This window comes from Pipistrellus kuhlii, unplaced genomic scaffold (genome assembly GCF_014108245.1).
Source record: "Pipistrellus kuhlii isolate mPipKuh1 unplaced genomic scaffold, mPipKuh1.p scaffold_m20_p_7, whole genome shotgun sequence".
In the NCBI taxonomy this organism is placed as follows: Eukaryota; Metazoa; Chordata; class Mammalia; order Chiroptera; family Vespertilionidae; genus Pipistrellus; species Pipistrellus kuhlii.
Window position 1 is genome coordinate 13,852,390 of NW_023425573.1, and position 71,492 is coordinate 13,923,881.

General features: G+C 45.9%; 2 protein-coding genes across 7 annotated transcripts in view; one reads left to right on the plus strand and one right to left on the minus strand.

Moving 5' to 3' along the window:
- Nucleotides 1-4,017: 4,017 nt before the first annotated feature.
- CCDC150 (coiled-coil domain containing 150) lies at nt 4,018-43,800 on the minus strand. 2 transcript variants are annotated; one of them, XM_036420810.2, is made up of 26 exons: nt 43,652-43,800; nt 41,810-41,973; nt 40,357-40,577; nt 40,075-40,253; nt 39,485-39,553; nt 38,109-38,225; nt 36,614-36,743; nt 34,664-34,707; nt 32,446-32,538; nt 31,373-31,497; nt 30,973-31,150; nt 30,379-30,447; nt 26,076-26,189; nt 22,289-22,372; nt 20,278-20,385; nt 16,925-17,053; nt 15,844-16,013; nt 14,350-14,443; nt 13,182-13,351; nt 12,233-12,359; nt 8,180-8,374; nt 7,767-7,835; nt 7,526-7,687; nt 6,461-6,547; nt 4,551-4,670; nt 4,018-4,346 (listed from the first exon to the last, which is right to left on the minus strand). In XM_036420810.2, the coding sequence occupies exons 1-26, from the start codon at nt 43,661-43,663 to the stop codon at nt 4,230-4,232; spliced, it is 3,147 nt and encodes a 1,048-aa protein (XP_036276703.1). In that variant the 5' UTR covers nt 43,664-43,800; the 3' UTR covers nt 4,018-4,229. The 2 variants fall into 2 exon arrangements, with proteins under 2 accessions (XP_036276703.1, XP_036276704.1); XM_036420811.2 differs by lacking the exons at nt 8,180-8,374; nt 20,278-20,385; nt 22,289-22,372; ... (11 more) ...; nt 41,810-41,973; nt 43,652-43,800 and adding an exon at nt 18,560-19,911.
- A 14,044-nt stretch (nt 43,801-57,844) lies between these two features.
- The window catches only part of HECW2 (HECT, C2 and WW domain containing E3 ubiquitin protein ligase 2), a 222,401-nt gene continuing 208,753 nt past the window's right edge, over nt 57,845-71,492 (plus strand). For 3 of the 5 annotated variants that reach the window (XR_004984927.2, XR_006740563.1, XM_036421424.2), the window contains exon 1: nt 57,845-58,361. Coding sequence is in view for 2 of the 5 variants with exons in the window: in XM_036421424.2 (XP_036277317.2) it covers nt 58,166-58,361 (196 nt within the window). In the remaining 3 variants the exon portion in view is untranslated. Of the gene's footprint in view, nt 58,362-58,704; nt 59,239-71,492 lie in introns of those variants that run through there. The other 2 variants (XM_036421425.2, XM_045575779.1) reach the window with 2 other exon arrangements.

The window sequence follows — 71,492 nt, forward strand, 5'->3', positions numbered from 1 at the left end:
ATTGTTTTCTTAATTATTCTTTCTGATAGTTTGTTATTGGTGTATAATATTTTATTTTTGCATCCTGCTACTTTGCCGAATTCATTTATCAGTTCTAATAGCTTTTGGTGGATTTTTTAGGGTTATTTTTACATAGTATCATGTCATCTGCAAATAATGATAGTTTTTCTTTCCAATTCAGATGTCTTTTGTTTATTTACTTTTGACTAATTACTGTGGCTAGGACTTCCAATACTTATGTTGAATGAAAGTGGTGAAAGTGGTCCTAGCTGGTTTGGCTCAGTGGATAGAGCATCAACCCAGGGACTGAAGGGTTCCAGGTTTGATTCGATGTTTCTCCAGCTCTGTCTTTCCCTCCCTTCCACTCTCTTTAAAAATCAATGGGAAAATACCCTCAGGTGAGGATTAAAAAAAAAAAAAGTGGTGGTGAAAGTGGAAATCCTTGTCTTGTTCCTGATCTTAAAAAGGTTTCAGGTCTTTACTGTTGAGTATAATGTTAGCTGTGGGTTAATCATACGTGGCTTTTTTTGCTTGTTTAAAGTATTACATATGTCTCCTTTCCTCCGATTGAACCATGTATGTCTTTATTATTATTATGTCTTTATTATGTTCCCTCTCTCCCCACTTTGCTGAGAGTTTTTACCATAAGAGAATGTTGAATTTTGTCAAATGCTTTTTCTGCTTCTATTGATATTATCGTGTGGTTTTCATCCTTCATTTTGTTATTGTGATGTTATCACATAAATTAATTTGCGGATATTGTACCCACCTTGCATCCCCGGAATAAATCCCACTTGATTATGGTGTATGATCTTTTTAATGTATTATTGGACTTGGGCTGCTAGTATTTTGTTGAGGATATTTGCAGCTGTACTCATCGGGAATATTGGCCTATAATTTTCCTTTTTTGCAGTGTTTCTGTCTGGTCTTGGTGTTAGGTAATACTGGCCTTTGAACTCAGGATCTGGGAGGTTGCTTGCCTCCATTTCATTTAGTCCTCTTTCTGGAGGTTTCTCCTGCCCTTTCGTTTGGGGCCTGTTTCTCTGTCTCTCTCTGCTTCTGTGTATCATGGAGGCCTGATCTGTCTCCCAGTCTTGATGGGCGGCTTTATGTAGTTGATGCCTTGTGGGGCTCAGTGGTGGGCGCAGTGTCCCTGACCCTGAGCGGGGTGCTTGGGGAATGTCCCTGGTGTGGGTCCTGCTGCAGTGAGCCTCAGGCTCTGAGCTTCCTGGACACCTGTGTCTTTGCCTCACCTTGTCCCTGGGTGGTGTAGATCCTCAGGCTGGCTGGCTATGAGGACTGACCCTGACCACAGCGTACGAGCTGCTGTGGGGTGCTGAGCACATGAAGTGAAATAGGCCCCTGAGCCACACGATCCAGTCTCTTCCCATGATTCTAAGCTGCTCAGAGCCCTACATCTGCACAAAAAAGCCTGTGCTTTTTGACCCTGTAAGAGAGCAGCTCGTCAGGGCCTGGTGCCTGCTAAGGTCACCCTTTGGGGTACCATTGGTGGAGCTAGTTGGTCATGGGATAGTGTGGTCTGAAGCCAGCTCCTGGGTGTTGTTTCTGGGGCCTCGTGGAAGGACTCTGGTTCAGGCCAAAGTGAGCCACTGCCTGCAACTGGCCCTGAACTGCCTGTTTGAGCTACAAAGTGGAACACGGACCTCTCAGCAAAAACCTCGGTGCACCAAGGCGCAGGGCCTGCAGTCTGTGGTGGGGCAGGGTCTCCGGGAGCCATCAGGGTGAGGCGGTGAAGTTTACCAGCTCAGACAGCCTGAGACATGGCCAGGTGGAGGGGGCACTCTGCATCGGGGCAGCGGCCCGGTCTCTCTAGAGCCACAGTCCCTGAGCCACAGGATCCAGTCTCTTCCCATGATTCTAAGCTGCTCAGAGCCCTACGTCTGCACAAAAGAGCCTGTGCCTTGACCCTGTAAGAGAGCCCCTTGGTCCCAGCAGGCTCCCGTCTCCCTCAGAGAAACTCCCCACCAGTCGCACAGCCACCAGCTGTTAGGCGGGCTCCTCCTGCCTCTGGGCTCTGGGCTGGGGGGCAGGGCAGGGGGTTGGGATCCTCGTTCCTCAGGGGGAACCTGTGCAGCTGAGACATCCCGCCAGACTCTCACAGCGGCATGTGGGCCCGGGCCAACCTTGTGTGTCAATGCGGCGCCTTTGTAAGCCCGTGGCCGTAGTCTCCCGTCCAGCTAGCCTCGGGTGCAGGTTCCAACGTTCAGGTGGAATTCCGCTTTGGTATTGGGCAGGAGGTGAGTGTAGCTTCCGCCTACTCCACTGCCATCTTTTAATACGTTTGTACATTGTAACATGATCGCCATTACAGCCACACTTAACTACCTTACCATCTTGCACAATGATCCTCTTTAGTGGTTGGAATCATTGTTAGGTTCTACCCAAGTTTGATGACTGCAGTACAACACGTCTCTGTCATTGTACTGGGCATTACATTTCTATGGCTTATTTCCTAGTTGCAAGTTTGTAGCCTTAAATAACATCAATCTTACCCCCCCATCTCTGGGTGTTTTAAGATTATGACTCCCCCAAACCTTCAATTAACTAAACCTCCTTACAGAATGTCTGAAGGGACGAATGCCATAGGCGTTAGACCATTTAGGTCACCCACAGATGTGTTCCCTCACTTTGGAAGACCCACTAAATCAGTGGTCGCCAACCCTTCGGACCTCATGGACTCCCAATGGGGGGCCGCTGCTCTAAATAACTGGCCCGGTGTTGGAGACTCAACAAGGAAGTTTAAATTCTCTAGCCAAATTCACAGGAGAGGTATCTACACCAACGTCAACACTCTGTATGGTTCCTGGGTTAACACAATAGCTACTGTCCGTTCATCCTTACGTGCTCCTTCAGAGCCACATCCTAACCACTGGGGCCACGAAGCGTCAACTGTTCCCGCCTTCCCCGCAGATGGACAGCAGACTGTCCTGACGCTCTGGGAACTCGGCCATCAGAGCCCGTCCTGAACCTGTGCTCGTGCCCCTGGTGTGTGAGCGTGCACCGTCCCGCCCGCCAGGGTCCCTCCCCTCGGGAAGTTGCCGGTGCTCCATCAACTTGCTCTGAAAGCCAGTTAACCAGCGAGTCTCACCAAGTAACTACACTTCTCCGGAGGATGCCGAACACTTCAGCCTGCCTCCGAAAAGTCTTCCGTCCTTACATCTATGTTTCCCCAAACCCTACGTAACGGGTGGCAGCGTCTGGCCCACAGGCCGTGTAAGGCCCACGAAATCCTTGGGCCCTGCCATGGCATCGGGTGAGTGAATGAAATGTTTGACCAAACAGAGCAGCTGCTTTTCAAGTTGGTGTTTTGTCTGGCCTGGGAATGACCTTATAAAGACCCCCCATGAGCCTTGGCAGAAAAAGGCGCACCCCCTCCCTTCCACCCCGTTGCTCCGTAGGCTCAGCGGTCGGCTCTGACCCAGGCCCGCTCTGGCTGACCAGCATGTTCTGCCACCACAGCAGGCAGCTCAGCTCGTTCTTCTGAACCAGACACACAACCTGCCTGCTGGGCTCGGCAACTTCTGGAAGGTACGGGACATCCTCTCCGGTTGCCTAGCTGCCCACTTGGTTTGGACCTGATGGTGTCAGCAGTGGCTGCCCTTACCTGAGCAGCAGTTGAGCCGGTTCTGTGCCACCGTGTGCGTAGCTAGTTAGCTCCTCCCCCTTCACGGCTGGGCACAGCGAGCGGGCTTGCTGCTCCTGCCGCGGAGCTTGATGCTGCGGACCCTCCCACAGCCGCAGACGGCTGTACCGACCACCTCGGTGCCCACAGCCTCCCGGGCACCCACATGCTGAGCCCTTACGTAACAGAGACAGTGGTCTCACGGATGGCGCCTGGGAGTCACCTACAGCACAGATTACCATTTTCCAGGCGATTCTATTTCCTAGACGTGAGGCTGGATGTCAGCCGGGGACAGTCCCGAAACCAAGTGTCCTGTCATCGAGGTGCCAGGTGCTTCCTGATAGAATGTACTTAGAAAACAGCAACAGCCTCGATTATCGTACACAAATTAATATAACTTTATTGGGTGGAAAACGGGGAAAGAAAAAGATGGGTGGCTCTGTATCGATTGTCGAGAGTTCATAAAGGGATAAGCTCGGGTCCAATCTTCAGCCCCTGGACGGCGTGCCGGGGCCGTGGCAGCAGGCCAGCCCGGCGCGGCCTCGGTCCCGCGCGGCTATGGTGCGGCTCCTCCGCGGTCAGGGCGTCACTTCCTCTCCAGCTCAGGGTGGTACTTCTTGGGCATAAGCCGAAGGTTCTGTTTGTTCTCCCACCGGTGCAGGATAGACTGGGTGGCGATGGCGTCGTGCCTCTGGTCTTGGTCCTGGTGGGAAGAGATCACACCCAGCACTGCTCAGACTCTGTCTCATTTATTCTCCAACGTGGTGCTAACCTGGGCAGTGGGGGAGGTGGGACTTCTGGGAAAAGTTTAGTCCCCCTGCTTTTCTTGTAGGAGTTAGAGAAAGCCACAGATTAGAAAGAGGAGCTGATGGAGGAGCTGCTGAGACAGCCACGCCGAGATGCCCACCTCTTCCCAGCACCTGCTCTCCTGGGGGAGCCTCTGCAGCCGGTTTTTTGTCAGCTCCAGCTGCAGGCCGTCGAACCTGCACTTAAACCAGCGGTGAGCCTCTTCCAGGTTGGCTGTTATCTGAGCACAGAATGTTATGGTTAAAGTGACAGTAACAGGCGTCTCTGTGTGTTAGTTCAGGAGACTTTCCTCGGAACTACAAGACCCTAACCTGACTGTACGGTCCTGGACCTAAGTGCATCGCACACCTGCGCTAGGTGGGATGGTCATTCCTAATGAGTAGCGAGTGCAGGCGGGCCTGCTGCTTCTCACGCCCTGCTCAGTGCTTCCTGCATGTGGATGAAGGCAAGACAGAAGCCGGGAGAAAATAAGAATGACGTCTAAGATGACGCTCAAGGTTAAAATTTCAAGCCATTCTTTGAAATTTTGACTTATTTTTTAAGACTAAATAGTTCTCCCAAAGTCCCTAAACTGTAAAGCCTGGATTTCCCTGTTGTGCTTTATGAAAGTAGTAGAATCAATTACTGGGAAATGGGACCAGCTTACTGTATGTATTTTTTTATTTCCTTTCTCAGAAATACCTAGACTTTAGCTCAGAAGCACACACGTCCACATTGTCTTCATCAGAGCAAACAGTCCCTCGGACAGTCTGGCTTTGAAGATGAACTGGAAGCCGTAGTCACTTATTTGACAGATACTGGCCGAGTGCTTACACGTGCCTGGCACTTGTCTGAGGATTTGGGACACTTTGGTATTTTGAAGGCAGAGCCAACAGATGTGAATTTACAAGAAGGAGCTTCACTCAAGGGCAGAACTTCTCCTCTAGGATGAAAAGCGAAACGACTGCTCCCCCTTGGACTGCTCCGTGGGCAGCATTTCGTCTCTGATGCTGAGCTCCGAGCGGCCGTTTCTCTCTTGCACGTGCGTTGAGAGCAGGCTCTGGCTCGTTCCCCCCTCTCCCGCCTGGCGCCTGCGTGGAGCAGGTCCTCAGCAGTGGGCCTTGTCCTGCGGTAGCCAGTGGGCAGGTGCAGGACAGAGAGCTCCCCGCGGTGTGAGCGCTGAGAAAGCCACAAAGCTAAGGCATTGTCCAGGTCTGTGTGTGTCCTGGTGACAGTGACAGTCCCGCCCCCCGAAGCAAACCGAACCCCACCTTTCTCCAGCACTTCTACCAGGAGTGGAAGAAAGATGCTTGGAATGGCATTGTGCATCCTGTCTCCTCCTGCATGGCGAACAAGAAGGCAGCTAGCATGGATTGACACTTACGCTGAGCCATCTATCACTAACAGCAGAAGGCGTAACCCTGGCCCACACGGAGGCGCTCGCAGCAGAGGCACCCTCCTAGGCACCTGGGGGCCCCGTTGGCATCCTCTCAGCTGTGTCGCAGGCCACAGTCTCTAATTCCATCTAATTTAACGCTAAAGAAGGGAAAATCGTGGCCAGCTGAAAGCACATCACGTGACATCTTAAGCTTAAGAATCTCTGGAAGGTGAGGGTGGAGATGGGAGACTCATGATTTCTAAGATCCTTTCCAGCTCTAAAACGTTTGACTTTAAATCCCTTCCATAAGCCAACGGGAGATATTAGGGGAAGCAGCTCACGAGTTCGGAGGCTGCTTCTCACCTCCAGGTGGAGACGGAACAGAGCTCCCCTCGCTGGTGCGCGTCACACAGCGAAGCGTTCAGCCCGCCGACGGGCCGGCCTCCCTTCTCGCTGGGGGAGGGGCTTGGGCCTCGGCGTTCTAGTCTTTTCCCTGGGGACCCACCATCTGAATCTAAAAGCAATTCCCGCTGCACGACGGAGCCAGCCTGCGCAGCGGCTCCTGCCTGCTGATGCCTCACGTGGGTGGGGACTGAAGGAAGGGCTACGCTGACCTCGGTGTGCGGCAGGTGGCTGCGTCGGCCCTGCCTTACCTGTTCCGATTCCACACTGGCTTCTTTCAGTTTACTCTCCGTCACCTCCTTACATTTCTTCAGGTGTCTGACTGTTTCCTCCAACTCCTGAAAAGGTGACACAGATTTTTTTACAAAGTTCCAATGGACCGCATCAACCAAAAAGTGTCCACCTTGGACTAAGTGAGCCACCGAACCACGGAAGTGCACCTTCTGCCTTCAGGCCCTGCTCAGCTCACCCTCCCGTGCACACATGCGCACATGATCACAGCTGGTCCTGAGCACGGTTCTCCTGAACGAAGGGGCTAGCTCTCTCCAGGGCTGGAGGGCTACTTCTCATGGAGGGTCTGCTGGAGGACAGGAGCTCGATACCTCCCCAGGTCCCCCTCGAGATGTGATGCTCAGCTCTGCCTTAGGGTGGGAGCAGCTCAGGTCCTGGGACAGCAAAGGAGTACCTGGGCCACAGGGAGGAGCCACGGGCACCAAGTCCCCGCCAACCAGGGCACTCAGCTCAGAAATCTGACTGCTTGACTTGCACCTTGACAGGTGAGCTTTAGTCACTGAAAAAGCGAAAATGGGGCACATGTGCCATAGCTGAAGCCAGGCTTCTCCCTAGACCAGTGGTTCTCAACTTTTCTAATGCCGAGACCCTTTAATGCAGTCCCTCATGTGGTGACCCCCAACCATAAAATTACTTTCGTTGCTACTTCATAACTGTAATTTTGCTAGTTACGAATTGTAATGTAAATATGTTTTCCGATGGTCTTAGGCCCTACAGCAACAGTTCTGAACCTGTGGGTCGCCTATGACCATCGGAAAACACAGGTATTTACATTACGATTCGTAACCGTAGCAAAATTACAGTTATAAAGTAGCAACGACAATAATGTTATGGTTGGGGGTCACCACCACATGAAGAACTGTATTAAAGGGTCGCGGCATTAGGAAGGTTGAGAACCACTGCTCTAGACACTGTGACCCTAGACTCGGTGCAGACGACCACCTGTCAGCCTCTCTCCTGCAGGGTCCAGGAAACCCGGTGCTCTGATGCTGGGTGCTCAGACCCCCGAGCTGAGTCTGACCTACCTGGCATCGGCGCTCCAGCTCCTGCCTCAGTTTCCGCTCCGCCTCTAGGCGCAGCTCCTGCTGCTTGTTCCGCGCCGAGGTGTCGTACTGGCTCTTGGCCAGCAGCTGCATCTCCCTCTGCAGGTTCGTCATTTCAGACACAAATCTCTGGATGCTCAACGACTGGGGCACAGACAGGGAGACAGTTGGGTCCAAGTTTGGGGATTGTGTGAAGGGTAAGCAGAGCCTAGAAATCACCTACCTGCTCATAGTTCTTCTTCTGGTACTGATCCTTGATTAGCTCCATTTGCCTCAATTCCATTTCTATTTGCTGAAAGGAAGCGGGAGACAGCACAGAGAGGTCAGCGGGAGAGCTGGCTCTTTGCCGATAGGGTGACAGAAAGAATCCCACGAGAGATCAGTCACCAGTCCTCCTGGGCGCTCCTCCCGCCCGGTCCCCGTGAAGGGACGGTGGGGAGCTGGGACGCGACCCTGGCAGCTACAGAAACCACACTTGCACACGGCAGAATCATGGCTGGAAGAGATGGTCCCCCAGGGCAACCTGCCTGTCGCGGGCCCAGCTGTCACTCGGGGAGCACGGGGCTGGGAGTGCTCTGAGGCCGTCCTCCCCAGGTCTCAGAGAGACCAAGGAAGTGAGGGGACAGAGTGTTGTACCTTCATCCTCTCCACGTTCTGAGCAGCATTCGCCTTGGCCGACAAGTGGAGCTTGATTTGGGCCTTCTGGGTCTTGATCTTCTCCTTGCTGCCGGCCAGCAGCTTCTCCAGGTCCGTGAGCTTCTGCCGCAGATCCCGGTTGGTGCGCGACACCTCCACGGACCTGCAGTTGGCGTCCTCCAGGGCTCTCCTCAGCTGTGAATGCAGGAAGGTGACATCTTACCCCACTTAGGAGGAAGGCGATGCTCGCCTCTCTCCCTACATTGTGCTCTCTGAACCTGTCTTTCAAAAGGGAAAGTCAGCGAGGCAATAGTAATAGTGCCTGATTAAGTAGGTGAGTGGAGGAACATGCTAAGGGATTTTCAGAATTTTTAACTTTAAAGAACAGTCTTTGTTAGAACAGATAAACCATTTAAATGCAAGTTCAACACTTGCCCTCTTAAGAGCACGGCTTTGGAGTCAGACCTACGTTCAGGTACCAGCTCACCACTGACTTGCCAAGTAACTCTGGGCGATTAACCTTCCGGAGGCCTCAGGTTCATCACAGGAAGGTGTGTGACAGCCGACCGCCCAGGACAGTGCAGCAGCTCAACAAGACGAAGCACAGAAGGCACGCAGGCCTGGCCACCGTCACTGCTCAGGGGCATGACCAGGCCACATGATGCCCAGGACCCAGTGCATGTTTTGTAGCTGAAGGGCTCCACCTGACCCTGGTCCTGTGTCGACAAACACTGGGGACCTCAAAACCAAACTGACCAGGAGGAGCTGACATGGAGGTACCCTGCTTCCTCCCCAGAGCAAGAACTTCTCCCGTTCCTCCTCCTCTGACCAGCCCTTTCCAATCCCATGACATGAGGTCTCTAGGACTGTCCACTTTCTGCCTCACCTGGCCTGCAGACAGGCCCCTGCCCAGTGGGTGTCCCAACCTCCCGATGCCACGGACGTGCCCCTGCAGCTCTGCATCACATCCTTTCTCTGGAACACACTCAGCCCCTCTCATGTCAGACTCCCTTCCAAACCCCACGTCAAAAATATAAACCTGGGGACCTCGCCTTGGGTTCTGTACCAAAGGACACAGGCAAGGCTATCCAGAATACACCACCCACGCGGTCTACAGACTATTAATCATACTAGTCTCCATGGAGGCCAGCCTTTGAGTCCGAGCCCCGACTCCAAGGGCACATCCCTGGAGCCATTCTTGTTCAAAGCGAGCACCCCTGGCAGATCCCTCGCTGACAGGAGCGAGGCAGAGGCTGTGACCTAAGGCACGCAGAGCCTGCCGCTAACACCGCACTCCAGCTGCACCCAGGCTCTCAGTGAAGGCTGCTCCTGACTGAGGGACAGCCCTCGACTACCTACCGTTCACACAGACGCCCTGGAAGCTGCCGCATTTGACGGACACTTCTGGGGGAGTCGCAGCTCAGTTTAGATCACAGCACAAACCAGCGGGTTGCAGGATGACTCCTTCCAGTCTTTCTCTGATGCCTCGACACTCCTGGTGTGGGTCCCGAGGATCCCGGCCCAGAAACGCACCCAGACACCGGGGACCTCCTGCCTGTGAACCCCAGCAGGGCCCCTGGCACTGGAGTCCCTCTGAGCTCACACACAAGGCCACAGCTGCTCACCACCGAGCACGCGTCCCCGAGACAAGGACATCAGAAAAGGAAGAAGAGGGACTGACTTAGATAACGGGAACCCAAGTCAACTGTGAGAGCCGCCAAGAGCTTCGGAGAAGGACGCCAGGGCCTGTGACCATCACTGCAGTCTTCTCCACGGCCGGCAGTGGGGAGCAGCACTAGAGCGAGATGTCTCTCCGGCAGGCCTGTGTCTGACCAAAGGAGGGACTGTTCAACAGGCAACAGGCCCAAAATGGAGTCATGTCCGCTGAGCTCGGTCACCAAACCAAGATGCAATGACAGTTCTGGCTCTGCCAGAAGTAGACCTAACAAAGAACTACCAGCCTACGCTAGTCAGGCCTGTAATACACCTGCACACCTGCCGTGCCCAATGAAGTGACCTCGTAGTAGCCAACCCGCTTTTATGCCTCTGACCCCCGGTCACCGCTCCCTCCTGCCCGCAAAATCCTGCCCGCCGCTCCTTGGAGCTCCTCCCGTCTGCAGATTGGATGCCCCGATTCGAATCAGTTTTCATTCACAAACTCTTACATTTTTACGGTGCCTGTTTATCTTCTAAAATTACTTCAGTTATCTTACAGAGTTTCCCTCCACCTCAGTGCCCTCAGGTCAGTGCCCCGGGATGTGCAGGAGGAAGAGGCACTGCGGGGGGAGAAGCTGGGAGGCGGCCCCTGTGCTGGCAGGCAGTCGGTGCTTCTGCCTTCAGAGCCTCACCTTACGCCAGTGTTTCCCAAACCTTTGACATGTGTGTACCCCTTCTATAATTTTCATAACGCTGAGTTACAAAATGAGAATGTAGAATTAGGCACAGCTAAGCATGGTGCAGTGCATATCCCCACCAAACTCCGGTGCAACGCGTACCCCCACCAAACTCTTCCCGTACTCCTGGGGGTACGCGTACCACACTTGGGAAACACTGCCCTAAACCAATGTCAACCCTTTACTGCACCCCCAGCGACCATCTGTTAGCCTGCCCTCAGCACCTCCGTCACAGCCTGTCCGAAGCTGGGTAATAACGTCTACGTGAGCACTTCCTGTGTCTACGCACTGGGATGAACACTTCACATGCATTTCCAGTTTAACCCTCACAACAAACCTGGAAAGTCAGCACAATGACTTCCATTTTGTCATTAGAGAAACTGACTGAGTTAGCCATGTGCACACAGTAGGTGAGTCACAGCTACTGAGAGGCAGAGCGAGGACTGAGCAGTGCACCCAGCCCCCCCCCCCCCCCCCGCCCCTGACAGCTCACCGGGGTCGCTCCGTGTCCTCCTGGTCTCCCACGTTCGCCATCCTGTTAGAAGGACTTACTGAACAACAATCTCTGACTAAAGGTGCCTTAATGTCAGTGCACCTTATTTTCCACAGAATTTTCTTTTTATAAACTTATTATTTATACAGTGCTTTGCAATTTACAGAGCCCTATAAAGAGTTGAAACCGATTTCGTGAATGGTTTCAGTAAAATGCAATTGCTCAGTGCACCGACTGTGGCAAAATACAGACCAGCTACCCCAACCAAACCTCACAATTGTTTTAATTCCTCCCTCCCCCGTGCTCAGGATACAACACGCAGTGTCCGATGTCTCTGTGACAGTGGCTTTGTTACCTAACTGCTCTCTGTCTCCCACAGAATCCCTGCTGGGCCCTAACACCCAGAGCCCGGAGGAACTGCTCTAGTCTCACACCTGTCTCCAGCTTCTCTTCCTTTCTGCCGACTTCCCGGTGCGCTCAGACCGCCTTCCTGGAACTGTGCTCACACTCACCGCCTCCCGTGCTCACTGCTGGCCACAGCCAGCGGTCCGGTGGCCCGGCCACCGCGGGCGGGTGCACGCCACTTTCGCAGACATTTCCCAGTCTGCTCCGACTGAGAGAGACGTGTCCTCCTCCTGTGCCCACACGTCCTGCTCACGTGTCACCAAGCGTTGCTCGCCCTCTTACATGCGGCACCTGTCAGCTCTGCCGGTCTCAATCCCGTGTCCTTTGCTCACATCAGCCTGCAGCCCAGACCTTCCTAACTTCAGATCCCTCAGCTCACACAGCCCCTGGCCTCCAGGGAGGGAGAGTCCCCTGGTGCTTCCCACCGGTCTCCTGTGGAGAGTGGCGACCACACTGACCAGGGTCAGTTAGCAATGACCATGGCTTCCCTGCGTCTCCGTGTGCCCCGAGGAAGGGAGAGGACGGAGACGGTGACTGTGGCCGCTGGGGGCAGTGCCCTGACTCCCTCCCTCAGCTGGCACTCGCTGGTGGAAAAATGCCCACCCAGCTCCCTTCGCTGGCAGAGACACTATGAAAAGCAGGTTTTGTGTCGGTTTGTGCACAAGACAGGGACGGCCTGACGTCAGTCAGGGGGATTAAAAAAGCCGAAGAACTGTGCCAGGAGCCGGCGCCCCCTCAAGGCCTGCTCTGCCTGGCCCGTACCTCGGCCACCTCCCGCTGGCTCGCCTTCTTGGCGGTCTCTCTCTCAGTCTGAAACTGCTTTCTCAGAGATTCCATGTGCTCAGCGTGCAGCTCTGCTTCCATCTTAGATTCCTCGGTCATGCGCGCTCTGTTTGAAAAGGAGAGGGGAGAAATCACCTTTAAAATTCAGCTTAGGAGGGAGGGGGTCTCAGTGACAGACCAGCCACCGGTGAGTCTCACGGACCTGGAGCTCATTAAAAGGGAAGAAGGCCTTACCTGCAGCGCACAGTCCTTCAGGGGAAAGAGGCCCAGCCAAAAGCATGAGACACGCTGGTTTTAACCAATAATCAGCATTACCCAGAATGTAACATGCACAGTAGGAAAGGCACCTTCCCTGCTGTGTGCAGACCTGGGTACGATGCCGCATGCTCGCCAGCCTAGGAATGCAGACCTACGTGCACATGCTTCCCCTTGGTGTACCTCTCCATGGCACCACCACCTCAGTCACATTCACCTACACCGCTAGGACAAACCTGAGTGGGCTGGCCTCAAGTTGCTGGGTCTGACCTCATCATCTCAGGCCGAAACGGAGGCCATGACTGACATCTGCCTGGACAGACCCCTCTCCTGGTTGGGAAAAGTCCTCCCGGCTCCTGTCACTCCCTTTCCCAGCCATGCTCTGCAGGACACAAGCTTTTGTTAGAAAAGGGCTAGCAGGGACATGCAAGTGGCCCCTCTAACCAGTATCCGTGCCATTTTGGCTTGGTCTTTGCATGGAGAAGCAGCTTGATACCCATCGAGAGCAGAGCTGGACGTAAGAGACCCAGGCAGCCAGTCCCTGCTGCCCAGCTGTGGGGCTCCGGGCAGGGCCCAGCTGGAGCACCAGCTTTGCAGGGGCAGAGGTGTGAGCATGTGAGTGAGCAGCACTGCTCCCCGGGGCCCCCGGTCCCCGTGACGGCACTGCCCTTACTTGCAGGATTCCAAGTCCTGCCGCTCAAGTTCTTTGCAGTCCAGTCTCTCTTGGATGTGGTCAAGCTTTGCTTGCAAGTGGCCGTTTGTCTGGAGCGCTTGCTCCAGGCTCATCGCCAGTTTCCTGTTGTCTTCTCTCGAGACATCCAGAGCCTTCTGCAGGGGCTCCACCTGGAAGAGAAGCGGGTCTTCAAACCCTGTGACATGCACACCGTCCACAGCACCGTGCAGCCACTCCCTGCCCTACATCAAGTGCCACCGAAACCACCCTTCGTTGGAATCAGCAGAGATTCCAGATGCCGGGAATACATGCGAGGGCTAGCGATGGACAATGCTTTGCAGCCAACCTGCTTCATCCTCCTTTTAAAGTTGTTAAATCACCCTTCCTGATCCCATGACCTTCTGGTCTCACTGCCTATAGAGGAGAGACCTGGCAACTGTTCCTGCATACCTTCCAGAAAAAGCTTATTTGTATGAAACATCCATGTGCAGTTTATACACATGCATATGTGTAGATACATTTGAAGGTGCGCACACCTGTGAGCACACATGTGAGGATGTGACCTCTTAGCAGTGGACTCACTCACTCCAGCTCCTTTTTTCTGTTGGTTAACCCTCACCAAAGGATATATTTCCATTGAGTTTTAGAGAGTGGAAGGGACGGGGAGACAGAGAGTGAAGAGACAGAAAAACATCAACATGAGAGACAGACATCTACTAATGCCTCCGACATGCATCCTGACCGGGCCAGGGACAGAGCTTACAACTGGGTATGTGCCCTTGACCGGAATCGAACCCATGACCATTCATTCTGTGGGCTGATGCTCTACCCACTGAGCCACGCCAGCTAGGGCTCTAGCTACTCCTGCTGGAGGGTAAAGTTTTTCTCCAAGCTCTTTAACTTTTGCATACACTTACGCTGATAAATAAAAAGAATGCGAACCATGTAAGGCAAAAAAGAACCAGGCATCATTTTGGTCCTGGATTCCTAATAAATGACTCCCTGTAAGACGGCAGGCCCATTTCCTATTTGTGGAATGTCACTGTTCAAAACTCAGACCTGAAAGAAAGGACATGTACCTGACTGTCCTACTCCATTTCTCCAGAAATGGAAGATGCCAGTAAAACCACACGTCAGCGTTCCCAGTCACAACCCCGCCTCCGCCTACCTCACTGTTGTGCTGGGCATCCACCACCAGCATGCGGGCCTGCCACTGGTCCACTTCCGCCTCCAGCTTCTGCACCCTCTGCTGGTTGAGAGCCCTGGCAATGGAAGTACAGACAGTGACGAGAGAGAAGAGCCCCCAGGAGCGACACCCTGGCTCACAGGGACTTTTCCCAGGAAGCTCGGAGCACAGGTAGCAGGCTGTGGACCAGGATATCAGGGAGCTGGCTGGGCAACCAGGAGCCGCAGCCTCTGGTGAAGAATGAAGGCTCCTACAAATGAGAAACTTCCCCACTTTGGGGCAGGTCTGGCTGGATACATTAAACCAGCAATTTTCAACCAATGGGACACAAGAATTTTTTGTTCTTTTTAAATTTTTATTTAAAAATTTTTTTTTGTACCACAAGAATCTTTAAGACATGCCTATTTGGCCAGGGCACCGACCTCTTTTCCCTTAGAATGCCAATAAAACACTGTCAACAAGCAATACAAAATAGCTTTCTTATGTGAATGAATCAAAATTATACCTACTTTTTTTGTGAGATTGGCAAAAATATATATTTTGGTGTACTGTAGAATTTTAGTATTAGGTTACATTTGCCATGAGGTGAAAAAGGTTGAAAATTGCTGCATTAAGCTCTCAATACATGTCAATAATTAAATTACAGGCTGGTAACTTTATAACATATATAACCTATAAATTACATATAGTTTTGTACCAGTGAATGAATATATTCACATTATCATTTGTACAGGAATTGGTTTGATGTTAAGATTTCTGCTTCTAAAAACACCAGGCACCTAGAATTTTACTGTGACTGGTAAACTATTTTTAATACCATCCCCTTGAATTCCTTTTTACCAGTAAGTGCTAAAGATACATTTATAATATGTACAAGACAAAGATGAGCGCAATAAAGTCTATAAAACTCACTCGTCCACTCATAACACAGAGGCGTCTGCACCGCCAACATGCACATTATCATATATTGTAGAAGCCTTACTAACTCAGACCTTCCGTTCATTAACCTAAAAGGGAAACTTTTATGTAATATTTGAAACATTCAAAGGAGTTTACTAATGAAACATGGCCAGAAGTTCTCAGAATGTTTCATCTAAAATAATAATCTTTAAATGGGACACTAATAAATGGATAATTAATCCAAACTAAAGTAGGCCCTTAGCTTCAATTATCTTGACAGTTACAATTCTGTAGATCCAAAGACAAGTTTAAAGGCATAGAAAACAGCAAGGGTAAAACAACAGATCAGATGAATTTCTAAAACTTTACATCACTATAAAAATATAAGAATTTCAAAATTCTGGAAATCAGGCTGGTTTCGAATCCCAGATCTCCCCTAACTTTAAATTAGCTTCTTCACCATCACCAGGGGTGTGCAGAAGAAGTGCTGTAACTGACTGGTGTCTTGATCTCGGCTCCTCACTGCAGAGCAGCGGGAAATGACAAGGACAAAGACAGAAAAGTCATCTCTGGCACCTTTCTTTCTTGAGGCCTGCGATCTCCGAGTCCCTCCGCCCAAGCTCCATCTGCACCTTCTCCAGAGCGCCTTGCATCTTGCTGTGAGAAGCCAGCACGTTCTCCAGCATGACCGTCACTTTGCAGTTGTCTTCTTTCGCTTCCGCCAGCTGCCGCTGGAAGGTCCCCATCTAACAGGAAAGAAAACCAGGGGAAGATGTCTGATTCTTTCTGCCAAGTCCCATGACTTCCAGGAAAAGGAGTAGGGAACCAACACGGTAGTATGCTAAGAGGAATAATTAAAGTGCATTTTACTCTTATTTTGTTTCTTAAGTGATTGTGACTTTGAGAAAAATAAAACTAGACCTCAGATCCCATGGATCCTACAGAGAACTCTCAAGTGCTTCCTGACTACTGGCATGTCACACACAGCACAGATATTAGCTACAGACACCGGGACCAACGACCTGGCTGGCCTGCTCAGGGCCTGGTCAGCATTCTCTCGGGATGGAAGACCAGGAAGGGAAGGCGGAGGGACTGGACGATGCTGCACCTCCCAGCCCTCAGCGGCGAGGCCAGGTCCAGCACTGCTGTCACGGAGACGTTTGGGATGGGACCTGTCTTCACTGAGCACACCCCCCGCTGAAGTAGAGAGCAACTAATGACAAGAAATACCGTGTTTCCCCGAAAATAAGACATCCTCCGAAAATAAGACCTAGCGCATGGAAAGATAAGACATCCCCTGAAAATAAGACCTAGCGCAACTTTGGGAGAAAAAATTAATATAAGACACCGTCTTATTTTCGGGAAAACGGGTAGTAGCTGTGAACATCATGTTCATAAAGCAAGAGGCGGCAGGCTATTAAAAAGATCAAATGTGCTGCAACAAAAAAAATTAGGACTTTTTTGATTAAAACAGGAAGATGAAAAATATTGGGAGTGGAATTATGCGTTTTTAAGGAAAACATTTTAAAAGCGTTTCTAAAGTTTTCTTAAAAAAAAAAAAATCCTCCTCTGATCAGTCCTCACAAAGCAACAAGGCACGGAGGCAGGGGCTGTGAGCCGCCAGCCTCCTCAGTGACCCTCTCGGCAGGACGCCCACCTTCTTGCTCTCCCTGTCCTCCAGGGCCTCCAGGTCCCCTTTCAGCTTCTGGCTCTCCTTCAGCGCCGCATCGCGACACTTCACCACCTGTGAGAGCTCCTCTTCGTTCTTTTCCAGGATGGACTTTACCTTAGGAGAACGAGGACCAGCATCACTCTCCCAGAGCACAACAATCAGCATCAGAGCGAGACACAGCCACAGAGAAGCCAGGCCTACACTGTCCAGTTAGATGTGCTATTTACTACTATAAATGAAGCCAGTTTTATTAGCTGTTTTTCCCCCTAAAAAAAACTCCAAAACGAAAAGACATTTGTGTGAATAAACGAGCAAACCCAGTATCTGACCATCGCCACGAAAGGGCAGAATACGGGATGAGGGAGCTGAGGCTATGAGGTGATGTGAAATGGGGCCGGGGCTTCTGCCTGTATCCACAGCTCATGCCTTTCTGTGGCTGCCCAGTCCTCTGCCGTGTGGCTGCACCACAGCTACTAACCCATTCACCTGCTGGACCTGAGTGGTCTCCAGCTTTCGGCGATTAGAGAGACAGGTGCTGTGAACAACTGTGTACAAGTCTTTGTGCAGACAATGTTTCCATTTATCTTTGGTAGGTACTTAGGAGTGGAATGGCTGGGTCATATGATAGGAGTATGTTTCATTTTTAAAGAAGCTATCAAATTATTTTCCAAAGTGGCTGCACCATTTTACATTCCCTTAGGCGGCTGTGAGAAGCCCAGCTGCTCCACATCCTCACTGACACTTGGTCTGATCAATCAGTTTTCCCCTTTTAGACATTCAAGTAAGTGTGCAGTAGTAACTCATAGTTTAAGTATCAAGCAAGAATGGATGCTATAAAAAGTTTTCTTTGGAAAATATTTTCTGACGTTCAAGTTCTTAGGGCTTCTATTCATGTATTTCTATTTTAAAATTAGGCTTTAACCAAACAACTTAATTTGAACACTAAGATTAGGTAGATATTTTAAATTAAAAAATAAATCAAAATTAGATTTTAGAAATGTCAATTTAAGCAAAATCTGATATTTTCTATGTCCAAAAACAATTATGCGAGAGCCAGAATGGTTTCTATTTGTATCATCAGTATCCCCTATTTGTGAGAACCTAATTTCCTGTTTCTCAGACCTTCAGACATTATCTTTCAGGATTGTTACTACTATTCTTCATCTATATATATAAAAGCCTAAGCGACTGTTACAACCAAATGACCAGAATGACCAGTTGACTAGTCACTATGACACGCACTGACCACTGGGGGGCAGATGCTCAATGCAGGACCTGCCCCCTGGTGGTCAGAGGACTCCCACAGGGGGAGCGCCACTCAGCCAGAAGCCGGGCTCACAGCTGGCTAGCACAGCTGTGGTGGCAGGAGCCCCTCCTGACTCTGTGGCAGTGCTGCCAGGATGAGTGTGAGCAGCATGGTGCTTGGCCCCGGCTTGGGCTCTTCCCTGGCCACCTGCAGCTTGGCATACTGCTACATCCCCTGAGGGGTCTCAGCTTGCGAGAGGGTGCAGGCCAGGCTGAGGGACCCCCTTTGTCTCCCCACCCTGCACAAATCCGTGCACTGAGTTACTTGTTGAATATAAACTTCAAATTTCCTAATAATTTATGGTCTTTACTTACCGAATCTCGTTTAAGAAAATATGATGCCTCGTAAGTTTTAAATGGTCTTGAGGCAAGAATGTCTATTTTACCTTCCAGTCTTCCCTCCATGGTTTTAATAGCATTCAAAAGAGTCTTTAGAGAGATTCGAGAGTCCCCAGTGTCATGAGATCTCGCAGAAGTCAGGGCAGGTGCAAAGGTCACATGGCGTGTGGAGCTGGGAACAACACTGGGCAGACCCACGGTTCTTTCCTTTACGCTGGGTCTACAGCTCTCAAGAAATTTCGAAGACGCAGGCCTCTCCGGAGATTTCCTTCTTCTTGGAGGCATCACCAATTAAAAACAATAAGCTAAACTAAACTAAACCAAACCTAGTTATTTTTCAGAGTGTCTCCTTTAATAGGCGGCACAACAACGTTCTAAGCAAAGCCGTGATGGAAAGTATAACGTGAAAAGTGTTCGTGCTTTCGGAATGAAGAAATCCCACTGAGAGTCTGTCCCAGCCAAGAAGCAGCCCTTCATCAAATCCCTGAAGGAGAGCACGTCTGGACCAACAGTCAGATAGCCGGTTAGAACCCCAGCAGGATTCCATTTGGAGACACATTCTACTTCCTTGGTTACCGAAGGGGCACACACACGCATTACAGCTACAGAAATTATACTGGCTGCCAGAGAGTGGCAGAGATGTTCTTAAAAATCACATCTTCGGTAAATTTGTAAAATATTGAAATGAATCACTTTTTTTCAGTAACATATTCCTGGATTATTTTCCTCACAAAATATTTTATATATCTTATTTATCTAACTTCCTTCATTGGTTAAAATGTTATCAATCTCACCCTAGGTGGGTGGCTCAGTTGGTTGTAGCTCTGTCCTGTACGCCAAAAGGCTGCTGGTTCTTTCCCCACTCAGGGCATATACCCAGGTTGTGGGTTTAATTCTGTATCTCTCTTTCTCCCTTCCTCTCTCTAAAAAAAATAAATAAATAAATAAATAAATTAAAAATGTTATCAATCTCAACAGTCACCATGCTGACAAGCAAGCACCTGCTCTGCTAACACCTCTTTAAGGAAGCAGCTGATGCAGGTGTGTCTTGTTGCCTATAATTCAAAATCCAGAGAGACTTGTTCCTCACGCCGAAAGTTACAAGGCTCCCTTGTAACGTGCTTCCTACGATGCTCACGATACAAACTGCTTTGTTTCTGAAAGTCCTGCTTCCTGCTCCATGGCGAAGTTTACTGAACACATGCCTAAGCCTCCAATCAGCGCGTGAGCGAGCTTCAGGCAGCTCTGTGCACTCGTCGATGGCTGAGCAGAACCTTGTATACACTGTGTGTTTAAAGAATGCTTGCTGCCGAAACCGGTATGGCTCAGTGGATAGAGCATCAGACTGTGGACTGAAAGGTCCCGGGTTCAATTCTGGTCAAGGGCATGTACATTGGTTGCAGGCACATCCCCAGTGGGGGGGGTGCAGGAGGCAGCTGGTCGATGTGTCTCTCTCATTGATGTTTCTAACTATCTATCCCTCTCCCTTCCTCTCTGTGAAAAATCAATAAAATATTTAAAAAAATATATATATATGTAAAAAACAAAACAAAACAAAAGAATGCTTGCTGGGCTGAGTTAAGGGGGAGGATATTCATCTTTCTGGCATGTATGATAAGTGGGAAAAAGGCATCCATGTCTTAAAAACAAGTTAAAACAGCTGAGCAGCCACCTGTTGTAGCTGTCAATCACACCTGAGTGTATTTGTCCTCCAGAGCTTTGTTCAACTTGCGCAGTTGGTCATTCTGTGAACTCATTTCATTGAAAGAATGGAGCTGCTCTTCCAGCTGTGTCACTTTTATCTAGGGAAAAGGCAAACGAGTAATAAAAACAAGCCTCATTAATAAGATACTGCGTGTATATTTATATACTCCCAAAGGAAAAAAGATTGCATGAGTTTCAAAATAAATTCAGAGAATCCCTAAAACCAGTAAAACGCAATCCTAAGTTTTTCTAATAATGCAAAGAATGTTATCTCAACTGAAATACGTAGCGACTTCATCAGCTAAAACAAGCTAAGTCCATTTACATGTAAAGAGATAATTCATTTGGCTTCTATGGCTTATGGAAACTCCAAATTAACACATTGTGGGCCAGTAGTTTTATTGCTAGCTTTACCCAAACATCAACCTATGAACCCAATGGGAAGTGCTGTGTAACTGAAGACTTTCTAATGTGCCTCTCTTTCAGCACAACACGACTGTCCTCACGCCCCACACTCCTCAGGTCCTCTGCCCTGCCTCCCTCTGGGCACTCGGTAAAATGCCTTAACGCTGGTCAGATAACGTGCTCTTATCGATGGCCCTTAGTTTTTACAGTGAACTTCTTATTCGGTAGGATTTCTAACTCAGGACGGTCAAATGGGAAAGGAAGGACACAGAAGCCAATGCATCCCAAGGCCCCAGATTTCGTGTGTTTCTGCCATGACTTCCCACGCAGCTCCATGGCCACCTCATCAGCCGCGTCAGGAACAGCAGACACTCGGGCCAGGTCACATCTGCACATTGTTTCAAGGGTCCAAATATACACAGACGGACATGGATGCAGGTACTCAATATAACACTACGACCTGTGCACGAATTCGTGCACTGGGCCTCTAGTCCTATATAATAAAAGGCTAATATTCAAATCTGAACAGTGAAAGGATCAGTCACTGTGATGCACACTGACCACCAGGGGGAGTCACTCAATGCAGAAGCTGCCCCCTGGTGGTCAGGGTGCTCCCACAGGGGGAGCACAGTCAGCCAGAAGTTGGGCTCATGGTTGGGGAGCGCAGCAGTGGTGGGAGCCTCTCGTACCTCCTTTGGAAGCATTAAGGATGTCCTTAGGAGCGGACCTAAGTCATCAGTCAGACATCCCTGAGGGCTCCTGGACTGGGAGAAGGTGCAGGATGGGCTGAGGGACCCCCTGAATACAGGAATTTCATGCACTAGGCCTCTAGTATTTATATAATAGAATACTAAGCAGCACTTTAAACCAAAGAATTATAACACACAACACAGATGAATCTCTCAATAACAATGTTGGATGAAAGAAACAAGATACAAAAATATATACACTGTATTATTATTTAAAGTTCAAGTAATGGAACCATTAATCTGAGGTGTCAGAAGTGGGGATGGGAATTACTTTTCTTGGAGATAGTGAGTGGGAAAGGCTATATATACAATGAGTTCTGGAATGTTCTATTTCTTGATCTGAGGGCTGATCATATAATTAGCTTTACTTTGTGAAAATTTACTAGGCAGTGATTTGTGTACTTTTCTGTATATGTGTTATAGTTCAATAAAAACGTTATTAAAACAAAACAAAACCTTTGCAAAGGAAGAGTTCATTCATCTATTCTGGTGCCTCAGAGTAACAATTTCCAGGGTTATTTCTCTTTAGGAAAGTTAGAAAAAAATCAGCAAAGAGAACACGGGCTTTCTACATTCTCAGTAAATGACCTTGCATTAAACTATTATGATAAAGCTTCACAGAATGGTCTTTGGCTTCGAGATTTAAGGTTTTACCATTATACTACAGGTACTATAAACAGAAGTCACCTAGATTTTAATGAAGTAACAAAATTAGGGAGGTTCAAAGACTGACCCAAAGTTATGTAATTAGTAAATGACAGACTAGGTCCTCTCAAAATTCATCAATATTTAGTCTGACAACTAGCATTAAAAGTTAGACAAAAATTCAGAAAATAAAACTTCATACCTGGAGTTTTCCCTTTTCATAGGCCAGCTTATTTTTACTCTGAGTAATTTTTCCCAAGGCATTTTCCATCTTCTGTCGGGCAATCTGATGAAGCAAGCACAGACATGGATTAGTGCACCAGGCAAGCAAGGGAACCATCATTTTCTTTTTAAATAAGTATCTGCACCTCACCATTTCATACCAACCAACCAGGAGGCCTACTTAGTGGCTCCAGCTGCCTCTTCTCCCTCCCTAAACAGCCGAGTACTACTCTGCAACACGCTTGGCAGACAAGGAGAGCGAGTGCCTCAAGCATCCCACAGGCACTTCTTTATTTATGAATTCTATCTTTCTACATCAATTCTTCCTTTGTAGCTGTGATCCAGCCCAGACGTGGGGGCTGTATCAGTGGTTACAGGATTACAGTTTGGGATCAGACAGTTCTTGAAGAGAATGGGACGTGCAAATGGTCACAACTCTCAGGCCGTAGGAGAGGCTTCCACTATCAGTGTCAAGGCAGAAACGGAAAACACTGTGTTGATCAAAACCTGAACACGGTGTTATTTGGGACAAACATTACTGAAAGCTCTCATCATTCATGAATTTACATATTTTCATCATTCCAATAGCCTACTTAATAATGACATTTTCCCCATGTCTTTTCCACCAAACTTTGTCAGAGAAACAAGTATTTCTTTTGATTAAATTTTGGGCCTTCTTGGTACTTTGGGAACAATTTAGTGATTAAATGGGGAAGTTTCACCCTTCATAATAAATGTCAGTGATGTCCTGATAACAAGAAACAATGATGTCAAAAGTATCTTCACAAATCAACTGTAATACAGACACAGCAAATCCTCCATCATTCAAGCTGCCCATTGAACTACAGACCATCTGCAGTGAATCTGGAGTTTAAGGTCCTGGGAAATATTGACATAATTCATTATTTCTGGCTTACATTTGCTTTATTTGTGAATAAAGAACAGAGAACCTCTTAGGCATTTAAAGCCAAAGAATTTAGACTTTTGTGTTATATTCAACTTTGGGCAAGTTGATAATGATGAAACCATATATGTAGGGATATTAATTTACAAGGAGAAATTCTTCATTATCTCTGACAGTTACAGCTATTCTTTAGCCATCACTTTGTACTGCCTTTTATTTCAAGTGTTGTGAATTCAACACACTTATTTCCAAGTAAAAGAAAAGACACACTTCAAACTATACTGCTATATAATAACATGTAACTCATATTTTTCTCTGTTCGAAATATATTCATCATTGCACCAGAGGGGATACTAGTTTAGATTTTGTTTTCTCCTCAGTAGTTGCCTGAACTAGAAAAATTAGGACATTTTAGACAGTCTAGACTTGATTAAAAACACACACACACATAAGAGTCATTAGTCCTTGTATACCATCTACTCTAAAATTACAAACATTCAATATAAAGATATATACTGAATATTAGGTATCAGTGGGCTATTAACTATTATGACCATCTATGTATGTGTCTTATCAAAGCAATATTAATGCATGTATAATATTCATAATCATACATTGTTTCTTAAAGTTTAAAAAAAAATCTGTGTTGCTACCACTAAGGCAAAGGAAAATATTTTTTTAAAAGCATTCAGACCGATAAAGTATTGGTTTCAAAATAACCTAAGGGAAATGTGGACTGCCATAAAAAAAATAGAAGGCTAATACTAATGTATTACCATAAAATTCATCATCAATTTTCTGTCTGTGGAAGATATACAGGCCTCTTTACCAAAACTTTTCTATTTTAGAAACTCTGATGTAAAATCATTCCATGACTGAAATATTATAGTTTGGGATTATGCTTCAACCATATCTTCAGTAAAAAAAATATATGGCCGAAACCAGTTTGGCTCAGTGGATAGAGTGTCGGCCTGTGGACTGAAAGGTCCTGGGTTCGATTTTGGTCAAGGGCATGTATGTTGGTTTCGGGCACATCCCCGGTGGGGGATGGGCAAGAGGCAGCTGATCGATGTTTCTAACTCTCTGTCCCTCTCTCTTCCTCTGTAAAAACTCAATAAAATATATATTTAAAAAAAATAAAAATATATATATATGGAAGGATGGCCAGTAATGCTGCAAAAATAGCTAAACCATAACTGTAAAACCCTGATTATTAAAATTCAGTTCCAAGTTCTATAAATCAATGTGCCCCAAAGTGCTGTAAAGTGTAGGGATAGTGTATAAAAACACCAAGGGCTAGATTTAACCTAAAATATGCCAGCTAGAACAAATACTAAACACTCAAGAATCACTTAGCTTTCTTGGAATGTGGAAAGGCTTTTCATGTTATAACTTATACAACACACGCTCATGTGTGGCAATAAGAGGTCAGACTACAAGGAAGCTTTATGGAGAATTTCAAGTGTTAACTCTCAAAGAGCAAATTACACTGCCAGCACTTAATGGAAATAGGTTTACTAGTATTGTTAAGATTAAAAAATAACCCAGAAATCTCAACCTCATTCCTCAGCCAGCTACAGCCGACTGCAGTGCGTGCCAGCACCCGTGGTCAGAGAAGATCCTAAGAGGAGAGGCACAGGTCTGCAGCTGGAGGGGTGGGCTCTCACTGGGAGACCTTATCAAGAAGCATGGTCTGCAGGCAAGAATCAACCTTGACCAAATGACTGGCAAGATCTGTCAGAGTCAGTAGCAAGGTGAGGCCACAGGCCTGCTCACAGTGTGGGCGCAGGCTGAGGCGGTCAACCAGAAGGAGATGGGGGACAAAGCCCCGCTGAGCCCTGGCCAACAAGCAAAAGGCATGAAGGGATCTTGTCTTGGGGGAGGGAGGACTGGCCTGAGGCGCCTCCGAGAATTAGCCAGTGCCTCTAGTCACTCCAATAGCAGCTCAAAGGCTTTCTTACCCAGGGTCAATTCAGATACCTAGAGTTCCATAAATGTTAGATGCCTGATATATGCTTTACATGTATTAACTTAATCCCCTGAACAACCCTCAACCTCCAAATAATAGTATTATCATCCCCATTTTGACAGATTTAAGAAACCAAGGCTCAAAAAGGTTAAGCAGCACAATCAAGAATCGCAGCCAAGATGGAAAAGCCTAGGCAGGCTGGCTCTAAAGCTGTGAACATGTACAAGGACTTACATTTACTCTGTAATTTTTCACAGTTGAAGTAACGAGCAGCTTATGACACAATTTAAGAGAATTTAGTTCAGATTAAGATAGACTCACATTAGGGCCTCCATGGAATTTCCAAAGATTATTTGCATGTTATAGAAGCAATAATTAAATTTCAATTATTCAAAGGCAATAGGAAACGTATTCACTCTTCACAGGCCAATCATCTCTTTAAAATCCCCTTTACCACTTGGAGAAGATATTTTAAGAACTTTGCCATTTATTTGGAATGCACTGGCCTTGTTAAGTAGCTGTTAGAAATCAAACTTACAAATGATGACCTAATGGAGGAAGCTGTCAAACGGGGAAAATGCAAGTTTCTTCTTCACAATTCCTGAAGAGCAGATGTTTTTAAAACATTAGCAATCCTTGTGCTTTTCAGCATTCTAGATCATCTGTGTAAGCAGATGTTTAACAGCTGCCTTAAATAATTGTTTTCTTAACTCCTCTGTTGTTGGACTCTATAGGAGTTTATGCCACATTTAGCTTGAGTTCTTCAGGCCTCATGGTAATCAGGGAAGGAGGCAGGGAGGGAGGAAAGGAAACCCATCTCCTGACCTCAGGTCTCTCTTTTTAAAAACTCATCAGTCATTACTTCCTACTTAAGACTGACCTTTTCATACCCACCCCATGGTAGTCAGCCTCCTCTTGCTGAAGCTTCAGGTAAGCCAACTGATCAGCCAGGTCCTTATTCTTTGCCTCCAGAGCCTGCAGGCTGAGGGTTAATGTGTTTACGTCTACCTTTGAAAAGCAAAAGGAGAAGAGAAATCCATTTGCTACCTATACATAGACCCCTTAAGCCAGAGCCAAAAACATTAACTTATTTAAACATGGCATTTCCAACTGTAGAATAGAAAGTAACTCATGAACATGTTCTCTACCTTTTTATTTGGGGATTTCCAACCCGATTGCGCTATGATTTTAAAAATGATATTTCTTTTCTTCTATATTTTTTTCAACTTTTCTATTAGTCGTCAGCAGAAGGGTTTTTATAAATTTACACTGTTTACATTTACTAGAAATGGAAGTTCTTCTGATACTTGGCATTTACTTTAATATTAATAATTAACCAAATACAAATCTAAAAGCATATGTTCAATATTTGATATGCTGACAATTACAACATACTGCTGAGAGAAATTTTGAAAAAAAAAAAAAAGCACCACACGAAGTAAAATAGAGGAGTAATTCATATTTATGTATAAGTGGACTCAGGCAGGTCAAACCCACGTTGTTCAAGAGTCAACTGAATATGTACACAGTAAGTATTTCTCAGCCATCAGAAGAAAAGCAGTGCTGACTGATACATGAAACAATGGGAGATACTTCACATCCAGTAAGATGGATAGAATAAATTTTTATTTTATTTTGGTAATATTCAGGTAAAACCGATAGACCTTAGTAGGAGTTCTTACATTATTTAATGCTGCTTCTAATTTATCACAGAAGTTACTTCCCAAAACTGCTCATCCCAGCTGGATTGAAAGAGTATTTTGGAAATGAGGCCATGTTTATATACAAGTAGCCCACACTATACATCTACTAAAGATCCAGAGGATTTTTGCCTTGTGGAATTTGAAACAATAGAGCAAGTGGCAAAGCTACTGAGGTATGTCCAGAACGTTTTTATTTTTTAAGCAAGTACAACAAGCCTTGGGGAGTCCAGTCTGGGGAAATCTTGGACTCATGAACATCCTTTAACATTCTGCTGAAACAACATTGAGCTAGGAGGATGGTGACTGCTGTTTGTGTGATAATTTTTTGTTTGTTTGTTTGTTTTTTGTTAAAGCAGACAATGACAGTGAGGATGTGGAGACACGGGAATCCTCATACATTGCTGGTGGCATTGATTATAAAAAATGGTAGTCACTTTGTAAAAGGTTGGCAGTTTCTTTAAATGATCAACAGAATTATCACGTGACCCAGTAGTTTCACTTCTGGGGAAAATATACCAAAGAAAATTAAAAACATATGCTCACCAAAAAACTGTGTACATTCACTGCATTATTCTTAGCAGCTGAAAAGTGGAACAGCTTGAATGTTTATCAATTGAGAATGGATAACAAGATATGATATATTCATACAGTGAATATTATTCAGCTATAAACAGAATCAAGTACTGACATATGCTACAATATGGATAAACCTTGAAAGCATCATGCTAAGTGAAAAGCAGCCAGATCCAAAAGACTACATACATACCGGTTGATTCCTTTTATATGAAATGTCCAGAAGAGAGAATCCAGAGACAGAAAGGAAAACACTAGTTGCCAGGGGCTGGGGTAGGGGTGAATAGGGAGTAACCGCTAACAGGTACTGGGTTTCTTTTTGCATAATAAGGTTCTAGAATTAGAAAGTGGTGATGTTTGCAGGAACTTGTGAATATACTAGCCACTGAACTGTATAATTTAAGAAGGTGAATTTATGATATAATTATATCCTAATAATACACCTGACAACAACATGCACCTGAACCATACCTTGAATAATATACAAAAGTTAATTTGAATAGGATCGTAGACCTCTTGTAAAACCTAAGATTATAAGCCTTCTAGAGACGAACAAAGGAGAAAATCTTTGTAATCTTACTTGAAATTTCTTATGATATGACACAAAAAGTATGATCCATAGAATTTGAAAGATTGATAAACTAAGCATCAAAATATAAAACTGCTCTTTGAAAGAGCATAAAAAGATGAGGCATAAAATGGGAGAAAATATATGTAACACATATATCTGATAAAATATTTGTATGTATATATAAATTTTTTCTTCAGAATATGAGACTGACTATATTTTAAAATCTCTGAAAAAATCAACAGTAAGAAAGCAAACAATTGAATGAAACATGGTTAAAAATTTTGAAGAGACAATTCAAGTTGTGGATGGCAAATAAGCAGATGAAAACACGTTCATTGTTATTGTCATTGGAGAAATGCAAATGACAGCCACAATCATCTACCACTGCTCATTAGTCACAAGGCTGACCAAAAAGCACTGACAATACCAGGCGCTGGTAAGAACGGAGATACACTGCAGCTCATGTGCACTGGTGGGAGTGTAAGGTGATACACGTCCTCTGGAAAACAGCTGAGCAGTCTGTTATTCAGACATATACTTACCACAGCTCATGGTATTTACCCAAGAGAAATAAAAATGTATGTTCACATGTGAACTTTTACACAGGGAACAATCCAAATAGCCTTAATTTGGCAAATGGGTAAAGAAACTGTGATACAACTAGATGCTGGAACACAACTATGATACAGCCACATGGATGAATGCCACATGGCTTCATACTAAATACAAGCAGCCAGACTTAAGGTGTGTACTGTACTGTATGATTCCATGGAGAGAATGTTCTGAAAAAGATAACTTCAGGGACAGAAAAGCAGGTGAGTGGTTACCAGGGTGCAGGAGAGGCTGATCCAAAGGGCACAGGGAGCTTTCTGGGACGAGAGAGATGTTCTCTGTTTGGACTGTGGTGATAACCACATGCCTGAGGTGCTGCCAAAACTTAGGCCAAACACAGAAAAGGGTGAGTTTCACTATGTAAATTTCAACTTGGTTCACCGGACTCCAAAAACCAGAGCTGAACAAATACCTGTTAAAAACCGATCTCGACAAAAACAGGACTCTACAAGCATTATGGCTGGCCTAATACAACCGCTCCAACAAGCAAGTGCCTTCAAGTCCCATCGCCTGACCCTCAGCCTACATTAAGACCACTGAAATCAGACCAGCAAAGTAATACTGCTGTTCTTCAATTTTTTGACACAGCATTTGCCTTAGCCATGCAACACTCACTAATATTTTTAAGCAAAAAACATTCATGAATTTAATAGTAGCCACCAGTTTTCCAAAATTTAAAAAGCCCGCTTGGGCCCAATTGACACCAACAAAGTCCTTACCCCCAAGAAGTTAGTTCCATTCAGTGTTTTTTTACGGTAGACTATTTTCCATTTATTCAGCAGGAGTGACTAAACCACAGGGGCCCCTGCCAGCTTGGTGAAGGTATTTGAGCTTGGGCTAAGAATTTTGCTTTTCTTTTGTTCCCAATTCTTAAATGGAAAATAGTAAATGTAAAACGGATCACATATTGGTAATACAGAAGCTCTCTAGTTCAGTCAGAAGGCAAGGGACAGCAGGGCCTGGGGCCTGTCCTGACATCTGCTGCTGGACCTACTGCCTGGGGTAGGCGAGTTCTTGATGCTCTAGATTAGGGGTGTCGAACTCAATCAGAGAAGGGGCCAAAATCTAAAATCCAGCCTAAATCGCGGGCCGAATGGTTTACTGAACAGTCATAAACTGTCATTGTGATGGAAACGCAGCGGAGTGCAGTGATGACAGCACGGTGCGGGCCACATTGCAAGGCCTGGCGGGACGGATTTGTCTAGATATATCCTCCAGATATATCCTCCAGATAACAGTGATGCATAACCTTAACTGTCTTCAAATTCTGAAATGCAAGCAGCAATGTTTTAAAGGTTGTTTGTTGTTGTTTTTTACTTTAATAAGAACTGTATTTGTTTCTCTGGCCAATTCTGTCTTTTTAGAACCCAGAAAAGGGAACCTTATAGATCAAGTGGCAGGAGCTATCAGGTACTTAGGAAGCCTAAATTAGTTTGTAAAAAACAAACAGAACAAAACAAAAGGCAGCATCATCAACAATCACCCCCTGACCTCCCACAGGCCCCTTAGCTCCCTCTCAGGGGGCAGAGGGCCGGGGAACTGATGGCTCACGGGGACACCGGATGCTCCCACTGAGCCAGCTTAGGCTGCAGGACTGGAGAGCATGGAGCCGCAGCCAGCTTCCCAGCTTCTCTGGCCCCCACACCTTAGTATGCAACCCAACAACCCATCTTGTCATACAGACGAACTGATACAGAAAGCAGTGATACAGAAAAAAACAGAATAAAATGCGGAATACCTTGTATTTAGCTAATTCCTTTTCCAAATTGCACTTTTCTTGTGCTAGGTCTTGCTCGGTTTTATTCACCTGCCCAAGGGGGAAGGAAAAGAAGTGCGTCAGTGGTGAAGCAGCGGCAGGGGCCACTACAGCAGACACGCCCTGCATGCAATGGATACCTACACTGCGAGATAGCACATCCTCTCAGAAAAGGGGCCACTCAGGGAGTCTCTGAGGCAAAGCAGACTTCACAACAGCCCTGAAATTAGAAAGACACGTCTGCATGTCAGACTCTGCTACTTCCTCCCTCACTGGGAAGACAGGGCTGTTCCCCCTTCATGCACTACTCACTCCCTCAGGGAATCCATTCTTTAAAATCTGACCCCTAATCTAACACGAGGATGTGTGTGGACTGTTAGCTGACCTCACTGATGCTGCCTAAGGGTGTATTCTACTTGGCACAGACTATGTCACTTGCTAAAAGACAGATGAGCCATCTACAGATTTCTTTGATGAGCAACACTGACAAACTGCCTCTGAGTGGTCTTTCTTGTCTCTGACACTTAAGATACAGTTTAGAATACGAGGAGCTGGCCTAAGCCCGCCTCCACCCACCTCTCTCTGCAGGCTCTCCTTCTCCCCCAGCAGAACGGTCTTCTCCTGCAGCGATGCTTTCAGCTCCCCGCGCAGCCTCACGATAGTTGACTCCAGCAGCTCTTTCTGCACCGCTGTCCTCTTCTCAGCATCCTGGGCCTTCTGGGTACACTGGTTATGCTCAAGCATTAAATGGTCTCTACGGCAAGGACCAAGGAGATAGGAAAGCGGCATGAGAGTCCTTCCGCAGAAAGGCTGAGGTTCTCACAGAGCACACCTGCTGGGAGAGCCATCATCACCATGTTCTCCCAGAACTAGTTCCTGAGGGCACAGTGCCTGGCCAGCAAATGCAGAATTCAATGTTTTCATACACAAAGGCAAGGACAAACAATGCATAAGAAGTTGCCCACAAGTGACTTACAGATGTGCCTGGAGTTGAGTTTTCTCATTCTTAAGATTCTGCAGCTCACTTGTGATACTGGCATGGGCTGCATCCAGCAGTAAGTGTTGTTCTTGAAAAGTCTGTGTCACCCTTTTCTGCTCTACCTGAGTGTTAGAAATAATATTAAAAGCAGAGGCCCCAGAAAGTCATTTGATAGGGTTTCATTCGGAACTGATAAAAAATACTGAATTAGCTTAAAAAGACAAATTTATATACAGGGTGTCCCCCAAAAATATATACACACACTTTGAATAATTATACAGGCAGTGTTTATTTAAATTCATTTTCAAAATTGAGCTATCAGCTATTAAAGTGTGTATACATTTTTTAGGACACTCTTGTGCATATAACACTTAATTTTTTTTTATTTATTTCAATGCCTTTCTTTGGCCCCACTCTAACTTGTCAAGTCTATAAAATTTTATAGTTCTATTAGCCCCTTCCCCCCCCCCCCAAAAAAAATCAAGATTTATTATTTACCCAGCTTGCTGCAAAATTCCTAAAACTCCTAAAATGAGTATATTTTTAGAACTCATGGGGCCCTCCAAGAACTTGTTTGCCTCATATTTGGTGACTCCTCCCCATACACATACGTATGTAAAAAAAAGTTAAATTTGGGAACTACTATCCCATAGAAAACGAGTACACCAACTCCAAAATCCTGCAAGCATTTATGAGGTACCTACTGTGCTACTTGCTACAGAACATGCAAAGGAAGTATCAGACACAGCCCTGGGAGGAAAAGATACATTCGAGGGAGGAAAGATACATACTTTTTAAAGAGTAAATTATAAAGCAAAGGCAAAGTGTGAACTAGTGCACGACTTAGCAGTTTATCTCATCAACTTATGTATCATAGGAATTTGGAGAGTGAAATGAAGAATGTCGTTAATTTGATAATATTTCATAGATGAAGTAGATCTTATGAAAATTAAACTTTGGATGGTGGCAATGGTATGAAAATATATAATCAGGATAAATCTTGGCTCTTGATTCCTTAATTGATCAGAATTAAGTAACATCTAAAAAACTAAGGAAATGAGAAGACTTACCTGTACTTTCTCTGATGCTTCATGAAGGGATATTATTTCAGACCGCAAATACGCATTTTTCTCATGTTCCTTGTTGAGAGATATCTGCACGTTCTATAGGAGAAAACATTTTCTCTCTCTCCTTTTTTTACAAGTGTGATCTACTTTTACATGCATCTCTCTCATAATACCTGCTCTGTCTCAGACAAGGAAAACTAAAGGACTTCATTATCATTAAACCAGCTTTACAAGAAATGTGAAAGGGAAGGCCATAACCAGAAATAAGAACAGATGAGAAAGAAAAAACTTCACAGGTAAAGCTAAATATTCGATAACTACAGCAAATCAGACATTTAAAAAGCTACAATGAAGGTTTAAAGAAAAAAGTGTCAAACTCAACTCAAACCACAAGTACTTAGGAGATGTACAACACAACAATCTAAAATATGACATCAACAACATAAATCATGAAGAGGGGGAGTAAAAATGTAGTCCTTATAGCATATATAAGGTGTCCCCCAAAATGCCCCCATATCCTTTGAATAATTATAAAGGCAGTGTTCATTAAAATACATTTCATTTTAAAAATTGAGCCATCAGCCGAAAACGGTTTGGCTCAGTGGATAGAGCATCGGTCTGTGGACTGAGGGGTCCCAGGTTCGATTCCGGTCAAGGGCGTGTGCATTGGTTTTGGGCGCGCCCCTGGTAGGGGGGGTGCAGGGGGCAGCTGGTCATTGTTTCTCTCTCATCAACATTTCTGGCTCTTTATCCCTCTCCCTTTCTCTCTGTAAAAAATCAATAAAATATATTTTTTTAAAAATTGAGCTATCAGATGTTACAGTGACTATACATTTTTTGGAACACCCTGTATTTGAAATTAAAACACCTATCAGATTAAAATGGAGTGCTATAGATAACAATGATATACATTAACCTCATGGTAACCACAAACCAAAAACCTTAAAAGATACACTAAGAACAAAGAGGAAGGGACCTAAACAAAACACTAAATGAAAACAGCAAATTATATGGAAGAGATAAGGAAGAAAGACAGAAGACAACTACAATAAAACATAAAAACAATTAATAAAATGGCAATAAATACATACTTATCAATGTTTACTGTAAATGTAAATGGATTAAATGCTCCAACAAAGACGTAGTGTAGGTGAATAAACTGAAAAACATTCCCACTTATTTGCTACTTACAAGAGACACACTTCAAACGGAAAGACACATACAGACTGCAAGTGAACAGATGGAAAGAGATACTCCATGCAAACAGAAATGAAAAGAAAGCTGCAATAGCATTAACTACATTAGACAAGATGTAATTAGACTTTAAAACAAAAAGTGTAAAACAAGTGAAAGAAGGACATCTATAATTATAAAGTCAACTCAAAAAAGGATTGTAAATATCTGTGCGTGTGCAATAACACCTAAATATATAAAGTAGTTATTAGTGCATGTAAAGGGAGAGATCCGCAGTAATACAATAATAGTAGAGAATTTTAATACCCAACTCACATCAATGGGTTGATCCAGACTTGAAAATTAATAAGAAAATAATGACCTTAAGTATTACATTAGAAGAGATCAACTTAACAGACACTTATAGAACATTTCATCTGAAAACTGCAGAATACACATTTTTTTCCAAGAGCACATAGAACATTTTCTAGGATAGATCATTATTAGGCCACAAAAAAAAATCTCAACACATCCAAAAAAACTGAAGTAATTTCAAGCATGTTCTATGACCACAGTGGCATAAAACTAGAATCAACTTCAGGTAGAAAACTGAAAAAAAACACAGTAATATGTGGAAACTAAACAACATGCTACTAACCAGCCAACAAATCAAAAGAGGAAATAAAACAAGAGATTAAAAAAAAACTATCTTGAAACAAATGAAAATGAAAACACAACTTTCCAAAATTTATAGGATGCAGCAAAAGCAGTCTAAGACAGAAGTTCATAACTTACAGGCCTAACTCAAGAAATAAGAAAATCCCAAACAGACAATACAATTCTACACCTAAAGGAACTAGAAAAAGAACAAACAAGCCCATAGTAAAAAGAAGAAAGGAAATAGTTAAGATTAGAGCAGAAATACATGAAATAGTTTTTTAGAATAAAGATTTTAGAAGAATCAGAATTATAAATCAACACGAGTAGGGAACTATTACTTAGTGAAGAGAGGAAAGACACCTTTGCCCTCTCCAGCCTCAAAACTTACCTTATTTTCTGCAACCAGCTTGGAAATGAGGTCATCTCTAGAGACTAAAAACGAAAGGTCCACATAACTATGATGATAATGACATAATACAACTACACCAAAACCACACAATATGTTTTCTCTTAGAATAAGCTTTGATTTTCTCTCTTTTTGTTTGTGTTTCGTGGAAATAAGGAGGATGCAAACATTTCTAACACTTTTCTAGGAACTAAGTCAGGAATTATTAAGAAACCGGTCCAGTGTCACGCGCTAAGGGAAATGAGGTCACATTTCACCCCATGCATAGGGGATGATGAATCTGAGAGATTTTAAGCCAGGGGCACACAATCAAAACCTTTTTCTTAAAGAGATCACGCTAACAGAGGCTCAGTAGAGACAGGGAGGTCAGTTTAGTAGCTGTGGCAGTAACCAAAGTGTAAGATGAGAGCTGGCTCTAAAGTGATGGCAGTGGGATGCGGAGGGCAAGCAGACTCATGAAATAACAAGCGGCGGTAACTGTCAGGTTGTGGTGGAAGACAGGTGGGACAAAGGCAGATGAATCCATGAGAATATCTAGTGTTCAGACTAAGGCAGCAGGGAAGACAGGGCAAGGGGCAGGTTTGGGGACAAATGAGCAAGGACTGTAATACTTGAAGTCTTCATCATGCTTTCTGAGGCAGCTGAAAGGCACCTTGCATAGACATTTACTTGGCAGTAATATTCCATATGGAGCTCAGGAGGATTTTGTGAGGAGAAAAAAACCTTTCAGCTACAGAGAGTATGTAGTGAGACAATAAAATCAAAGACTGAAATGGGGAACAGGTTTAGTCCCAGCTATCCTCTTTACTGTGGGTCCTTGGATAGAGATCTTATTTCTTTAAATGGCTTCTATTCTCTCATCTTCTCACAGGGCTTCTCACATTATCTTGAGATAATGTGGTAGCATCATAAAATGTAACATGTTTTTGTCGCCATGCAATCATAGGAAGATAGAAAATTATCTTGGGGCATCATCAGTTGAGAATGTCACTGAATAATTCACTACTCAACAACTATGAGGAAAGAGAGTACTTCCTGCTAAAAGTAGTTAAGTCAGAACCCTCAATGGATTGCCCTTTGCTCCGTTTTCATAATTTTCATTTCCCTTTCGGTATTCCCTGCCCCTACCACAGCCAGCCAGGAGAGAGGGCTCACGGGCAAGAACACTGGGCCTGGAGTCAACAGATCCAGGCGCAGGCCTCATTTCACCATTTACTCCTTCCGCAGCTCTTGGAAGCATGAAGAAGTGTGCACATTACACGAGGTCAGTACTGTGGAAGTTCTGTGTAAACCATGTGCACTGGTATGTGAGGCACAGTCCTGTGACTCTGTGATCTCTAGAGACAAGAGGATCTGAAAACGACTCTATAACTCCATATTACAAGCAACAGCATGGTAAGGGCTGGTGAGCCGAGGAAGCAGGACTCTGAGCAACCCGGATCAAGTATAGACTCTTCCATTTCTTAGTTCTGACACCTCTAAGGATGCCATTTATGCATCTGTACAATGAGAAGATTAGTCGAAGCTCTAAGGCACCTTACATCCATTTCTATAAATAGAGGCTAACCAAAATACATTGGGAACTTGAAGAATGGTGAGTCTGACATGATAAATGATTAGAATCAGTAGGTCAGCAAGGATTAATGGCCTTCTTTCCTTATTAACATTCCATTATCCACTATCCAATTTAATTCTAGAAACCAAATGTTCCCACATCCACAAATGCTTAAATAGACCTGAAAAAATATCTAAATAAAAATAGTTTACAATTAAGAGGGTCACCAACATTCTTTTTTCTCAGTGCCACAGATTCAGGCCCATGGGAAATACTAATGACACTGGCCACTTCAAGAATTTGGGATCTTAAAGAATTTTTGCATAAAAATCTCAAAAAACTAACGGCAGTGTAATTTCTAGCACCTATTCCCATACTTAGGTCAGACTTGAGCTGTAAGACAGCAGCCTCCAGCTCTCCTTTCTTTTGTTGCTCCTCTGTCAGTAGTTCTTGGGTGTTTTGTATAGAACTGCGCAGGGACAGGCAGTTTTGCTTCAAAATTTGTACCTGGAATTGTACAAGAAAAACTCCTTTTCTATAAGGTAAAGATTTCTAATAAACTACCCTCTCGCACGTGGGAGACATCGCGGGAGGAGGAGGGGAGTTCACCTACACGGTACAGGTGACCTCTCCAGAGGCGGTCCTGCAGCCTCGCGGGCCAGTGGCGCTTTCCGTGCACACCGCACGGCAGGCACAGCCACACGTGACTGTCGAGCTCTTGAAATGTGGCCAGAGTGAATGAGAAACTGAATTTTTAATTTTTAAAGAATTTTAACTACTTTAAATTTAAATAGCCACATGTGACTAGTGGCTACCATCCTGGCAGTGCAAGTCGTAGCAATTAAAGGATCACTTACAAATTCCTTTGGAATCCTTTTTTTAAAATTATATTGTGAAGGACAGACATTAAAATAATTAAGTTAAGATAATGGATTACAGCCGAAACCGGTTTGGCTCAGCGGTAGAGCGTCGGTCTGCGGACTGAAAGGTCCCAGGTTCGATTCCGGTCAAGGGCATGTACCTTGGTTGCGGGCACATCCCTGGTAGGGGGTGTGCAAGAGGCAGCTGGTCGATGTTTCTCTCTCATCGATGTTTCTAGCTCTCTATCTCTCTCCCTTCCTCTCTATAAAAAATCAATAAAATATATTTTAAAAAAAGATAATGAATTACATAATCATTAAGTTATTAATTGTTAATTAAATAATGATTAAGTTAAAATAAAATTAGGTTAAAATAAAGATTATATGTTTCAATTATAGGTATTCACTGAACCACCCGGCCAGGGGATGAGTCTGCATTTTTACTAATTGCCTTGGGTGTTTTACAATTGAAAATATTCTAAATTGCAGATAGGTACTCCAAATAACAACTATGATAAAGGCAAATACAGTATATTAAAATAAATAATAAGAATTGAAAACAGACCTGTAAACACATCCCTGATTATTTTACTTATTGGTATTTTTTGCTCTAAGTATTAGCTCAGTTTCATCTTTATTTCCTATCCACATCACATATATATATTATGAGGCCAGGGAAATGCCTTCTAAAATCAAACCCTGGAAGAGAGATTGCATGATGTGGTGGGAAGGATCCTGTCCCAAATAACAAGTTGCAGTTAACAAGCATTCACCTCTCGAAGCCTGAGGCAAACCAATCTCTCTGGTCCTAAGCTCCCTCATTCATCAACTGAGAGTCAGACTGAATGATAGCAATCCTTTCTTATTTTGCACTAAGATATTTAAAATGGTAGTAACATAAAGAAAAGTTAATAATTCAATAAACCTAAAGGAAGTGATCAGACCTATCGGCTCATGGGTAAAATGGTCAGCTTTTCTCTTTCCTAAAGACAAAGAGAGGGAAGATGTCTACCTGCTTGCGTTCCGCCTCCACCGCTGTCCCCATCGCTTGTATTTTGAGCAGCATGGCCGATCCAGAGTTCTCAAGAGAATTCCTCAGGCACTTTTCCTGAGACAGCTGTTTCCGCAGCTACAGAGCAACGGTGCGGTTAGGCAAGACCCAGGGACATCAGAGCAGCTTAACAAAGGCCAGAGTCACCTGGAAAGTTTGCCTGACATGCCATCTCGCCCCCAAATTTTCTTCACTAGCCTATGACTACTCAGAAACTAATGCGTAACCTTCCAAGAAATAAGAGTCAGGTTTGTTGCTCTTGTCCTGAAGTGTAAGTCTGTTTCCCAAATTTCAGGTCAAGACTCATTAACAAGTTGCAAGCAACACTTGGAAAAGGACAAAGAATACAAAGCAGGTATCAGAGCACACAGCAAAGTTAAGAAACGGTAAGTACCGCTTCATAAACGTCTGTGTGCATGCACAGGTGGGCAGTGTCGCAGTGTTAATAGAAACCTTAGAATGGGCTGTGGTGAAAGTTTGAAAAACACTAATATCATACCTTAGGATATGTATTTTCTGTATTTCTTTCTGGCTACATATTTTTAAGTCTAATTTCCCTATATTTTGATTTAATCTATATATTGTTATTCCATAGCATTATAAACATACTTCTGAAGGCTTATTTCAATCCATTTTGAAATTTAAAGGTCTTAACAAATACTGAAGTAACTTAAGTAGTAGATAATACTGACACTCAAGAATTGGGGTCCACTACCTTATTCTCTCAATAAATGACAGTAAAATGAATCAGAGATAAAAGAGTCTCTTCTATCAAGAGGTAAGATTCTTTCCAGCTTAAAATGGGAATTCAATATGCCATTTATTTTATGAACTCATATTAATATTGAGGTTTTTAGGCCACCGTGCATACTGAGTAAGTCTTCTATTTTCAGCTGCAAATTTTTAGACCAACAACTTTTAGCAGCTACCTACTTCCCAATTCCCAATCTGTTATCGCCTCAAACTTAGGCTCAAATGGAGGTTTCACAGTAAAATTAGATGTGCAGGCTGACTAAAAGCTTTTCATTTTAAACACAACTGCAGTTTGAAATGTCTTTGTATGATGGTGCTCACTTACTCTAGTAACAGGCAACCGCATGGATTCTACGGTAACCGTTTCCCTCTGGGCTCTGGTTTTATGGCTGCACTGAGGCAAAAGGAAGTCTTATGCCAAAAGGCAGGCACTTTCAGTTAAATTCCACGGGATGTATTTTTGAACTCTTCCTATTACACAGTCACATATTTCCTTCTTCAAAGGTTTCTGTTCATTCTACTTCCTTGACTTTTCTTATGCAATTCCAATGCCCCCTGTGCCCTCCACCAGCTTTTTATCTTACCTCCTGAACTTTAAGATTCATTTTACGCTTTGTGGTCTTCAGCTCCTCTTCCATAATGGCTGCATTCTTCTAAAAGTAGACAGAGAAAAGGTTCTAAATGATCTGCAATGGCAGGTAGCCACTATCTAGACTTCTTTCAGGCAATCTATAAATGCTATTCTGACACAGTTATAAATGCTTCTTATTGTGAGTCTGAAGCCGTTATGATATTTTATTACTTTGGTTCATAACTTCTATAATTTTTCCTTCCTCCCTACTTGTGCCCGATTTAATAATTAGAGGAGAACCTGGGAACAGATAGAAATTTTTCTTACAGGACATATTCCTACTTTTTTAAGTACCATATTCCTGCTATGCTCAAAGATGACCCATGCTTAGGAGTTCAGGATGAAACAGAGCTTTCACAATGGAGTCTCTTCTATATTATTACTGATAGCACACCTCATTTAAGTTATCCATGTGGATACATTTTAAATGTCAAGAAACCTCACATCAACATCACCTATTTTTAAACATCAGTCTGACGGGTCTATTGCCTCCTCCAGCCAACTCCTACCACGAGTGTGTATTTCCAAGCTCTCGACCCAAACCTTTGTCTCTGAGGCCATCTCCAGAGTGGCAGTTAGCCGCTGCACTTCGTCCTGGGCCTTGTCTTCTTCCTCTTTCACGTCTCTCAGTTGCTGGCGCAAATTCAGCACTTCAAGATGCAACAGCTTCAGGTCCTGGGAGTGTTCCTCCTGTATTGTGTTCAGTCGGTCCTTCAGAAAAGCTACCAGACAGCAGAGAGCAGCGGAAAGCTCAGGGATGAAAAGAACCATCAACCCAGCAAGCACCCACCCAGCACCACACTTCAATGGCTCGCTCCTCTCTACCTGCTTTCTCTGGATTCATATCCCTCTCCGTTTGCAGACAAAAGATGTTCATCCTCAAGGACTGGATGAGGCTTTCCAGGTGGCACATTCGATTTACCAGAAACTCACAGTTCTTCCATAAAATATCCATTTTTCCAGAACAAGTTACTTCACTCTGGATAGCACTAGTGATGTTCTGGTTCTCAGGTGCTTCTAAACACTTTGGGGTTTCAAGCTGGTTTCTGGACAAAGATCCCAATACAACAAAATTATGCGATGCAATGGGTACTACCGGGATGGCAACCAGGGTGTCAATGCACTATTTCTACTAAGAATGCAAACTACACCTAGTTAACAAGCAACTGGTATTCCCTCCAAGTTTAAATATAGAGAGCACTATTAAGTAAAAACTATGTAGGAGGGGCAAAGGTCACTGACTTCTTAATGGCTGCTTATTTCAATATGAACTTTTCATAAACTTTTTGTATGTAAAAAGCAGCGATACACAAAACATGGTAAAGTCTAATTCTGTAATAGTGAACTAAGAATTAAAATTAGTATGGAAACAATATACTTATGTTTTTTAAAAAATATTTCAATAAGGTTAGAATAAACGTTCCTTTTCTGTTCCTACATATTCAACATGTATAAACATTTAATCTTTACTGCTGAAGAGTTCTTTATTCAATGGGTGCTATAATACCAACTAGACTAACTTAGGTCTTTATGAGAGGCACAAGGAAATACAGAGGCACACCTCAGAGATATTGCAGGTTTGGCTCCAGACCTCAACAATAAAGCAAGTATTACAATAAAGTGAGCTGTCATGCTTTTGCGGGGGTGGGACTTGCCTTCAATTTGAAAAAAAAAAAAAAAGCAATATCTAGGAAGTGCAATAAAGTGCAATAAAACAAGGTATGCCTGTGTGTACTTTCAAATAAATCATACCAGTAAATTTGATATTAGCTGTTTTTGCACCAAGATTTCTCAGGCCATTGATAATCCATTATTTAATGGTAATAACTTCTTTAGCAGCACAAGTGGAGGAAAAAAAACACAATTTTTTTGAGTACCTCATTCTAAATTATAAATTTTTAAGACTTAAAACCTCTTTTAATTTACAATAAATCTGGGAAAAGAAAATGACCAAATTAATGGCATGAATCAAGTTCAGATGTCTACCTAACCTAATAAGCCAATGTTTGATTAACAAAATAAGAACCAAACTTTTTTCTAATTACACACAAAAAAAATTACGTTTGTTTTAAATAAAGTGTCAACAGTAAACAGAATATCAAATATCTGTCTAGGGGAATCATGGCAGTAGTTCTCGCAGGATGCAACTGGAAGCTGTTATTTCTTTTGTAAATGCCCATTTCATCTGCCAAAGAGTGCACCCTGTGACTCCTTATTAATAACCAGTGAAGCGAAGTTCTCCAACCCGCAGCGGTCGAGTTCACTTCTCGCTTGTTACCTTTTTGCACCAAAGTCCAACATTATTAGGTCATCCCTCAGAGAACTGGTCTGTTCCTCAACGATCCTCATCCTCTGCTTCAGGACTGTGGCTGTTTCAGAAGCTGTTGCATTGATGTGGGTTGGAGAGACAACTGGTCTGGTTACTGTAGCTTCTATATGCACCTGAGATTAAAGCCACAATGTCAGTGCGGTAGATTCTATTATTGTTTCCACGTACCCGCCGCCCCTTCTTGTGGTGGCACTGCACATCCATCCTGTTGTGTTCAGAGGTGGTCATGTGTCCTGTTTGGGCCAATTAAATGTGGGTGGAGCTTAAAGAGCTAACCTGTCGTTCATCATCTCCCCCCACACCCCTCCCCTTGCATGAGATGGGCAACATCTCAGACAGGGCCTGCTCTGACTGCCAGATTCCACAGGGAATACCGTGTTTACCCGAAAATAAGACATCCTCCGAAAATAAGACCTAGCGCATGGAAAGATAAGACATCCCCTGAAAATAAGACCTAGCGCAACTTTGGGAGAAAAAAATTAATATAAGACACTGTCTTATTTTTGGGGAAACAGGGTAGGACAGTAAGAACAACCTTGACCTCCAGTGCGACTGAGCAATAAGCTGATGCTGTTTTACTAGAGGCCCGGTGCACAAATTTGTGCATGGGTGGGGTCCCTCTGCCTGGCCAGTGACGGGGGCCAATTAGGGCCAATTTGGGCCTGCTCGCCTAGTGGGGGGGGGGGGGGGGGGGGGGGGGGGCAGGGGAAGGCAATGTGCGAGGATGCCCGGCTGCAGGAGATTGTGGAAATACACTGACCACCAGGGGGCAGCTCCTGCATTGAGCATCTGCCCCTGGTGATCAGTGTGCATCATAGCCACTGGTTGACCAGTTATTCTGTCGCTTAGGCTTTTATATATACAGATAGACGATAGATAAGCCAATGAGGCTGTTGAGCAGTTTGTTACTGCATCACAGTCTAGTCGTGGTTGGCAAACTGTGGCTTGCGAGCCACATGTGGCTCTTTGGCCCCCTTGAGTGTGGCTCTTCCACAAAATACCACAGCCTGGGTGAGTCTATTTGGAAGAAGTGGCGTTAGAAGTAGTTTAAGTTTAAAAAAATGTGTCTCTCAAAAGAAATTTCAATTGCTGTCCTGCTGATATTTGGCTCTGTTGACTAATGAGTTTGCCGACCACTGGTCTAGTCTGTCCTCTCTGCTGCTTTCAGACACACATTAGGACCTACGATTTGGCTGACGGAGTTATCCCCTCTCTCATTACCAGACATTTCCACTTAACATGAATAACAGAGCACAGAATGGATTCCAGGGCCGAGACTGACAAATTAGGGACAGGAGTGTGTGGGAGTTCAAGCCGAACCAACAGGAGCTCCTTTTCCATCTTCAAAGCCTAGCGCAGTGCATGGGGCACTGGGTGGGGGTAGGGGCAAACCCATGGGCGCAGGTCCAGGGGAGACAGCTGGGAAGACAGGTCGATTCATAGCACCTGCATGCTAACAAGCAGGTCGAGGCGCCTAACAGGTGACCCAAACCAAACCTCATCAGCACCGCAGTGGCTTTCCCGGGAACCCACAGCCTGCAGCCCAATATAAGGCCGGGGCTGAGGCTTCTCCGGGGCCTCCCTCAGCTACAGCCTGGGCAATGCAAAACCTTCGCTTCCGAACGGCCTCGCCGGCTTCCAAAGCCAAGGCGCCACGAAGCCGCGTCCCGGGGTCCGGAGACCAGCCTGGCCTCGGCCCGCGAGGAGAGGACAGCGGGGTGGGCGGGCGGTGGCGGCCTCTGCGAGCCGCAGACGCGCTCCCGGCTCCCTCGCCAGGGTCCCCGGCCTCACCCCACTGTCCATGGGTCCGCCTGTGGCTCCGTCCCGCCGCAGGAGGGCCAGTTCCCATAGAGCTAGGTCCGTGTTTCAAACCAACCCGCGCCCAGGCGCGATCTGTCCCGTAGACAGGCGCGCCGGCGGCAGGGCATGCCGGGAACTGCAGTCTTCCCGGCCCAGGAGGGCCCTGCGCCCCGGGCGGGATCCAGACCGGCATCCGGCGGCGCGCCCGGGACGCGCAACCCTATGACCCGGATGACGACAGGGCCTGCATTGTGCCCGCACGCGCGGCACGCCGGGATATGTAGTTTCCTCCCGCTCACTTCCCGGAGTCTCCTGGTCCAGTTCATTTGGCTGTTAGGGGTCTGCGTTTGGGTAATTCCCAGCAAACACAAACCCTGCGGCAGGTGAGCGTCCAAGATCAGAAAACGCTTTTCGTGTGGGGAGGACGGAAGTATCAAGCAACTTCTGAATAGAAATGATACATATAGTTTATGAGCAAAAAAAAAATGGGTAAAATTACAGAGTTCACACATTCTTCTCCTTAAAGAAAACACACACACACACACACACACACACACACACGCAAAAAAACCCCACAAAAAACAAAAAAAACAAAAAAACAAAAAACAGGCTCCTTTTCATCCTCGCCTGTGAAGGCCTGACAGGGAGCAAAGCTTATGGAATCTGCTTTCTTGTGTGTCTTCCGTGTAATCCATTTCTTGCCTTTTGAGTGAATAGATATTTCTGAATCTGTAAAAAGGAGCTAAGACACGAAAAAAGTATTGAGAATAAAGCTGCATTCGTTTCTTGGTTCTGCTGTAACTTGGGGATTCACAGTTAACAACACGGCGTGGCGTTTAATTAGCTGAATAGAATATCTGCTACCACCGCCAGGCCGGTCCTTAACGGCGCCCCTGAGCTTGACTTCAGCCTCAGATGAATGCAGTCAGATCCCAGATGAGGCCTCATTGGCTTAGCCAGGGCCTCACTGAATTGACCTGGTTATTCTAGGTCCTCTGCTAGCTGCGCCTCAACGTGAAGGGAGAGAATGCCTATCAAACCACAGCTGTGAGCCCAGCCGGTGACAGAGAGATGAGGCTGCAGGCACTGGTCGGAGGAAGGAACCAAATCAAGCTCTCAGTATGAAAAGTGGGGGGAGTGGTGCAGAGGAGAAATTATTCTCTCAGTGTGTCATTTTCTCTTGTGATCATGACCTCTGATTTATCTGCAGAGATGAGGCCTGTACTCCAAACACTTCAAGGTCAGGAGAGCTGTTACCTTCCCCTTGAATCTCCATATTAAGCAGCAGTCAGGGAGCCATATTGATTAAATATAGCGTCCTTTTCTCTACCATCCATATAAGAACTTAACTCAAGCACTTACAGTGTTAGAGGAAAGAACATTGTCTTCCATACACTAATTCATCAGCTAGAGAGGGCCAGTCTGGATACCCGAGAAGTCATTATATTAAATGTTTGTTTTATTGTTTCAAGTGCCTGATTTTTCTGGATTTCCCTCTTGATTTTCAACTGGTAAATATTTTTATATTGTTGGCCCCATTCAAATAACAGGATCTTTTCACCTGAGTTCCATGTGGCTCACATGCTTTTTCAGTATGATACCATACAAACCTCTGGCTGGTTTTCCAAGCACCCTTCCTAGTGAGTCCTTCATAGAACTGCTAAAATGGTCTTTAAAAAAGTAAATCTGACTTTCGGTCCCTCGCTTAAAGAAACATTTAAAGGGCCCCCCTTTGAACTAGTAGTTTTCCATAGATCAGGATGAAGCCCACACTGCTCATGGCTTCAGCCTAATTCACCAGCCTCATCAGCACCTGGTCCCCCAGGGGAACCTGGAATTCAAGCCTCCTGTAAGCCTTTGTGCTTGCAGACTCTGTGCCAGCTGCCAGGCTTGCCCTCCCTTTTGCCAGTCTGGTGAACTCAACAGAAATGGTACCTCTTCTGTGAGGCCATTCTGTTCCCTCCCAAAGTACTGACTTATTGCACTGCCTTATAATTGTCAGTGTGTCTTATCTCCCCTTAATTAGACAGTAGGCTATTTGAGGACAGAAGTTTTGTTATTTTTATTTTGATCTTTTAATTGTCAATGCCAAATACGACGTCTGGCACACAGTAGATGCTTGGTAAGTCCTTGTTACAGAACGAATTAGTGAATACATTTTGAACACTTCTACGGGAGAAGCTGCGTCCCATTCCCTTCACTATTTACATATTCAGCCTGTAGGCCCAGAAAAGGCACGTGCTTTCTTGGCAATGATCTGACATTGCAGATACACCAATGACTGCAGAGTTAACCTACAACCATCTCCCCTCAGAGTTAAAAAAGTACTCAGTGGATAAAGAAGCGCAAACACACAAAATTTAGTTTCCGTATCTGTGGGTACAATGAGACATGAGAATGGCAAATTCACTAACCGGTTTCTCACCTTATGTGGACAGTCCAGACCTTTGTTCAGTATTAGGTCTGGGTGTGAAGATTAGAATTTGGAGGAGTCTCTTGGTTTTTGTAAGCTGGTGAATTGGCCCAGGGCTGGGAAGATACACTTGCCTGCTAGTTGAATTGGTTGTTAGTAATAATCCTATACAATAAAGAGCTAATATGCTAATTAGACCGGACGGCAGAACAACCTTCTGGAACGGCCAGTGGGCAGGGCCATGGAGCAGCAAGGGCTGAGCCCCTCACACGAATTTCGTGCATTGGGCCTCTAGTGCTTCTTATAAGATCTCTGGCAGTAGGTACACCAATAAAACTTGGTGAAATAAGATGCTACTGACCAAATAAGAATAAGGTCAAAGTTCTGATGATATCGCTGCAGCTTCATTTTACATTCCTTAAGATTATTCTTTTGGTCTTAATAGGATAATACATGATCAGGATGAGTGTTCTCTTTAAATTGCCTCACACAGTTCAGCTCTCTGATATTTCTGATTGAGTAGTAATAACAGTGTATGTCTTTTTTTTGAATCTGTGTGATCTATTGCCTCACTTGATCCCAGCTGTAACCTGAAGATATAGTACTTATATTCCCATTTTACCACTGAGACCACTGAGATTTGGAGAAGTTAAGTAATTTGCCTAGAGCTGTACAGCCAGTAAGTGACAGAATTATTATTTGGACTTGAGTCTCTATCTCTTCAGTGAAACCAAAAGCTAGTTCTTCGAATAACATTGATGAGCTGTTGAGCAAGCTGGCCAAGAAAAAAAGCGAGAAGACAAAAATTACAGAGATTAAGAGGATAATGAGGAAAGACTACAAACAACTCTATGTACGTAGATTGCCAACTTAGATAAATTATTGTGAGACACAAACTAATTAAACTCACTAAAAAAATAATAACCCAGTAGTCCTATATGTATTTTCTGATTTCAATTTTATTGGTTTTTCTCCCTCCTTATGTTTATTATGTAAACCAGAGCACTCTTGAGAGCAAAAGGGGGCCAAGACAAAAGCACAAACTGGAAATGTTGCAGGAACTCCAGGGCATATGGCCATCCTTCCTACAGGATATGTGGAATGGGAAAAATCATGTTTGTCTCTTAAAACCACATAAAGAAACATGCACACCGAGGCTGGTTTGGCTCAGTGGATGGAGCGTCAATCTGCAACTGAAAGGTCCCAGGTTCAATTCCGGTCAGGGGCATGTACATTGGTTGCGGGCACATCCCCAGTGGGGAGTGTGCAGGAGGCAGCTGGTCGATGTTTCTCTCTCATCGACGTTTCTAGCTCTCTATCTCTCTTCCTTCCTCTCTGTGGAAAATCAATAAAATATATTTTTTAAAAAAGAAACATGCACATAATATATATCTTTTAAAAAATATATTTTATTAATTTTTAAAAAATATTTTTTATTGATTTTTTACAGAGAGGAAGGGAGAGAGATAGAGAGCCAGAAACGTCGATGAGAAAGAAACATCGACCAGCCACCTCCTACACATCCCCTATTGGGGATGTGCCCACAGTCAACGCACATGCCCTTGACTGGAATCGAACCCGGGACCTTTCAGTCCGCAGGCCAACGCTCTATCCACTGAGCCAAACCGGTTTCTGCAAAAAAATATATTTTATTAATTTTTTACAGAGAGGAAGGGAGAGGGATGGAGTTAGAAACATTGATGAGAGAGAAACATCGATCAGCTGCCTCCTGCACACCTCCTAGTGGGGATGTGCCTGAAACCAAGGTACATGCCCTTGACTGGAATCGAACCTGGGACCCTTGAGTCCGCAGGTCGACACTCTATCCACTGAGCCAAACCAATCAGGGCCATAATAGGTATCTTAAAGAAGGTTACATTAAATGTAAGTGATGCATTCAGGTAAGGATTCTGAATTATCGATAATAATATTCCTCCTTGTTATAGTAATAAAGTATGAACCCAGACCTTCAACACACAAGGCTCAGAGATAAGCTACAGGTGAACCGTACAACAAGAATGGATCTCCAAAATGCAGGAAATTTCAGGAGTGTGAAAAAAGTGGAAATTAAAATAACATTTCACCCAGACATTGAGTGCTAAACAATTAAATCTTCTTTCTCAGGATCTGTTCCTTTATTGCTATCGTTCTATGATTTCTTTATAGATATTTCTTAATTATATTTGGGCACAGATGGTACCTTGTTACAATTGTGGTAGCCCCCTATAGAATATAAATATATATTCTCAGAAACACACACACATATATATATAACCCTGGTGGTCAGCACGTATATATGTGTGTGTGTGTGAGTGTGTGTATTCCACTAAAAACATTCAAATTGAGGTTAAGGGATCACTTGGATATCTTGGTGAAACAATTATTAGATGGAAAAAGACTGAATCTTCATGAAACATTATTTGATAAGATTATATTACAAAATAGAATCATTTCTCTTCTGGCCATCAACAAATAGAAAAATCCACATGCATGTTGCTTTCTTCAGTGTTTCCCCATTAGTAATCAATACAGAAGGCCCACGAAGTAATACATCCATTTACACACATTGACAGTAAAAATCAAGCTTCTACATTAGCTCTAAAGCACACATTGTCCCCTGAAACCTTTGACAGCTTGGCTGGTTTCATTTTTATCCTCGTATACTCTCTTCCTGGAAAGCATCCTGGCTTCTTAAAATAGGTATTCATGGAAAACATTCTCTCGAGCTATAGTGTTACCAAGAGTAATTTTCTTTACTTGCATAAACTGAACAGCTTAATAAAATAAAAAGACTACTGTTTAATCCTATATAATAAAAGGCTAGTATGCAAATTGTCCCCTCAGGAGTTCAACCGAGAGTTCAATTGCTTGCTATGATATGCGCTGACCACCGGGGTTATAAATAAGGGAAGTACATGAATGTTACCAGTACATTTAATAGATTACCATAATATATCTGGTTTAGTTCTTTAAATTTAGAAGAACATTATATATTGTGTAAGTTAAGGAGTTGTATAAATTAGATAGCAATGTCAGTTTTGTGATGTTACAGCAAATGACCAAAAGCTTTGAAAAAGAACAGGTACTGGTGATTTCTAAGAAGTAGGAAATTTGTTTTGGGATAAAGAAAATGTTCTAAAAGTGGTTGTGGTGATGGATGCACATATACTATGCATATGTGAAATAAAATAGAATTACACACATTCAATGTGTGAATTATATGGTATTTATTTAGCCATGTCTTATTCTTCTTCCCTCACTTCCTTCCTTCCTTCCTTCCTTCCTTCCTTCCTTCCTTCCTTCCTTCCTTCCTTCCTTCCTTCTTTTCTCCTTCCTTCCTTCTTTCCTTCCTCCTTCCCTTTGTCCCTCCCTCCTCTCCTTCCCTCCCTCTCTTCCTTTCTTCCTTCCTTGTTAATCTTATATGAGGATATTCTTTCCATTGCTTTTCAGAGAGTGGAAAGGAGAGAGGAGGGGAGGAGAGACAGAGCAGAGAAACATCTATGTGAGTGAGAAACTTTGATTGGTTGCCTTCCACACGTGTCCTGACAGGGGCCCAGGGATCAAACCTGTAACTCAGGCACATACATGCCCTTGAATGGAATTGAACCTATGACCCTTAGGTGTGTGAGCTGAGCCACAATGGCCGAAGTGCCAACTCTTGGTCTTTAACCTTGCCCATACCCCTCTGTAAAGTTCCTTCATTACCCTTGCTCTCATTACCCTTTTGAGTATGTCATCAGCTTCTTGCTGGGATCCTAACCATATTAGGATTGAACCATCGTATATCTTGCATCTGGATATATACACATAGAGAAAAATGTTACCAAACCACAGAAATAATATCATTTCCATCCTTTTTTACATTGGAAATGATATGCACCAACTTCAGGTAGTGGTTATTTTTATAGAAGGAAAAGAAGGGAGAAAGTGAGAATTGGGTTTATTTACCCTGTTTTCCCGAAAATAAGACAGTGTCTTATATTAATTTTTGCTCCCAAAGATGCATTAGGTCTTATTTTCAGGGGATGTCTTATTTTTCCATGAAGAAGAATATGGTACACATTTATTGTTAAATGAAAATAAAGGAAATTTATTAGCTGTATACGGTACGGTAGTATGGTAGTAGTCAACACGAACCAGACAAACTGTGAATCCTACAGTATCAAAAATTTACTCATTTATTCAATGACAATCATGTCATCATCTTCAGGAGGTCAAGGAAAGAGGAATGCTCGTCTTCGTGGCGGGGGTTCTCCTTAGTGACGCTTCTGCACGTCGTTCACACAAAGTCCCTCTGGCGTGGCAACTGTTGCCAGGTAGGACCGAGCTTCCTGCGGAGTTCATGAGATCAGAGCTGCTTTTAATCAACAAGCCAGAGGAGCCGTATGCAGGCTGGTAGGCTGAGTACACAATGCCTGTCCCCACTAGTCAACATGGAGACAAAAGAAACGGAACCGAAGTGGCATTGGGACACATCTTTGTGCACCTGCAAGGCTGTGGGGAACGCTGGCCTTGGCGTAGGGGCCGTGGGTGCCATTAGGCGGCCTTGGGTTTGGGTTTAGGATCCTCCTCCAGTCGAGGGAACTCTCCCCAGAAGTAGCCCAGTCTAAGAAATTGTTTCTAAGCATGCTTGTGAATGGGATTAGGGCGTTACCATGATGCTTCCCCTGGAAGACATCCGGAGAGCACGGATGTGAGGCTGGACACGATTATTTCAGGTGACGTCGTGCTAGAAGCTTTCGTGCTGACAATGAGCCACCCCACTGGAGAAGCATGGTTGCTGGTGGTTGGTCAGTAGATCCACAGTGTTGTCCAAAAAAAGGGCAGCTATAGTTCTACAAGTGGTGCTGATAATTAAAAAAATTTTTTTTTTTTTTAGATTGAAGTATAATACAAATACAAATTGTGCACCCTTATTCTAAATGTACTAGAGGCCCAGTGCATGGATTTGTGCACTGGTGGGGGGCGTGGCCTGCGGGGATAGGCCTGTGGACCCGCCCTCTGAGTGGCTGTTGAATGAGGAAATTAGCCTGAGCTGACATTTTGGGGTAATGTCTTGCGTAGAGACATGTTTTGTGTCCTGGAGGAACCTGGTGGAGAGCTTTGCACCCCAAAGCCACTCGGTGAATGTCCTTGCTGTGTGATGCCAGGTCTGTGACACCATCGGGGAACTTCAGGGCAGCCGTGCTCCAGGATCCTCGGCCAGCAGGACAGCCTCCCTCGCAGGGGGGTTCACAGTGACACCCCCTCTTGCTATCTGCTTATGCCTGCTCTTCGCATTCTTTCCAGAACACACTGTAGAGGGCCTGCAACAGCTGGTGGGGTCAGGTCAGAGTCTGGGTTGCCTCAGGTATTTGATAAGTTCAGAGACTCAGCCTCACCCGGTGCCTGCTAGCGGCTGCTCCCACAGTGGGAGCAGCTGCTCATCCTGGTTAGCCAAGCGGTGCTCCCACTGTGGGAGTGCACTGCCCACCAGGGGGGCAGCTCCTGCATTGAGCATTTGCCCCCTTGTGGTCAGTGCATGTCATAGTGACTGGTCAACTGGTCCTTTGGCTGTTCCACTGTTCAGTCGCTGGGCTTTTATATATATATATATATATATATATATATATATATATATATATATATAAGCTCACTTGATAAATTTTTACACACTAATCCACTTGTGAAACTAGCACCCAGATTAATGAAGAGAGCACAGTTTCTCAGCATCCCTCCTTGTGGCTCTCTTCCAGTCATAACTCCCACCCCAAGGTAACCACTGTCCCAACTAATAAATGGAATAAATGGAATTGATCAGCTTTCCTTGTTTTGTACTTCTATAACTAGAAACATACAACCTATGCTCTTTTGTATCTGTTTTCTTCCACTCAACTTTACACTTGTGAGATTCCCTCATTTTGTTATTTAGTTTCAACTTGTTCATTCCCATCATTTTATAGTATTCCCTGCGAGTACTACTTGTTTTTGTTGTTCATGTAGGCATTTACTTAAAGTGTATAAGAGCAATTCATTATGTCTGAATAAATTCACGTGAAAACCCTTAAAGATATCCAGTCCTCTGGTTCTAGCTCTGTTTCCAAGGATGCAAACCTCTGAGCTGTAATTTGAGACTCTAAATGGTATTATCTGCGAGGAGGACGAACTCTGAGCTGATGGCCTAGCAGTTACTGATGCTAGAGTTTTCTTTCTGCAAGGTAATCAACGGGAGTCTGGAAATATAACTCAGTGTCTTGTGAGTTTGCTTGGCATGAATGAATTCCCGAAGGCTGTGTCACCTCCAGGTGAATGAATAAAATCGGAACAAGCTGAGCCTCTAAAACGAAGAGGTAAACTCTCAATGAATCGAGGTTTGAAATGACCTAATGGAAATTGATCTGAGTTCTATGGACCTGGACTCTATTGATCTGGATCTGTAAAGACTTTTTAAATGTGCTTCTGACTGTGTCCAAATCTGTCATTTCTCAAAGAAGGCCAGTGAGCAGCTCAGGAGTAGCAGAAGGCGCACAGTGGCAGTGCAAAACAGAATGTCAAGAAGGTATGGGCAGAGTTAAGAAAATGAATGGGGACTGTTGAGGCATCCAGAGCCCAACCACAGTCAGAAGTCGTTACTATCCACAGAAACAAAGGGACAAGGGGAGGCATTGGTGTCCTGGAATCCAGTGAGGCCTGGAGGAGGGGAGGGGGACTGCCTGTAACTGCATCACCAAGGCACAGAGGGGGCTGAGAGCAAACACTCCAACCTCTTTCTTCACCCCCGTCCCCCCCAAACTTCCATCCCCCTCCCCACTGCCAACCTTCTCCCAGAAAGTCTGTGCAGAGCACATGGATTGTTCTCCCAGGATGCAACACAGGGCAGAGTCCTGAGGAACATGGTCCCCCAGAGGAGGTGGGTCGGGACATGGAGAAAACGGCTATAAAATGACAAGCTGTCTGCAGTATAGCCTTGGACAACAGACAAGGGGCAAGCCTACCATTGAAAGGTGCACCATGTTAACCTCTCCATGTATTTTTTCTAGGAATTCGCTCTTGCTTTTATTTATTTAAAATATATTTTATTGATTTTTTTTTTTTTTACAAAGAGGGAGGGAGAGGGATAGAGAGTTAGAAACATCTTTTTTTTTTAATATATATTTTATTGATTTTTTTTTTTTACAGAGAGGAAGAGAGAAGGATAGAGAGTTAGAAACATCGATGAGAGAGAATCATTGATCAGCTGCCTCCTTCACACTCTCTACTGGGGATGTGCCTGCAACCAAGGTACATGCCCTTGACCAGAATTGAACCTGGGACCTTTCAGTCCCCAGGCCGAAGCTCTATCCACTGAGCCAAACTGGTCAGAGCCGCTCTTGCTTTTAATTTCATAATATATTTCTGTCCTTCTGTCTAATTGTAAGTCTTCTTAGGTTAATGGTGAGTCACCTGTTGCCTCTTTGTGACTGTGAATTAAGACACATCCTGGACTCCTCGGCACAGGGTTCAGTAAGGATACAGCTTCCGGGAACGGTGTCTTTTCTGTGGCTCAAGCACTGGCATCCCCCACAGTCTTCTCCCCACACAGAGCCCTGTTTCGGTGGGAATTTTGAGCCAAGCAAAAATGCGGGGTTTATCTATTTGGTCATCAATGAGAAAAATATGCCAAGTATAGAGTATAGTTAGGAGTTTGAAAATGTTCATTATATAACCAAAATATCATCCTCTCCCGGGATCCTTTTTTGTATCTTTAAGCTTATTTTGGCTTCTGCTTTCAAGAGAGTCTGAAGAGATATATTCACTCAGCAAGCAATTTGGGGCTCTTCTGATGTGAATATTATTGAAAACGTTATGAGTGGTATTATGAAAGGTGCTGAAAAGATGAAAACAATCAGAAAACAGGAAACTGACGAGGCAACCATTGAAACAAATACAAAGGCGCTCTAAGCTAGCAAATGATTTGAGTGGGAGATTAATTTTCGGTATCTGAAGGACAGCTTTATAAAAACTAATGTAAGAGCTATTTTAACCAAAGAGACAACGCACCACACTGGGGAAAATACTGAATGAGGAGCCAGAGGCCTGGTGCTAGTCCTGGCAAATGACGCAGTCTTTCTGTGATTTAGTTTCTTACCCATTAAGTTGGGATAACAATGGAGTTAATTTTTTCCAAATGATATAGTATATGTTGGAGGTATTTTAGAAGTTAACTATCCTTTGCTAATAATGCAATTGCAATATTTAATTTTATTTAAAAAAATAAATTATATATATTTTATTGATTTTTTTTTTTACAGAGAGGAAGAGAGAGGGATAGTTAGAAAGATCGATGAGAGAGAATCATCGATCAGCTGCCTCTTGCACACCCCCTTCTAGGGATGTGCCCGCAACCAAGGTAAATGCCCTTGATCGGAATCAAACCCGGGACCGACTTTTCAGTCCCCAGGCTGACGCTCTATCCACTGAGCCAAACCAGTCTCGGCGCAATTGCAGTATTTTAAAGTTGCCTTCCGATTTAGTTTCCCTCTTTAGTAGGCTAACTCCCCCCCACGCCCCGTCCCCCCCACCCCCCCTCCCCCAATCCTGGCTTAGCAATGAGGCTAGGTTTGGGAAGGAGCACCTTTGGGCCAAAGGAAGTTCCAGGGAGACAGGAAGGGGAAGTAAGAGCAACACATCTGTCCCAGTTTCGGCGGGTCACGGGAGAAGGCAGACAGATGTGAGCCTCCAGAGAAATGTCCTCTCCAGCTTTGGTCCCAAGCTGGGGAGGGTACGTTAGGTCAGGGTTTCTTGTTTCAATTTATTTTACTTATTTATTTTTATTGTGGTAAAAGATATAACATTTACTTAAAATCATTTTAAGTATACAGCCATGTGGTGTTAAAAATATTCACACTGTTGTGCAACCAGCACCCCCATCTGTCCCTGTAACCCTTTCATCTTGTAAAGTTAAAACAATATCTTCCCCAGCCCTAGCTGGCTTGGCTCAGTGGATAGAGCATCAGCCTGCGGACTGAAGGGTTCTGGGTTCTATTCCAGTCAAGGGCACGAGCTTGGGTTGCGGGCTTGATTCCCAGTAGGGGGTGTGCAGGAGGCAGCTGAGCAAAGATTCTCTCTCATCATTGATGTTTCTATCTCTCCCTCCTTTCTCCCTTCCTCTCTAAAATCAATAAAAATATATTAAGCAAACAAACAATATCTCCTGATTCCCCCCTTCACCCAGGCCCTGGTAACCACCATTGTACTTCCTGTCTTTATGATTTTGTCTACCTCATGTTAAGTGGAATCATGAAATATTTGTGTGTGTGTGTGTGTGTTTGTGACTGGCTTATTTTACTTAGTGTAATGTCAACCATATTGCATATTGCAGAATTTCCTTTCCTTTCAAGGCTGAATAATATTCCACTGTCTGGATATTCCACATTTTACTCATGTATTCATCCGTCCATGGGCATGTGGATTGCTTCCACGTTTTAGTTATCGTGAACAATACTGCTCTGAAGGCAGGTACAGATATTCCTTGAGACCTCACTTTCAGTTCTTTTTGTTATAATCCAGAAGTGGAATTGCTGGATTGTGTGGTAATTCTATGTTTAAGTTTTTGAACCGCCATACTGTTTTCCACAGCAGCTGTACCATTTTACATTCCCACCAACAGTGCACAAGTGTTCCAATTTCTACTCATTCTCACCAACACTTGGTTAACAGTAGCCATCCTAATGGGTGTGGTGCAGTATCTCATTTCAGTTTTGATTTGCATTAGTGTTGTTGAGCATATTCTCATGTGCTTATTGGCTAGTCAAATATATTTTTGAAGAAATGTTTATTTAGGTCCTTTGCCCTTTTTTGAATTCAGTTTTTTTTTTTTTTTTTTTTTTTTTTAAATTCAGTCTTTTGGGAGTTCTCTCAATATTCTGTCAGCCTGGGCACTGAATGGTCCTGGGTTTGATTCTGATCAAGGGCATGCACCTTGGTTGCAGATTCCCTGGCCCTGGTCGGGGTGCGTGCAGGAAGCAACCAACCCATGTATCTCTCACACATCAATATTTCTCTCTGTCTCTCCCTCTCCCTTCCACTCTCCCTAAAAATCAATGAGAAAGTATCCTCAGGTGAGATGGGGCAGATGCTCTATCCACTGAGCCAAATCGGCTAGGGCTGGAATTGCTTTTTTTTTTTTTAAATATATATTTTATTGATTTTTTAACAGAGAGGAAAGGAGAGAGATAGAGAGCTAGAAACGTTGATGAGAGAGAAACATCAACCAGCCGCCTCCTGCACACCCCCCACCAGGGATGTGCCTGCAACCAACGTACATGCCCTTGACCGGAATCGAACCCGGGACCTTTCAGACCGCAGACCGATGCTCTACCACTGAGCCAAACCGGTTTCAGCTGGAATTGCTTTTAAGGTGAAAAAACAACAACAACACAATAACAAACAACCCCCCAAAAACCCTAAGGGCAGCAATAATGATCCATTTTAGCTCTATTTATTTTTATCCTATTTTTTGTTTGTTTCAAGCTCAATTGTAACAGTGGTTAATTAATACAGGAGGTTGACGGCCTAACCAGTTTGGCTCAGTGGATAGAGCGTCGGCCTGCAGACTTAAGGGTCTCAGGTTCGATTCCGGTCAAGGGCATGTACCATGATTGCGGGCACGTCCCCAGTAGGGGGTGTGCAGGAGGCAGCTGATCGATGTTTCTCTCCCATCGATGTTTCTAACTCTATCCTTCTCCCTTCCTCTCTGTAAAAAATATCAATAAAATATACTTGAAAAAAAAATACAGGAGGTTGAGGATAGTAGGTGTGGGGTTGCTCGGTGGAGTGAGTTGTAGAAGGAGAACATGTTTGTACGGGCGTTTTTTGAGTGTGGTGGGTGTGTGGTGTTCATGAGTGCCATGGAGGCACCTGCCAATGATGCTTGGGCTGGACAGAGCCAGGGGAATAAAGGGGCCGGGCTTTCTGTTACATGTGACAGGACACAGCTGAACTGGCCGGAGGAAATAGAGAAGGGGGGTTGATCGGCTTCAGGGGTAGGAGTTCATTCAGTCCCATTTGCCTTCCAAGACTCAAAAGACACCTTCTCTTCCTCAGCTTCCCTTCCTTTAAGGTTGGCCTCATCCACAGGCAGTGGTGGTAGTTGTTAGACCTGGTTTGTATCCTTCAAGTTCGTGGTCCACAGAGCCAAATGTCAACAGGACGACGATTGACATTTCTTTTGAGAGCCCCATTTTTTAAACTTAAACTTCTTCTGATGCCACTTCTTCAACATAGACTCGCCCAGGCCGTGGTATTTTGTGGAAGGGCCACACTCAAGAGGCCAAAGAGCCGCATGGGGCTCTCGAACCGCAGTTTGCTGACCACGGGTCTAGAAGACATCTGCATTTAAACTCGGATTTGCAGCATAACACTCCAAGAGGTCTTCAGGCTGATAACTCACTACAGTAAAGAGCCGCATGTGGCTCGCGGTTTGCCGGCCACCGTCCTAGTTTAAAGGGCTTCTTTTTCTGAATGGATTCAGCCAAGCTCCAGATTGAGTTGCTGGACCAATATTCCCATCCGGTGGCCAGTCACTGTGGTTGGTCTGTAATAGGATGACCAGCTGGGTCGGAGATGGGAGGTGGCAGGTGTTGGCATCCTGGTACCAAGAAGACTCCTGCGCCAGGGGGAAGGGCAGTGTCTCTCCCCTTAGTTACCAGAGAAGGGGAAGAGATGAATACCGACAGCACATATTTTGAAAAAGCCAAATTAAGGGATATCTACTATCTTTTTTCTTTGTGGGGGAGATATTTTGGGACCCCTCCATATAGGTACAGTTGTTAAACTGTAAAATCCAGTAAATCTTTCCCATACCTGGGTAGATACCACGCATAGGGGGCAATGTCCCCACATTTCAGCGTTTTTACTCTTTCCCCAAGCGGGGCTGAGCCCACGGAGATGCTGCAGAAGCAGCAGAGAGAAGGCCGAAAACATTAGGGCCGCACATGCTTACATGCTAGTGCCCTCTTTAGGCAACGCGGCTCAGCGCGCTCCCAATAATCCATTTTTAATCGTGACCACACCCCGCGTAGGTGACGGGAGGAGTGTTGCGGTCCGGCCCTCGCAGTTGGGGAAACCGAGGCATGACACCCCTCCATTCGGCTTTTCCGCGGGATCCAGGAAGGGTGTGGGTGCACGACCTGGGAGGGCCCCCTCCCTGCTCCGCGTCGCCGTTGGCAGTCCGGCCCCCCGCGCCGCCAGGGAGCAGGGGAACCTTCGCAGCCTCGGATCCGCCCGCGCCCGCCCGCTCACCTTCCCGGGAAGGTCCCGCCGGCCAAGGTCTGTCTGTCCCTCCCGTCCTCCACCCCCCACCCCCGTCTCCTCCCGGGTCCCCGACGTGCCCGAGGCCCCCGCCCCGCGCCCCGCAGGGCGGTGCGGGCAGAGGCTGCGCTGGCAGCCGGCGGGAGGGGCGCGGGCGCTCCCGGATGGAGCGGCCGGCCCTTCGCCCTCCAGGGGCCGGGGCGCCGCGGGTGGGGGCGGCGGCGGGCCCGCGGGCGGGGAAGGTGGCGGCGGGCGGGAGGCCGGGGAAGGTGATGGCCGGCCGGAGGCCGGGGAAGGTGGCGGGGAGCCGCCAGAGGGGCCGGGCGGGCCGCGCACGGAGAGCTCGCGGGCGGCGCTGCGGGCTGATCGGGGACACGCCGCGCCGGGCCCGGCCGCCGAGCTGCGCCCGGACCCGGCGCCTCGGAGCGCGGGCGGGAGCCATGGCTCCGCGCGTCCCCGCCGCCGCCGCCGCCGCTGCTGACTCGGCACAATCCGCGGGGCGCGCGGGGGGCGCGGCGTAGCCGGCGGGCGGCGGCGCGGAGCGGCCCGGGAGCTGCCGGAGGGAGCGCGCCGGGTCCGTGGGTGCCGAGGACGATGCCAGCACAAAGGCGGGCGCAGCCCCAGCCCGCGGCGGGGGGCGGCGGGGATGGCCGCTGAGGGCGCGCCCCGCTCGCGCCGCGCCTCCTCCGGCCGCCGTGGGTCCCGGGGCGGAGACGGCGGCGCAGCCCGGACCTGCATGCGACGCGCAGCGACGCCGCGGCCGCCAGCCTCCCCGCGGCGCGCGCCCCGGCGGAGAGCAGCTCCCGGGCGCGGGTCCCGACCTCCAGGACTGCGGGGCTTCCCCGGGCGCGGGCCCCGCACCCGTCCCCGCACCCGTCCCTGTCCGCTGAGCCCGGTGAGTGCGCGCCCGGCCGGGCCCTCCGCCGCAGGCACGGGACCGCGGGGGCGGCTTTGTTTTCCTTCGGGCTCCGCCGCGGTCATTCATTTGACACCCGGCCTCCCGCTGCCCGGCGCGCGGGTGGGCGTCCGGACGCGCGTCCGGGCTGGTCTCCCCGGGCGCGCACTTCGGGACCGGGAGCACCGCGAGGGGAGCATCGCTGGGGAGCATCGCTGGGGGAGCACCACTGGGGGAGCATCGCGGGGGGAGCGCCGCGGGGGGGGGGAAGCATTGTTGGGGCAGCGGAGGCTGCGCTTCCTTTGGGCCGGGACTTGCCGGAGCTGCCCGGCCGGGTCGGGCCTGGAGGAGCCGGGCTGTAGCTGAGGACGTAGGCGCCCTCGAGGCCGAGCGGCTGCAGAGGCGGGCTCCCCGCGCCCGGCCCCTTTGCTGGCGGAGCTCCAGTGTTTTGCGAGGCGATCACTCTGAGTTTTAGGGACACATTTCTTTCCTTCCGAGGGGGACGTCCGTGGGGACCCTGCAGGGGCTCCCAGCGGTACAGGGATCCATAGATCTTGAACTTGGAGGAAGCTCGCAGAGTCTGTGGTCGTCCAGGAGACAGGTGGGCAGCAGGCAAACTTGCCCGAGGCGTTAGCCCGTTGGTATGTTTGTGCTTCCACGGCCCCTGGAGCCCAGCAAACTTGGAACGCGCCTGGCACCCTTTCCTTTGTCGGAGGGTGGCGTTTGTCTCTTGTTGAGTAGTTTCCTGTGCGTGGTCATTTAGAAAAAGATGGTAAGGTAACTAGTAGAGTCCTCTCTCAGATCTGGTGAAATTTCATATACTCACTGGTTTGTCTGACAAGTAGGATTTTATTTTATTTTAAAAAAAATATTTTTTTATTGATTTCAGAGAGGAAGGGAGAGGGAGAGAGAGAAACATCAGTGATGAGAGAGAATCGTTGATGGGCTGCCTCCTGCAGGCCACACTGGGGAATCGAGCCCACCACCTGGGCATATACCCTGAGGGGAATGGAACCGTGACCTCCTGGTTCATAGGTCAAGGCTCAACCACTGAGCTACCCTGGCCAGGCACGTATGACTTTCTTTTTACTGTTTCTCCTTTTTCCTTTGCCTAGAGAGAGCTCCCTCCCCCCTCACAGATGGCTGTGTGTTCTGAGAGATTATCCATGACCTGTAGACAGAGGAGGGCCAGTTGTCGGGCTCATCTTTGTCCTTATTGAAGCGAGAGGCCTCCTTTGCACCAGGCTGTCATTCACGGTGTGACAGTCTGGAGGTGGCTAATCTGTTTGGTCATCGGTGGATTCCTGTAGGGATTGTTTATATAGTGAGGGAGGCAGATGGCCTCCCTCCCACGGGGAGCCCAGCAGAAAGGGTCATTGTGTTCCAGCCACGTTAGCCACCTCCCTGAGGGGAGCTGGAGTGGGGGGGGGGGGGTAGAGGGTGGGGAAGTCATCCTCTTGATCTTTCCAGGGAGACCAGCAGTCTAACCAGCTCAATTCTCCTTTCTCTGTACATTTAAAAAGTCATCATGAAGCTGTTTGTTTGGGTTATTGCCTTGGCACACTTTGGTCTCACTTGTGGTTATGTGAAGCAGTTTGAACAGTTATACGAACAAAAAAAAAAATGTCTTTGAATTGAATACGATGGCACCCCTCAGGGGGGAAAACAGAGCGTTCCTGAGCTCTTGTTCATTTCACAAATGGCTCCTTTGGACGCATGGTGTCTGCTAGGGAAAGGGCTTCCGTGCAACTGCATTCATTCCCTTTAGTTCTAAAGGCGTTTCTTCCACCATCGCCAGGACAGGTGGATCCCAGCTCTCAGGATTTGCTTCCCCCACCCCCACCCCCCCAGCTATGGGCCACTTTACCATGGCTTCCATCACAGCACTGAGCAGGCTTTGGCCAGGACGCTGTGTGAAGGGCTGTGGAGTCTGTGAAGAAGCCAGCACCGGCGATGAGCCAGCCGGGCGTTCCTGCTCCTACCATCGTTGTGCATTGTTTACGTGCCGCACGTCACAGCTCAGCCACACACGTGGCCTTCCCTCTGTGCTGTGAAGGGAGAGCTTCCAGCCACAGGACACAGTTTAATGAGGAGTGGGAGCGATGCGGGACCCTGCTGGACAGGAAGTGGAGCTCCAGACCTCGGGCTTGCTGTGGACCCGGTCCACGCCCCAGTGTGCTGCCGCCTGCGTCCGTGGGAGAACACGGAACCAGTTCGGCATGGTGTGTTGGGTAGGGAGTTGCCAGCACCGTGGTGGAAAGAGATCTGGCATGCACGAGAGAGGACTGCGTTTGCATTTCGGTTGACCCGACGGAGGCAGGGGCTGCCTGCGTGTGGGCACACAGGATGTCTCTGGTGGGAGGGTGTGAGCGAGGGGTCGGAAGGGTGACCGGACCTCCTGGTTTGCCTGCAACAGCCCCCGCTTATTACTGTTGGCCTCGCGTATCAAACTGTCCCCTTTCCTACGTCAGAGCGTCCTGGTTTGGGTGATAAGTCATGTTAAGGAATCTTGACTGTTTACCACCCTCTCCTGACCTCACATTTTGAGTCTTGCTTTATTGCGGCCTCTTACTGTTCAATGCAAAAATAAGAAAGGTAAAAACAAACAAATAATATATGCATATCAGAAAAAAAACAAACAAAAACCCAAAGAAGATAGAAAAGGAAGGTAAATGGATCTCTTGTCTCACACACACACACACACACGCACGCACACACACACACACACATATATGAAATAAAGTAGTTGCATCCTTCAGTTGTTAGAGTGGTTTTGTCAGCTCAGCAAAACCTGTCTGTAGGCCTGCCGGGCGCGTGGCTCCGCAGGAGTAAAGGTTTCAGGACGGAGTGTTGGGTCCAGGTTCTGGAGATTTACTGGGAGTTCAGAGCACAGGTGTTGTTGCGAGGACTCGACTCCCAGGTTCCAAGCTCTCAGGGCCACAGGCTGATGGGAGAGCCCTTCGTTCTGTCCTCTCTCTGACCCCAACCTTGGGTTTGGGCCCCAGCCCTTGGGGCAGAGGGCTTGCAGAGGAGAACGGTGGGGAGCACTCTCATGGGGGTGTGAGATTGTGTAGGTGGCCTGGTAGGGGTTTGGCTTCCAAAGCTGGATATATGGTTCGCGCACCCATTTCTGCAACCACCGTGCTCCTTTGCTAAAGAATCGTCCGTCTTAAAGAGTTCAGTGGCAGTGGTGGCCAGAAGGTGTTCCAGTTAATTTTGGCTGTCACCTTTTCCTTAGAGTCCTCAGAAGCTTGGGCAGCATGTCTGAAGAAGAAGAAATTTATTTATTTCTTTTATAAGTAGGATGACTATATAATTTTTTTTTTTTTTTTCCAGACAAGGACATTTTTGAGAGTCCTTGAACTATATCAAAAGCTATATAACCTTGTACTGTCCTGGAAACTTTGAAATATGGTTGTCTTAACTATGACCTAAGTCATTAGTTAAAAAAAAAAAAGATTTTTGTTGATTTTTAGAGAGAGAGAGAGAGAGAGAGAGAGAGAGAAATGGAGATAGAGAGAGAGGGGGGGGGGGAGAAAGGCACTGATGTGAGAGAGAAATCAGCTGGCTTCTGCATATCCCCTACCGGGGATTAAGCCTGCAACCCGGGCATGTGCCCTGACCAGGAATCGAACCAGCGATCTTTCTGTGCACGGATGATGCTCAACCAACTGAGCCACACTGGCCAGGGGGTCATTAGTTTTTATCCAAAGAATACCCATAGAATAGAAAAATGTCCTTAGCTTCTAGATTAGTTCATCATATATACTTATGTGTGTACATGCATATATACTTACATATACACTGAGTGGCCAGATTGTTATGATCTCTGAACGCATAATAATCTGGCCACTCAGTGTATATCCTATATAATAAAAGGCAAATAAGCAAATTGTCCCCTCAACCAGGAGTTGGACCAGCAGGCAGGCCAGCCAACAGCCCATGTCCCCTCCTCCTGGCCAGGCTGGCCAGACCCCACCCATGCAAGAATTCATGCACCGCCCCCCCCCCCCCCATACACACACACACACACACACACACACACACACACACTGAGTGGCCAGATTATTATGTGTTCAGAGATCATAATAATCTGGCCGCTCAGTGTATATGTATATATAAACACTGGTCACATATCTATAGATATGTAAATGGTGGGGTTGAAATGAACCAGTTGAGAAGGCCTAGTCATTTGGAAAACTGTGGCCTCCATCATCTTTCAAGGATTGACTTTCCAGTTAAACTCTCTGCACCCAGCCTTTCCAAACTTCAGTTCCTCTTCTCACATGTGTAATTGAAACACCGATCTGTTGGAAAGATTTTCCTGCTTGAACATCTTTGCTAGCTCTCCATTTTCTGTTTAAGTCTCAAAGGGAGATCCAGACAATTTGGTGGTCAGAGAGAAAAAGCAATGAGAATTTCATTCATTCATTCATCGCACTACTATTTATTGAGCACCTTCTGTGATTCAGTCTCTGATCTAGGTGCCAGGAAATACCAACGAATAAAAGATCCCTGCCCTTGAGAATGGAGGGATGGGAGTGGGAGACAGATAAAAAAGCAAGTAAATAAGTAAATCATATAGCATGCCAGCTGAGGAGGCAAGGACTTTGGAAAGAAGAGAAAGCAGAGCAAGGTAAATATGGTGGAGGAGGCGTGGCGGTGAAAGAGACCTTTACAAAGACTTAAAAGGAGGCGGGAGAGATTAATGATGCCTGAGGGTGGGTGTTCCAGGCAGAGGGAGCAGCCATTGCGAAGGCCCAGAGGTGAGAACGTGTTTGGATGTGTTCAAAGATTAGCAAGATGGGGTGGGGTGGCCAGGGGGTCGTTGGAAATGAGATCAGAAAGGCGGTGGTGAAGGAGTGACAGAGCACGTAGCAGAGTGTTTGTGATGGTAGCAAAAATCTTAGGTTCTTAAAACCCACACTATTAAAAACTGTGTCTGTGCTGTGAAAACCGCCCTGGTTAATAGAGCTTGCATCCCATGTGGTGCACTGTATCTTGGTCAGTAAGCTTTTTGTATTCCTTGCTTGCTGTTCCCTTGTTAAAATACCTTTTTTTTTTTTTTTTTTTTTTTTTTTTGTCGTCGCTGGTCTTATGTGGGATCCCCAGAAATAGACCAGCAGCTCAGAAGGGGTTCACGGAGGGATGAGAATAGTCGTGTCAATGCCACAGGTCAGTGCATCATCAACACACTGAGAGGCCAGAATCTCGCTGCAAATATGAAATGCGAACCGGCGGGAGCGACCATTTCAGAACTGTGTCTGAAACGGGAAAGCGCCCATGGGAGTGGGACAGTGACCGCCTCGGAACTGTCTATGGTAGCCCCCCCCTCCCCCCTCGTTTGCGCCCACTTCCCAGTCATCGCCTGTTATGCAACGTTGTCTAATGGTGGCAGGAAGCCAGGGGTGTGTTGGTGTCCTTTTCAAACAAAGCACAGTGGCTTCTCTGTGACATGATTGAAGTTTTCCAGGACACGCCCACGAGAAAGCTTTCCACGACACAATTTACGTGTGCTGTGGCTCCCGGTAGGTAAGCGACGAGAACTCCCATAGCACCGTTAGAGGGTCCTTGGAGCAAAAAAATGAGTCACGTTACTAAACAAGACACTTGGAAAGTCAGCTAGGAGGTTATAGACACGCATTATCCTCAGAGAGAAACCGGGAGGTATTGACAGAATTCCTTTGTCAAAGGACAGGACTGGCTGTTGCATAATACCGGCGGAGAGTAAGAGTGCGAAAGAGCGATCACTATCAAGTACATGCCAGTGGGTATTGCATTGGATGAAACCATCGGTGTCACACGCAGAGGATGAATCAGCTCTTGGCATCTGCTCGGGGAGGGGCGCTTGGTGCGAGGCTTTGTTCATTTATCACTTCCGTGAACCGTTATTCAGGAGCCTGGGGAAGTTAGTCCGGGGGCAGGGCTGGCGAGGAGGCACTGGGTTTATGTCCAGAGAAGAAGTGATGGCTTGGCGAAGAACGGAAGTTGCACTTACTCTGTTTCCCCGAAAATAAGACAGTGCTTTAAATTAATTTTTGCTCCCAAAGATGTGCTAGGTCTTATTTTCAGGGGACGTCTCATTTTTCCATGAAGAAGAATATGGTACTCATTTATCGTTAAATGAAAATAAAGGAAATTTATTACCTATATACAGTACGGTAGTACGGTAGTTGTCCACACAAACCAGACAAACTGTGAATCCTACAGTATCAAGAATTTACTCAATTATTCAATGACAATCATGTCATCATCTTCTGGAACATCATCATAACAATCCAATTCCTGAATTTCCTGGTGAATTTCTTGTGACTCCATTTCTTTCAGAATCAGTGGACCAAATCTCTCATGTTTAGCCTAGGGGGCCTTATTTTCAGGGGGATGCCTTATATTTCACTCAGAAGGAAACCTGTTAGTAGGTCTTATTTTCGGGGAAACACGGTAGAAGCCCACCCACAGGCTGCTCCATTCCCAGAGAAGAGAAAGGGCCCCTGATCTTGAGGAAATACTAACGGGAAGAGGGAAAACTGGGTGCAGTGAGATTGGGATTCCTGAGTATGGGAGGGCCAAGTGATGGGCGGGGAGTCTAACGCTTCTTCTCGATGCAGGTGGATGCTGGCTGTTTAAGGAACTGCGCTCATGTACTGTTTTACCAGTGGAGTAGGAAACACATTTCTTCACAACAATGATCAGAAATGAGTTCTCTCACATCAGGTGGCATATTCAGAAACACTCTCTCCCACCGTGAGCCAGGCCGAGGATGGGCAGGAAGGAAGAATTGTTAACAAAGCATTCTGCCATCGCCCTGGCTGGTCTGGCTCAGTGGATAGAGCATCAGCCTGTGGCCTGAAGGGTCCCGAGTTCGATTCCAGTGTGTAGAATGCCTGGGTTGTGGGATCAATCAATGAATAAATGAGTCTCTTTCATTATTAATGTTTCTAGCCCTCTCTCCCTTCCTCTCTGAAATAAAAAAAAAATATATGTATATTAAAAAACAAACAAATGTTCTGCTACAATCTTAGCACTAGGAACTTTTTTTTGTTTTGTTAAAAGAGTAGGAGGTCTTGCCGAAACCGGTTTGGCTTAGTGGTAGAGCGTCAGTCTACGGACTGAAAGGTCCCAGGTTCGAATCCGGTCAGGGGCATGTACATTGGTTGTGGGCACATCCCCGGTAGGGGGTGTGCAAGAGGCCGTTGGTCGATGTTTCTCTCTCATCGAAGTTTCTAACTCTCTATCTCTCTCCCTTCCTCTCTGTAAAAAATCAATAAATATATTTAAAAAAAAGAGTAGGAGGTCTATACTGATCGTAGTGGGTTAAGGCGGTAATTTTTTCAGTAATTGTCCTTTAAATAAGCATATTCCTTGTCCGTGACCCATTGGAAGAATGAAAGCACAAAGATCTGGACCCAGGCCCAGGAATTCCGATGGGTACCTGGGGGCCTATAGAGACCCCGAGGGAGGAACCTAGGGTTAGGATTTTGCTTTAAGATACCGGGGGACGTGGGAGTGCAGGTACGAAGAGGTCCCGCCACAATTGGACATGATCTTTCTTATACATCTGCCTGTGGCTTGGCCTCATCTCAGACAAATGGACGTGACACTCCAAGGTTTCCAGGACATGATCTGCACTGCCCTGGCCTATGCTGGAAACGTGAGGGTCTCTAGTGTCCTTGGATTCATTTTGCATCGGCCTCCCGTCTGGAATGGCCACCAATTCTGCCTACTTCTTTACCCCCACTGTCTTCCCGCAAGCAAGTGAAACCATTGCTTTCATCTTCTTCTCCCGCCTTAGTCTTCTGAAGAAGAAGGCGTTCCTAAAGGTAAAGGCAGCTTCCTTGGCCATTGCTTGACCGTAACGGTGTGGGTAGAGTGAGCGTCATAATTTGGGGGCAGGGGCATTATCTCCCCCCCCTCCCCCCCCACTCCCCTGATGCAGACGTTGCACCCTGCCTGGGGATCCCCAGTGGTAGAGCGATTGGGTGGTGCTTTAGGCGGCTCACTGCTTGTTCCTGGTAGTCTTTTTGCCAACTAGACGTGAAGCACTCTGAATATATGGCAAGCTGGCCGACCCCTCTGTATAGTGCCAAGTATTGATCACAGAATGAATATATAATCAATGCCTGATGACTGAAGGAACCATCTGTTTGTTTTGTTTTTGTTTTTCCCCCTCACGGAACATTATTTATGTAAGCCCGATATTAAGTTGGCACAGATGCTAAAAGATGAACATTTTTGACGTTTTAAGATGGCAGGAAGTCAAGCCTTGGAGGTCTGATCCATTCAGAGAATCCTCACCTCAGAAACCGCCTTCCCCTTTTGTAAGTTTGCTAACTCCTTGCCCTTCCAAGTGCCATCCACACACCAGCAGCCTCTGGTCACCTGGGGGCTCGCTAGCCATGCAGACGCGCAGACCCTGTGCCAGGCCCTGCGCTGCAACAAGATCCCCACATGCATTGTGTGCACGGTGAGTAGGAGCAACGTTGTTTTAACGCAGAATTCAGGAAGTGAGATGCTCAGGTAGGAACATCTACCTGCAACGAGCAGTCACCGGGGCATGAAGATCTTCCGTACTGTGGCTGACATCCTCAGGGCTGTCTGCCACGTGGCCTGGACTCACGCTTCTCGGAGCCGGCTGCCAGGCCAGGCGTGCCCTGGAGCGATCCAGTGGGTGGGTGATACCCAGAGGATAGACCAGATGGTGATTCCGAGGAGGTGAGGCAGCTGTCGGAGGGAGACTCCAGGAGAGCTTGGCTAAGGCAGAGGGCGTGGCCAGCCAGCCTACAGCCATAGAGAAGGGAGGAGGGCGACCCTTTATGATGGGACACAACTTCTGACTTTCGGGACCCGGACCCCTCTAGAATCCACCTCCTCCAGAGGCCGAGGGTCACAGAGGGAACCCGCTGGGTGCGTTGTGCGTGTGCGTGGAAAGCCTGTGCAGCGGTGAGGGTCACAGGGAGAAGAGATGTTCTTTATCGGAGGACAAACAAGTGCCATCGCTCAGCTCACCCAGCTCAGCTGCCACGTGGGAGTTTTGTGTCTTCAGATTTTTCAAGTGAAGCTGAAGATGTACATTTGTATGTAAAGCATCTCTGGGCTGGAATAGGTTGGTAATGAAAATGTTGTTAGAACAGCTCAGGCCACGCAGAGTCCACATGTCTCCTGCATCTGTGTGACAGCCCCGATCTGGAGCAGCAAAGCATGTGAGGTGGCAGGGCTCCTGGCTTTCTGAGTGCAGGCCACCACACACGGGTAGAAGCGTTACGGTCCTGGCGGGACCCTTTGGGGTTTTTACTGAGTACAAGCAATAAAAAGGCTGGCTGGTGTGGCTCAGTGGTTGAGTGTCGACCTACGAACTAGGAGGTCATGGTTCGATTCCCAGTCAGGGCACATGCCCAGTTTGGGGAGTGCAGGAGGCAGCTCCTCAATGATTCTTTCTCATAATTGGTGTTGCTCTCTCTGTCTCCCTCTCCCTTCCTCTCTGAAATCAATAAAAATATATTTAAGTAAAAAGAAATAAAAGATATAAAAGAAGGGAACTGCATTTTCTTTGATGACCTGACTTAAAATATATCCGTGAAGAGCCTCAGGAACGAACGGTGTTTGAAGGAATGAAACGTAGGTCCTAAAAGTCTGGAATGGAAGGAAGTCTGGGTTGGGATGCTGGTGGGAATGGAGACAAGGACATTTCTTGGCGCCCTCAGGCTGGGGATACACATGGCAAAGGGTAGTCAAGGCTGAGGCTAGACCCTACCTGGACCTTCTTGTGCTGGGGGAGAGGTGTGACTAGAGATAGAATTTGAATTAATGTATCTTTGGCATCTGCTTGTTGATTTGGGCAGCTGCTTAAACTTAATGTTGGTTGGAATTGGGTTTTTAATTATAGTTTGTTCTGTCAAAGATTGTCATTTTGTATATTTTGAGAGTAAAAACTAAGGGAAGGAATCAAAAACTCTTTCCAAAGCCTTATTGCTGCTTTTCTCTCTCTCGTTAACAACAGAAGTCCCTGTGGGTCCGGGCTGTTGATTGATTGTCTTGACAGCCCCAGAAACTAGCACAGTCTGGGTCAGTGAAGGTTGGTTGCCCCGACTGATTACAAGACAACATATAACTTATTTTCTCCTTTGGAAAAGTCATTCTGCAGGTGTTCATTTTCCTTATGGGTTGAAAAACAACAGCTTTATGGAGATATTCAATACCTTGAAAGGGCACCATTTTAAGGTATATCCTTCATGTGGTTTCACTCTATTTACCACGCTGTTCAACCGTCGCCTCTGTGTAATTCCAGGACCCTTTGTCATCGCCCCCGGAGAAACTCAGTGCCCATTAGCCGACACTCCCCAGGCCAGGGTAACCACTACTCTGCTTTTGTCTCTGTGGGTCTGCGTATTCTAGACATTTCATACTAGAATTGTGTACTGTGGAGTCTTTGGAGACGAGCATCTTCCACTTACCATCGTGCTTCCAAGGCTGACACACGTTACGTCAGTACTTCACTCTTGTCTAGCCAAATAAAATTACGTTGTTTGGGTATACCGTATCTGTCCATCAGTTCATGAACCATTGAGATGTTTTCCCTTTCTGGCTATTATGACTAGTGCCGCCCTGAGCGTTTGTAGGAACGTTTTTGTGTGGTTATATGTTTTAATTTCTCCTGGGTATGCATCTTGGGGTAGAGTTGCTGGGTTGAAAGGTAACTCTACGGTCATCCTTTTGGGGGTTCTGCCAAACAGTTTTGCAAAGTGAGCACACCCATTTTTACACTCCAACCAGCCATGGTTCCAGGTTCCAGTGTCTTTGTATCCTTGCCAGCACTTGTGATTGGTTTTCCTTTTTGATTTTAGCCATCCCAGGGGATGCCAAGTGGGATTTCATTGTGGTTTTGATTGGCTTCTCCCTAATGGCTAATGATGTTGAGCATCTTTTTGTGTGCTTATTGGCATTTGTATATATTCTTTGAAGGAATGTCTGTTCAAATCCTCTGCTGATTTAAAAATGGTTATCTACTTATTTTTATACTAGAGTAAGGGTGTCGAACTCAATCAGAGAAGGGGCCAAAATCTAAAATCCAGCCTAAGTCGCGGGCCGAATGGTTTACTGAACAGTCATAAACTGTCATTGTGATGGAAACGCAGCGGAGTGCAGTGATGACAGCGCGGTGCGGGCCACATTGCAAGGCCTGGCGGGACGGATTTGGCCCGCGGGCCTTGTGTTTGACACATGTGTACTAGAGGCTCGGTGTATGAAAATTTGTGCACTCCGGGGGGCGGGGGAATGGGGACGGGGGAGGAAGACACAGGACAACCAAGCACAATGCATGACATTCTATTGCATCCTGGATTTTTCCTAAAAAGTGGTGGGCTAATTTCAATGTGAAACATACATGACAATGGTATCATTTACCGTATTTTTCGGACCATAAGGCGCTCCGGACCATAAGACGCACCAGTTTTTAGAGAAGGGAAATGAAGAAAAAAAGATTCTGAAACAAATAGTGTCCTAAAATATTTTATGTGCATTAAAACACAACATCACAGTCATAAACACGTGTAATCAACCCTGTAAAGTAAACAGCAGCATTTAGAACCATTTTAGAGCCGGGCAAGCACACAGAGACCACACAGAGCCGGGCAAGTAAAAAAACTTTTTTTAAAAAGTATATGTGTAGGCTATATTTGGACCATAAGACGCAGGGACTTTTTCCCCCCACTTCTGGGGGGAAAAAAGTGCGTCTTATGGTCCGAAAAATATGGTAATTATGGTTCATTTTCTAAGGTTCAACAACAATAATAACGATGATAATTTTGGGTAGGATAGAAAAATGTCTTTATTCTCAGGAAACATAAAATATGTAGAAGTGATGTGCAGTGGTGTCTGCAAATTAATTTTTTAAGCTCAGAAAAGAATATATATATATACACACACACACACATGCAGAGAGGGCAGAATGTTAACAGTTGATGGGTATAGATGAGAAGTATATGAGTGCTTTTTCTTCTTTTGTCCGCTTTTTTGCAGATAAGTTTTCAATATTGATGAACAAAAAGAAAAGAAAAAATTTTAACATTCATTAAATTTTTTATTCCCACTAAGGAGAAAAATAAATGGTACTACATCAAAATAAAAAGCTTCTGCACAGCAAAAGAAACCATTAACAAAACAATAAGAAAGCCCGCTGCATGGGAGAACATATTAGCCAATGTGATAAGGGTTTAATCTCCAAAATTTATAAGGAACTTACACAATTTAACAAAAGG

Bases quoted from the DNA above. Each gene is read 5' to 3' on its own strand.
- CCDC150 (XM_036420810.2), bottom strand. The intron at 39,554-40,074 runs GTTTGGGTCGAG...GTCTACTTTTAG, and splicing joins AGATGGCCTCAGAGACAAAG to AAGAATGCAGCCATTATGGA. The intron at 6,548-7,525 runs GTAGGTCAGACT...TCACCTTTTCAG, and splicing joins AGCTGGAGCGCCGATGCCAG to GAGTTGGAGGAAACAGTCAG.